Source organism: Gouania willdenowi, chromosome 15, assembly GCF_900634775.1.
Source record: "Gouania willdenowi chromosome 15, fGouWil2.1, whole genome shotgun sequence".
NCBI classification, from domain to species: Eukaryota; Metazoa; Chordata; class Actinopteri; order Blenniiformes; family Gobiesocidae; genus Gouania; species Gouania willdenowi.
In genome coordinates, this window is record NC_041058.1 from 13,788,907 (window position 1) to 13,854,900 (window position 65,994).

The following is a 65,994-nucleotide window of genomic DNA, read 5'->3' on the forward strand; positions in this document are numbered from 1 at the left end:
TGTGTGTGTGTGTGTGTGTGTGTGTGTGTGTGTGTGTGTGTGTGTGTGTGTGTGTGTGTGTGTGTGTGTGTGTGTGTGTGTGTGTGTGTGTGTGTGTGTGTGTGTGTGTGTGCGCGCACAGGTTATAACAGCCAATGAAGAATGTGTCAAACAGCCGCTATTACCAACACACAATTATATGCACAAGGCAGAGACACACTAAGGTGCTCATGTAACATACGAACACACACACATTCCTCTCACACACGATGACTCGGGCTTGGTGCGACAGATGCCTTATGGATTGTTGTATTCTCCGTGAAGGGGCCTCGAGGGTGTCTGCTGTCAGACAGTACACCAGGGATCATCGATGACACGGTGACACCGATCCCTTCATGTCACACACACAAGGCTGTCCTAACAACACTGTTTGTGTCAGTGTGTGTTTCATATGTAACAGCAAAATCCTTCATGGCTTTTCTACTCACTAGTTACAGTGAAAACGCATCTTCTCTGCAATTAACACCTCGGTTTTTTTCAATTCTCAAAACTATTTATCCAACACTTTTAGTTAATGATGATTTTGATTGTTTTAACTGTATAATAGTTCACTTTTTGGTCAGCGTGTGAGACCAAGAAACACTTGGAGCTACTGTCAGTTGCACTGCTCCAGTTTGGCCAGCTGAGGCCATGCTTTCCTCAGTGTGAGCTGAGTATTTTCAACCTTGATATCCACTATTCTGTCACAGTGGCTCACTTGTTTTCATCTGTTTTACTCTATCATGGTCAGACAAAGTCAACAGAAAGATTTAAATATTAGGTTTGGTGTGGATTTTAAACTGGGGAGGGTAGTCGTGCAGTTGTTGGAATACCATTCCTGGACAGAAAAAAAAAGCACTGGCTTTTCTAATACGCCATCAAAGTGATTGGGTGTGTTAAAGTTTACCTTCATGTGTTGACCTATAACAGACCTGCATCATGTCCAGTTTTCCCGGTCTTGCATCCAATGTAAGTTGGAATAGCTTCCACCTTCATTTATTTATTTGTTTATTTGATGTGGACATCACAATTACATTAGTTACCCAGATGTATTGTTTTAAGTGTGAAGGACTTATCCACTGTACAAAACATTGCAACAATAAAAGAAAAGCAATATTTAAAGTTAAATACAGTCAGTTATAGGGCAAGCAAGAAACCAGGTAAAACTATTAATGTGAACACTGTTGTTTTGAGTTTAGTCATTTTTTGAGTCCATTGTTAAAATAATGCGACATCCCCGTTGTTTCCTCCTGAGTTCACGAGGGATGTTGGTTCTCGCTGCATGTGCTGGTGTAGCATTAGCACGGAGTGCTATCAGCTGATGGGTGTAAACAATGGGGCCGTGGCTCCGAGCAGTGACTCCCGACACGATCGCAAAGATTTCAGACACAAGCAGCAGAAAAAGTAGTGTAGTTTGGGCGTCCAGTAGTGCAGTTTTCATTTACATATATGGCAATAAAATATAATATATATTAACTGCACTGTTTGTTTTAGCTGTAAGATAGTTTAAGAGGGAGGAGCTCACATTTTAGGAGGCGTGTGCTAGGTCCATGGTAGGAGGAGAGAGGATTGTCAGGAGGAGGAGTTTTCTGTAGGTGACGTCAGGAATGGGGGAAAATTAAACTTGCCCGTTTGGAGCTGCCTTTTTACAAAATGTGGAGTAACAAGGGAGGGACGAAACATAACTTTTTCAACTTTTGCCCTCTGAATGAGGCTAAAGGGATTTATTTCACTGTAGCAAAACCATTAGAAAGTGATTTTCCATCATACCTCCCCTTTAATATAATAATTAACCAATTGAAAATCTTGCCACCTTTTTTTGCTCAACACTATTTTAGTGGGAACAACGATTCTGTGTCTTTGATGCGCACAGGCGGTTAATGCTGAGATGTGCTGTAGAAAGGAATAAATGCAGATCATCCTCTCCCCGCAGCCGTGACCGGTACTTACTTTTAATCATTGCCAATGCGGAATATCCACACTCACACAGGTAAGTGGAGGTGAAGAGGATGGACACTTTTACAGCCTTTTTGGTGAGGTGAGGGAACTCAGTGAACTTTTTCCAGTATTGTTTTTTTCACGCCGCGCCTCCCCTTAAGCCCTTTGGCACCCCCCTGGGGAGGCGCACCTCAAACTTTGAAAACCATTGGTATAGAGAGTTCCACAGTTTTGCTCCCTTTACGGAGAGCAGACTGACCAAAAGAAGTATTGCATTCATGGCAATGTGATTACTCTTTTTTAAAAATATTATTATTTAGTTTTATCGTATTTGTACATTTTTAAATGCTGGTCATCTTGAACCTTGTGTAACTTGCAATTTTTTTGCCTATGCTACCAAGATGAGTAAAGTTATATATAGTAGCAACCATATGTTTGCAGTCTGAGTTAATTGGTTCGCACCTCAAGCATGTCATGGTCACTCCTAATGCATACACAACTACGTATGGAGTCCAGACTGATAACTGAGCTAACGCTAGCACCTGCCTCTCCTTCAGCTGCAGAGTTCCACCTGCCATGCTGGTCTGTCTACCCACCAAATAAAAGAGGAAAAAAAGCCACCAAGAACTTGACCAATAAGAAAAACCAAGAAGATGTGTGGCCCGTGAAAGGGATATGCTCATCTTGATGGTGGCTGCAGAGACGCTCTTTTGTTTCCTGGCATGTCTCACATACTTTCAGAGGCCAGATAAGCTTCAGCACCATGAAACACTGCTTTATGTTGGGCCTCAGTAACATCCCAGAGAGGGCAGAGTGAGCTCAGGAGGAAAAACAGCCACGTTTCTGTACTCGGTCATACCTTACAATTAAGTAGGTTGGTTGCTTTACCAAAATAATCTGAAATATTCATATCTTTACCTCCCTGCTCATTGTCCCATTTCTATTTTCTCCCTCTACCTCTGAGAAGGTGTAACTTGTGCCGGAAAAAGGGGAAGGTGGGGGCTTTGGAGGATGGGAAGATGGAGGGGTTTGGCTGTTTCCTGAAATCGGATTAGTAGCCACTCTGCACTTGGATTGCAAGGACTGGGGCTTTAGTTGAGCCCAGCTCAAGACCACCCAACAGGTAAACAGGTACATTACTGTGCAGAAGAAGGAGAAAGTGAACAGTGAAGGGGATAAAACTGTTCCTGAGAGACGGATACTGTGATGGGTGAAAGTAGATTCTTTATTTTCCCTTTTTTTTTTATGAGTTAATCAGATATTTCTGCCTATGAAAGTGGTGTCAAACTATTGATTATATTTATACAAAACAAATAGTTTTATTTTTTTCCCTTTTTAAATCCAGATTTGTCCTTTTTTTTTAACAACTTTTTGTGAACTTTCCACAGATGTAAAGAGTACTGATTTATTCTACTCAAGTAGAAGTACTGTTGATTGAAATTGTACTCAAGTACAAGTAAAAAGTAGCTCAATTAAATGGTACTCAAAGTAGACGTTAAAGTTTTTTCACCTGCCACGTTTATTTTTGGTAATAAATCTTGCCACAATTTCCTTGGATACAGTAAACATCTAATAAAGTTAAAAAGGAAGAGACATAATTTTGCACAATTGGAGCTTAATTTGTTTTCCACAAAGGCATGAAATAGAATGTATACAATAAAAGGTTTGTCAGAATGTACAGTTATTTTAAAAAAAATAAAATAACACCAATGAAGTTAAAAAATAAAAAAATTCTCAGGCTCTAAGTATAGCTCAATTTGCCAAATGTGCCTTGTGGGTAACAACATAATAGATAGAAATACCAACCTGAACCAAAGACAGTGGCAGTGCATTGATCAGATATAGCAAAAAATAGATTATGTTCAATGTGAAATGAATTGGAAATAAATAAATAATAAATTACGGTTGGCTGCAGAAATGTAATGAATTACTTCTTTTAAAACCTACTTGGTACAATTAATATGACTGATTTAGAAATATACTCAGACATATAAGTACCCACAAAAGCAACCCAATTACAGTAACGCGAGTACTTGTAATCCATTAATTTCACCTCTGGAACTTCCACATCTTGGACCAACTCCTTGGACTTCTGTAAAAGAAAACCTACATTTTTCTTGGCCTCGGCCCTCCCCGCTCACTGAAGATATCCAAACCTCGCGCTGTCATGCTGCTGCCACTGTATCCCAAAGAAAAAAAAAAAGCCCCTGAAAATTAGTTTTTGGCAACCATCTCCCAAACACACTTTTCTGTCTTCTGCAAGCCACCAAGGCTTTGTTAGGCAGGCCTGCTCCGAGCCCAGAGCCTTCAAGACCCCCATTATGCAGCAGGACTCAGTGGGGCAGAAAGAGCAGAAGTGTTTTCACCAGTCATGTGGGCACACAGGCATTATGCACTTTTCAGTGCCACTGTAGATATTTTGTGAGTCTTACAAACAGAGATGAGGCCTGGAAAGGCTGCAGGAAAAAGTTTTGATAATTGGGAGTTATACAAGTTCCCCAATCCCCATAGGAGGATTTTTAGTCACCCCCCCACCCCATCCCTTCCTTTTACCCCATTGTGTGTTTTTAAAAGCTGTATGTGAAGGTCCTACTGTGAAGGTGACAAATCCTCTGACAGAAATCATTGTGTAAAGGTTAAAGGAATACAGTGAAGTGCTCAGGAGGAAGAGCCTTTAATTGCTTGCATTGCTCCAGCTTTGCCGAACAGTCTTTTACAAATTAAACAGCATCTCTAGTACATGCTGAGTCCAAGTCTGAGTGTGCCCCTGTGTGTTTGTCTATGTTTTTCTGTGTCCACGTCACTGTTTCAGAGCTTTTGTCAAATGCACACAGACAATCCGTGATGGACGTCACTGCGTCTACCAGGGGCTCCGTATGTAGAGCAAGTAGGTTGAGCAGCTTTGATCAGTAGCAGTGTGTTATTCCTTTCCCCCTCTGGATCACACAGGGGAGCGTGTGTGGGGCTGTGTGTGCTTGAGATGCAGGGATGCATGGTGCAAACCTTCCCCTGAGTGGTAATGCATGAACTGTTAGCAAAACACTTGCGCTGCTGTTTCTTTCCCTGGTAATTCAAAAAAAAAAAAAAAAGTGGGGGTGTGGCATAGATGTAATTCTAGGATGACATCACGAGATTCATAACACACCTTTTGAGAAGAATATCATGAAAAATGGCAGAATTAAAGTCTTTGCAGAAACTATTGTGTTTCTAATATGAAAAAGGCTTATTATCACAATCCCTTTGTATTTATAATTTCAGATCCTTTTATGCAGCGGTTCAAGCTGTCAAGCTGCTCACGTCACTCAGTCATAGGTTAAAGAATGGAGAGTTTGGGAGGTGTAAATGTATTTATGAATGCATGATTTTGTGAAAAGTGTGTACTTGGCTCTCCCCTCTTGCTGTCTAATAACTGGTAACCCCAGCTGTGAGAGTGTGTGTATTTGTCTGCCTGTGTAAAGCAGAGGCTCGCCGGAGCACTGAAGCGTAACTTGGCCCCAGTCAAGCCAGTGCGCAGAGAGCAGAAACCAAAAAGCCTCCAGCCGTGTTTTCTTACTCCCTCTTTTTCTGTTTCAGTCTCTCTGTCTTCCATTGGGATTTGAAAGAGCCAGCAGAAGATGTAACATGTATTCATTTTGTTGACAATACCTTTTAAAAAATATTTTTGCACATTTTATACATGTTCATGTAGAGTTTATAGAATATAGCGAATAGGTGATTAAAATTATAGTGCATACATGTCAAATACAGAGGGTGAAATCTTAAAAATGTTAATAAATATTTTCTTTTTGGATTTATTGTACTGTATCTACAGTGTAGAGAGCTCCCTTTTCCTTTCATCTCATTTTTCCCATAGCTTCCAGTATAAAAGCCAGCATGCAGCAAAGACCACTTGTTAAGCATTTTCATGCTGGATTTCAAATCAGATTATATACGGGAGGCTCAATTGCCTTAATGGAACTGAAGAGACTGGATCCCATTAAGAAAAAAGGGGGGAACACAAGAGAAAAAAGTGACTTTTCCCCCCAGGCTCTGGCCCCACCAGTGGAACTGGGAGGCTAATCTGCCATGCAAATTAAATCCTGCCTCCATGCACTGGGCTCCTTAATGTCCTCCATTACACACCTTTTATTTTGTCGCCGTGTAGTCTTGTAAACAGATATGCTACAGCCAGTCGGGGACATCAGTCGGGTATGCAAGTGATTACTGTAGAAGATGGAATTTTCATTCCTTCTCATCACGGCAAAGTGTTATTTTGCCTCACAGGAAGGAGCAATGGGGAATTCCAAGATTGTTTTCAGATTAGGATTTACACTTGCTTGGTGTTTCCCCTTGATATTCTTGGTCTGTGTTCGTAAGGAGCCCATGTTCATTAATTCCAGGCAGGATTATGATGAAGTTTAGACTGAGAGGTTTAATCAGTGAGAGTGGCAGTATTTGGGCTGTAGCACAGCTTGTCTTTACCACTTTCTCTTTTGTCCTAATGAGGTTGTACTTTGCTTCATTCCTTGGAAGTCTACCTCTCGCTCTCTGTTTCTGCCGAGCTGTCAAATGCAACTGTGAAAACACACGTGTCACATACGCTAATCCGATTTGTACCTAATCATGACAGGGATTACACTGTACGTACAGTAGCCACAGAAACGGGAAACTTTCCTTGCAGGGGTTTCCAGGAGTAAAGTTCACCTTCTTGTGAGTTTGGAACAAGTTTGCAAGTTAGACTTTGGCGTTGAATAATCACAGTAATTAAGTTGATGAAGCTGTGGCTCAAGTGTTTAACTTTGTAATACCCTTTATTAGTGTAAAGAACTGATAAAAACAATACACTCATAATCAGGAAAGACTTTCTTTTGTATATCTCACAAAGGTCTGCATTTTACTTATTTTTTAAATATATAAAGCTATTGTTATCTCTTCATGTACCTTTTGGGAAATATACAAAACACATGCTCCAATAAGAAAATACCATTAAATAAGTCATGGTTCTGTCCACAGTCTAAAAACTTTCATGCTCCAAGCAATTTTCTTTAAGACTGGTCAATAATAAAATCATAACTTCACTACTCTTCCCCTTCTTTCAATGCAATCAATTGCCTTCTTTATCGGTAAAGGTGGGGGCAGGGCATTTTTTTTTGTTTTCTCCAATCACAACAGAGAAAACACTACTCAAGCCAGGCTTTAGTGTTTGTGGCCTATTATACTGGTTTGACTGTTCAACCAATCACCTCAAGAGAAACTGCCTCCTCAGGATAAACATAAACGGAATATGGAATATATCCTGTGTCTTTGATATCAACATCCTGCCAAATAAAAATGAATATCCACCTTTCAAACAAAGGTATGCCTGGGAGTGTGGACCTCATTTCAAGCACAATTAACTTGAAATGGAGTGCTGCAAGATCAATAGTCCCCAGTTGATCCAGAGGGAGCTGTCAGTCTATGGAAATGGCACACATATGGTAATATCCCTAGCTTAACAACAACTTAGAGGATTTACTGTTGCTGTTTTCAGACCCACATGAATAACAAACAGTGAGCCACCCCCTGGGAACCATTTTGCTTTATCCCAGCTTCAATTAATCTTTAAGGGGGAGGATACCATTTGGAAGAAATGGCAGGGGGGATATGAAGAAGGCGTTTGTGGATGCGAAAGGTGTATTGCTAATTATGAAAATTACAAAACCCAAAACAAATTGGTGTGTGTGCACTTCAATTCAGTTTTCGCCCAAATTGTTTTTCATTATTGTGTTTCCTCTGTCTCTCCTGCTATCACACACAGATGAAGTGTGTTTGCACTCTTAGTTTCTAATCAGGATTCTTGGGAGAGTATCTATTGACAAACTCGGAAACATTAGCGGGATTATATGAGCCCTTACACTGATGGCGGGATGAGATTTTAAAAATCTCTGCCGGCATCTCCTGGCAGAAGTAACGTTACTTCTCTCTTTTTAGCCTTGGATGAGAATTTGGCATAAAAGGCCCCCCAGACAAGAAAATGCAAGTCAGGATTGCAGGCAAGCGTAGTGTGTATTAGCTCCAGTGGTTTGGTCATTAAGTCAGTTTCATTTAGTGGAGTCAGGTGCAGACAGCCATCACATATAGACAATGCAGTGTCCCCTGTAAGAGCTCTGGGACTCAGGTCAATTCAAAATTGATTTAACTCAACTCTGCGATTGATGAAGTCCGTTCAGGTTAAAGTGCAGAGTTTTGGATTGGTTGTGCACTTTTTGAATCGACTTCAGTGTGTCACCCTCAGCTCTAGCCAGGTGGGAAATTGAGTTACAAAGCAGAGTGAAAGAGGGATAGATGACAGTTACACGCTGTGTCTGCCTTTCATAACTGCAGCTAAAGAAAGTCTGTCGATTCACCTGGAAAAGGTAAAAATCCATATTTCTCCTTTCACACTCTTGTAAGTTTGAAGCAGGTTTGTTCACTTCAGAAAAGCTGTACAAAAAATGCAAGTACTCAATATAATTAATGAAAATAAAAAAAATAAAAGGGCCAGCGAGAGGTTTATAAATCATTATCTTGAGCATCTTTGGAGACGTGACATACACATGTCCTGTTATCCAAATAGTTAGTAAAGAAACGAACAGAAAAAAAAACAGGACTTGTGATCATTCCTGACTGACGTAAGTAATTCAAAATAAACTGGCTGAGCTGGACAATTCCCCAGATACCATTTCAGCCAAATACAACTTTCCGGCATTCTGGGATCACAAGGAGATTTGTATTTGGTGACTTCAGTTTTAATTCACTCAGAGCGACAGCTGAGGGGGCACCAGGGACATCGTCTCATGACTGCTACAATCAGTCGAGTGCAAAGAGGGGAAACCTCAACCTGGTGCCTTAGATTTCCATGTGCAAAGTCTCTGCCAGATCACACGTTCCATGACGCTTTGCCCGTGTGTATCTGTGTGTTGTTTATTCTCTGGAGTGTTTTGTGTGTGTTGCACTGACTTCTTAACACATCTCTGCTTTCTCCAGCGAGAAAACACATCTCATGCTCCTCGTGAACATTTGATTCATTACCATCTGAAACTGCACATCAGTTCGCTTATTATGTCTTAAAAATCCTCTCAGCATCCCAAAGAGCAAAGGGGGAAATCCACTGCCTTGAAACGGACAGCTGTTATTGTGCTGCACCATCTGGTGTGATTGCCATGAAACAGAAAAGGGTTAATATTCTATGATGTGTGGTTTAGTGGCACAGCTTCTTCTTCTTTTTTTTTTTTTTGCACAGCCAGTGCGAAACACCGTGTGCCAGGCCTCTGTGCACCCGATGGTGAGAAAATCTCAACATTAGCATGGTGCCATATCAACCAATGTGACTAATTTAATGGGTCAAATACGATTGGGCGGGTGCCAGAAACGCAGCCCAACCAGCAGCATTTCTAACAAGGACAAGAATCACAAAGGACCAAAACAGATTTTTTTTTCCCTGCCTGATGCGGCATCTAATCATAATTTTCTGCAGATGAAGCATAAAAAAATCTCTGAAATTGAAATTTCCTTTTTGTCGTTATGGTCTACATTTGTGTTCTGTGATCAGCGTTGGTGTATTTTTGTGTCCCTGTGCAATGCATTCACTTTACTGGTGTTTTTTTGCTGAGTCGGAGCTGTCATTATTCATTGACCACAGATGTGAATGGAACTAAACAATGAGACGAGCGTGCTGCGGGTAGCAATCGCCCCTGGAGAGGACAAGGCCTGCTGAAATTAATAGGCCTCCTGTGGCTAAATAAGCAATGGCAAAATAAGCCTAAATGTCCCCCCAATCACAAGACAGACAGAGACCAAGAATCAAAACAGCAGGTAGTTATTATATGAATTGCTGGAGAGGGACATTTTGTAGACCTAACATGCCACATCAAAACCATCACACTGCACTGGCTCAGAATTGTTATGTGGCTAATTTGCTGCAGTGTGTTTTCTGCTCTTTTAGTGCATTTTTTTTCTCCTCTGGGTATGTAGCATAATATATCATTCAAATCTAAAAGAACCATTCAAGTTTTTCTATTTTACGGAGAAAAAAAAGTGTTGGGCATTAAACTTTAAAAAAAGTGAAATTAAATTAACATTTATGATGAAAGCTTTGCCTTTTTAGAACGCATATGGCCACTCATTTGCCCAAAGCCCTGATGTTAAAAAATATTGAAAAATATGGTTAGAAATGTGCTCCTTAGCTGGGAGACATACTTCTCTGAGCCATCGGCTCATTTCTAATTCAGAGTGCTGGTTCACAAAATGGTCCAACATTTAAAACGACTGGCAGGGGGTAAATTAGTGCTTCGAGATGAATTATCATACAATTAAGAAGCCCAGAATGTGCCAAAAAACAAAAACGACAATATGGAGGAAAGACACGCTTTATTCTTGATTCATCTGAAACGTGCCAGAGTGGCATACTGTTGTGATCAGGTTTAAGTCATTTCATATACGTACACGTTTGTATGGCCTTTGTTACTGCAATCCATGATGATAATGGTGTATTGCCGTTCATTTTTTCTGACCCGCTTGCCCCATTTTAGGGTCACAGGGATGATGTACAGTATGTATCATCATAATGTCAGCTTGTTCAGATTCCTACAAACACAATAATGTGAAATAATATCATATGACTGAGTCGTGCTTCAGAACTAACAGCTTTTCTATTCATCTCCAGCCTCCCATGCTCAGGCTCTGCTTGCTTTAGAGCAGTGATAAAAGTGGCTGTATTGGGTATAAGAGCCGCATGAAGTGATGGGACTGCTGAGGTGGTCAATAATCTATTACGGTGCACAGCCCTCCACAGAGTGACAAATGTCTGTCAGAGAAATGGGCCCAGAGAGGTCAGTGCTGGGCTTCTGACCTCAGCCCCCCCACCCCCCATTCCCCACACATGGAGCAGAGACTACAGAGAAATCCTCGGTTTGATTGCAGGTTCTCAGAAATGTCGTTTTTTGGTGTTACAAGAATTTTTGTCTCCACGATAGAAACATGTTGAGCAGTATATGCACTTTTTTCAGATAAGTACCAATTAGAAAAAGGATAAAATTACAAATATTATACTTCACATTACTTAAACCATTTTTTTCTTGTATTTTTCAGTAACTCTTTCACATGGCCGGTAAAACTTTTCTAGTGTTACTTGGGAAGAAAAAATGGAAGATGTTTCTCTTGAACTCTATAGTCTAGTCTAGCATGTGAACTGCTTGAAGTCGTTTTAGTGCTGAGAATTAGAAAAACTACCTCATAGCCTTTTTTTTCTGGAGTGGAACCACCCTGTGAGGAATCAGTGCTCTTTATGTATTGGCAGCTCTGCTTTCTTGTTGCAATGATAGGAATGGACATAACCCATTAAAGTATCAAATCAATAGCAAATTAAAATCTTTTTAGCAGCGTAAGCTACACACAGAATCACCTGTAATTAGCACTGACAGACCAGGGTTACTCCTGTCGTCATGTCACTTTTCTCCTGATAGACACTTTCTGTGGATCTTCTACTTGTATGCTGATCATCACATGTATCATATACTGTATATATACACACCTCTTCGTATTGTTTCAGAATTTCTTAATAGCTATTCCTGATACTTATATTGTAGAAATATGTATGTGTGATATGTTGCCATCTTGGCTGAGCGTTTCGGTCAGCATTTGACTGTGACCTGATTTGGATAAAATATAACCCACAATGGCCCACAGGCTCTACAATGATACATGAGGTCCTCCCTGAGCGTTTTAATCTTCTTCAAGCCTGCTATATTTGTCATCTTTAAATGAATAAACAGGCTTTTTTAAGCTCTGCAAATTCATGGAGTTTTGTGGCACTTATATGCTAACAGCAGTCTATATTCTATATGGTACACTACCTACAAGCATTCCCGTTTTCTGTTTCTATTGAACGGTTACCAGGAGAATCTCCATTGCAAATGAACTGCTAGGAGACAGTACCAATCTGTCTTTCTTTAACTTTACTTGTATACTTTTAAACTTGCTTTTAAACAGACCAGGCGCCATAGTCTGTGTGGTGGGATGTTTTTCTAAGACGAACCTCTAAAGGCCTTGAAAGTTCACATGTAGCTGTTAGGAGATCAATAGCTGAGTTGATGCGGACCTGCCGGTATCTTCTGCAACACATCTGTCAGTGCCCAATTATTTCGCGGGCCTGATCATTCCAGATCCTTTCAATGCATGCGCTAAACATGTCTACATCCGGTCGGCTTATTTTACAGCAGTTTGTGTACTATTTAAAAAAGGTTGAAACTCTGCAATTTAAAAAGAATTAGAAATGTATGGTTTTGAGTGAATTCCGATTTATTTTGATTTGTATTTTATTTTCTGTTTGGTTTTTGATTGTCAATGTTGAGTGTTATGTTTTTCTCCGTTTAGTTTTTTAAATTAACAATTAAAAACACCTCAAAACAGTCACATATTTACATGTGTATTATTAAAATATTTAACAAACAACATATGGTTGATTGACATTCGAATATCACATCCCAGGAGCTTTGTCGTAAAGATTGTGAGTGAAGGAAGTGACGTAGTCTCTGAAATGATCAGGCCCACGAAAGGATTGGGCCACGACATCTACTGTTGATCATGTACAAATGAACTGCACTTTAATGACACACCATGCAGCAAAATCTGTACATTGGCTCTGCCTGTCTAATAGACTTATACCATATTTGGCCTCTAATGCTGGTGAAGGCCACAGGCAAACACACACACACACACACTCGTACACAAATACATGCGCATACAGAAAGACTGAGCAAGCGATGCCCATGCCAGTGGAATAAACTCAGAAATTATGCGAAATAGAAGCAGAAGGTGAAATGTAAAGTAAAGATTGCTTGAAGGAAGAAAATATGGCTGACAGTTCTTGTGATGTAGGGAGAAAAGTCTCAGACAGATACGGAGACAAGGACGAACAAAGAGACAATGGTGGATAAAGGAGAATGCACAAAATGAGCTTGTGCTGTTGATGTCAGACAACAGCCACCAAAGCCTGATTAGACCATCTCTGCTCAGTCAAGGACGAAACATGGACAGAACAATGTAGGCTGCTTCCCCTTCATAACAACAGACCTTCCAGTCTGACCCCCTAACCTCTGTCACTGGTAATACGTGTCAGAGCCAGGACGACACCCTGTCAGTATCAACCCTCCCTGTCTCTTTCTAGGCATCACTCCTGCACTGTCATCTAAAATACCACAAATTATTTCCTTTTTAATATTTTGTTCGTTAAGAGCTGCTTTGTGGTTGTTGACTTCTTCTACTTCTTTGATCTGTCTTGGTCTTTGACCAAATGGGACCACTCATGTCAAGCAACTTTGAGTTTCATAAAGTAGATTAAACAGTTTTGTAAATAAATAATTATTGTTTTCAAAGTAAGTGCAGACATTGGACTTTATCTCTATCACACAATCCCAATACATTACAACATTTATGGTTACGACTGATGTAGCAACCAGGTTCATACGAGAAACTAATGACCAATCAAATTGATTATGATAGCAGACACTGTACGTAGCATGCTAAATGCATGTGTATTGGGTGCATGCCAGAAAGCAATAATATAAATGTGTTCCTGTGAGTTTCTCTTGTTTCAAGGTCAGAACTCTCAAAGTTATATGCACACTTTCCAAATATTCTACAGTCGAAGTAATTGTTGGCTTTTTTAAATTATATTTTCAGGTCATTACCTCATAGATATTTACAAACTGTAACACATCCCTATTATTAAAGGACAAACCAAATGCTTACGCTTACGCTTTTTTCTACAACAATCCATCTGATCCACTGGAGTTTTGTACCAGTGAACTCTACCATAAAAACTGGCTTCTGCAAAGCTCTTATTTTTTCCACTGAATGTTTTAAGTTGTCTTTTGTCTACAGAGGATTGTTGGGGGGGGGGTCCCCTGTCTACATATTAAGTGAGGTTCTGTGAAGGTTTCTGCAGCATCTTGACTCCCCTAAGCTGAGATGCAGCTGAGGTTAAGTGGTCTCCTAGTTCATGGCACCCATCTTCTTCTCTGACAGCTGGGGACCAGACTGTTGCCATAGATACGCTGTCCCCTGTCGACTACACACACACACACACACACACACACGCACGTGCACACACACACATATAGATATATGAATATACAGATATTTTACCTCCATTCATCAATTTAAAAATGATCGTGTTTTCCGCATGAAGCAGCAAAGCTAAAAGAGTGAACTCTGTACAATATGAGTCTGAGTGTGAAAGTACAAAACTCTATTCTTTCATGCTTCCAAAGGTTTAATTGTTATCTATTAGAACTGATTATAAAAAAAATGGAAAGTCACTTTTTGGAACAGTAAAAATGAATTTCAGTCACTGCTTTTGTGTTTGTTTTGCTCAAACTGCAGAACTTTTCTCTGAAGGTGGAAATATTCCAAGAGATAGGTCAGCGATCTGGAAAATAATTTCAAATATTATTTTCCAATAACACACTCCACAGGGCAACTTCTTGTGTGCCAGGCTACAAAGACAGGTCTTGTTCCCATTTTGAACAGAATTAGTTATTCATACAAGAACATTAATAAAATCCAATTTTAAAAGTTTATTTCTTGGTTTATCCAATACACCTCAGTTCTTTTGGATGATGCAGTAAAAAGATGCATGATACAAAAATCTGAACTACTTGATAAGCAGTTTTCAGGTTCAATGATGTTGACTTGACATCTTATCCATACTAATCCATTTTATTGCTTTTAATATTCACAATGACTTCATAACCGTCTCCAAAATGTCAGTATGCTACTATGATAATGCGCACGCAGATCCTTGAATGCATCCTCAGAATTTCTCCAAGAGTTTTCCTGGGTTAAAAATCCACACTACTTTGGAAGAAATCACAGAACACTCCTACAGAACTAATTCATAAAGAAAGATGGAACTGTGTATTTAGAAACTAAATAAATAAATATATATATTTTTGTTATGAAAAAGAAAACTGACATAGCTATGGGAAAACCCAAATGCATACTTCTTACAAAGGCAGCTATCTTTGTTAAAATGAAGAACAACTCTCTTGTTGAAAATCAATCTCTTTCCATATAATTGCCTCTGCATGGTAATTAATTGTTAATAATTATGGTAAACACCTTTGTCCTTACAGCAACATGGTGATGGGTTTGCCTCCAAGAGGGAACCTTTGGACCTTGCTGTGTGGTCTTTTGGTCTTACTAGGTATGCTGATTTTCCCCTCATATACAAAATATTCAAGATTGCAACAGTTCTGGCACAGTTTCCTTTACCCGATTCAGAAAAGCTTATAGTCACTTATACATTCTTGCCTGTTCACACCAAGCAATCCTTATCGTGCCCAAGTCTGTTTGTCACCTATAGATCCGATTATTTGGCTTGTGGGAGACCAACTGTTCCAAGCTTGAGTAAACCAGGCTTGGTCAAGTGTGTTCACAGGCACAGTTGTTACATGAACAACTTGCAAAACGTGTAGATCATGTATGCGCCGTGTATCCATTGCTACACAGTAGCAATAGGGTCAGCGTTGTTGAAGGGTTTACATTGGTTTGATGAAGAGGTCGAGTGTTGGTTATACATTTCGGCAGAAGGCGGAATCTATCAGCATTTGGATCCTTGAAATCAATGACTGTTTCACCATGGATTTACAGTTTTGGACTTTCTGCCAAAAGTAACTCAGTGCAGATTATTTGATATTGATAACCTTGTCAAGCACTGACTTATCCAGGATGAAGCTTTTAAAGCAACAAGGCAAAGAGTGAGACAGAGGGTGGCTCCATTGAGGACCCAGGACCAGCAGGCTGAGATTAGACAACATTTGTTCCACAATATTGCTGCCTCCTGGTTTCCTAAGGCGGGCACGTTTGCACAGAAGGCGTGGGCAGATATTTGGGTGGCAGCCAAAGTGTTTTCTTGCTAGCGGGCCACCTCGTTTGAGCTGCAGGTGTTGCGAAGGGGCCCCCCACTGCTTCCTCGGGTGGTCTGCAACCCGACAGGCTGATGGAACAAATGCCAGTATGGGGAAAAATAAACTTATCTCATTTGGATGACAACACTTAGCCTCAGGTTATTCTGATGTGCTAGCATAGGGTCAACTTTATGCTTGTCTGTCACAGAGATGAACGAATACTGGACTCACGCTTTACCTTTTCAGGTCATTTAGAACATAATTATGTAGAAAAATTAAATTCTCGGACTTTGAAAGTCAAACGCAGTTTCTTTTATTCAAAATGTAAACATTCTTTTAGTTTTTGCTACTTTAGGAAGAGGTGAACTAAAATCACACTGAGGCCTTATTGCAAAAGAATAGATAAAGAAAATAAATTTTAAATAAAACTTTTCTTAGATGTTTATGAGACTATTTGAAAGGATATAAACACTAAATGTCATTCCCATGTTATGTTTTAAAGATAGTTATATTTTATGTACTTATTTCTAAAGGGTGCTTACTTTTAAACAGAAGTGTAAAAATCTTTATACGGTTATGATTGTTGGCGTTTTCCTGCATGCTGTGAATGTGATTCTCTGATATCTAACTGAGAATGTGAACTGTTCTCCATGGTAGGGCTCTCTTCTGCTTGACCTGGCCCTGACCCCTGAGGTGAACCCCATCACACAGAGGTGTTAGACTGCCACCAGGGATGATGGATCACCCCTTAGATCCCTGTGATCTTATAATCACGGCCAATCACCGGCACACTCTCTGTTACTATAATGATCGGCAATGATTCGGGCCGTGAGTATTTAGATGATGGATGGTTGCTCCTGCCGGGTCCTGAGAGGGGATGAGTCAGGCTTTCAGTGTCTATTCAAGGCGTAGGTATGTTGGCAAGTTATTCACATCTTTGTCATAATGAAGTAGAGATACTTAACCCTCGAGTACAAAGGGGTCTCTTGGTACCTTAACACTGATGTTTAAGGTGACCTCCCTTAGGTAGACGCCCACATATTGGCTATCCATTTTGCCAGATGATATGCTAATTCTGTGACCTTAGACTGAGCTAGGTTACCACCATGTTGCCTCACGAAAAATGATGAACTAAGCACAACATACTACAATCACATTTTGAATTCTTGTTTTGGTGCCATCAAGTTGTGATTATATATCCTTTACCTTCAAATAAACATATGCTCCATTTTACAGAAATAAGTAGGAATCCATACAGAACGAGCCACCTTTGGTATGAAAATAATGTTTGCTGCAATAGGTTGATTGAATGCAGTCTCTCACCATAACACATGCAGTGTATATGTCTAGCGTTGGATTTGGGTAAAGGCTGTCACAAGCTCACGAGTGCATGCATCACAGAGCAGTGGTAGTCATCCAAACCCCGCCCAAAAACCTCGTCCCTCGATGCAGGGAATTACAGGGCCTCTCCCAGCTCCTGGCTCCCCTTCATTATCCACACACCAATGGGTCCGGATCAGATCCAGTCTTTCTGCAGGGGGAAAGGAAATGGAAATGGGGAAGCAGGGGCTACAGTCCATGCAACTGAACAATGCCTTAATGTTTTAGAAGTGACCTCACGGATAGGAAGTGGATGGGTTCACTTCTGTTTAATCTGGAGTAGAGCCCATTGTTGTCATTTGGTCCTAGGTGCGATCATGATAAACACAAATGGATGCTATTTGATATTTATGTGAATATTTGGTAGAACTGTGACATAAAACTGTTTCAGATGATTTAATTTCCCTTTTATCAAATTTTATTGTCTATACTTAGTCTTTCTTTCTGCGTTTTTATGTCTGTTTCCTAATATGTCATTTTTTGTAAATTAACCTCCTAATGGACCTCATCTGTCCAGAGAAAGCCTATTAACTAAAGTCCTACCCTCATCTGGTGTCTTCCACGGAGGGCTACAAACCCCACCCAGATGAACCCGTCCCGCCAAACAAAAATCTAATAGCAAAGAAACAAAGATGAAACAAAAGAAATAAAATAAATCTAGTTACCTACTAATCTTTTCCAAAATGCAGAATTATAGAGTTGTAATTGCTTCATCAAATGGGCTTCTGGGGCTGGCACATGAGCAATCAGACTGATTTGTTTTAAATGAGCTGCCATGGGATGTGGTTAAAACTCGATGCTCTCCATGCCCTTGAGTACCAAAAGGTCAGCTACTTTGCTAAAAAGGTGCAGAGTGAGCCTGAGAAGGTTCTGTGTGCTTAATCAAAAATCCTAAAGACGAACTGAATGCCACTGAACAACATCGGTCTTCAAAGCTCATCGGGCTTTATATTGTGTGGCCATAATGGTCATAATGAAACGGCTCCGTTTTAAACAGAGGTTTCAAACCCAACACTTTAGGTCCCTCAGGATACTTTTTAGCCTTGGGATTTGAGCACCAGTGTTCATGAAGCAATTAGCATATTCTTGTCTGAAAGAAGAGAAGCGTGACAGTGTTTTCTGGGATGTCAGTATGTATCATTAAAAGGCATATTTTAATTAGGAACATGTTAGTTCATAGCACTAAATGGATTAACGTTGCTTGTCAAGGGGAGAGAAATGTTCTACATTTAAGTCCTTTGGAGAACAAGATCTCAATTTACCAAGATATCTTCTAGTGCTTGTTAGTGAGGATTTTAAAAATGACAATTAAAAGGTTTAGTATATTTTAAAATGTGAGAAGACATTTAACTGGTGTGATCATTACATCGCATGAGTCTGCAGGCTGGGGTCAGGATTACAACAAAAGCCTTTGTTGGTAATATTTGATCAACTTTTTTACTTTTACGTTATTTGCTTTTTGATAGCTCACCTACTCTTGATTGTGTTCTCCGTAAAAAGCGAGACGCTCCGGATTGTCCACTTTGTGACGATGCAGCAAGGAAAGGTTCTGCATGAGCATTTGGATCAAAGAGTGGTTATCAGCCATATTGAGCCGTTCACACCTTTGTCTTCTCTCATTATTGGGCGCAGAATAGCTAGAATTCCCCTCATATATTAGAAACAAATCTGTGGATGAGGCTTCACTAAAACTGAGCCCGGAATGAAAACAAAACTATTGAAATATAGAAATTGAATTTTAAAATTCAGATAATTCTTGTGTTACATTGATGCTGGGAGAATTGATTTCTTCCCACTTACTGGAGAAACTGGGTGAGAAACTACTGCTTAGCCGGAAATTCAACTGAATTCAATTTTCTGTGTGTTCAGTCAGCGAAGTCAAGTTGAGATTACTGTGAAGTAAACACATATTCATATTATTTGACTGTAGGTGCTGTGAATAATCTAATATAATCTGTCCCCTGACCACTGGATAATGCTACATTCCTCTGTTGTATATGTGTATATATATAGTGTGTTACATCTAACAAGATGAGCAACAGAAAAACATGAATACACAAAGATAAGCTACGTGTTGACATGTTGTCCTAATCTCGCTCTGAACAGCGTCACCTTCCTTGAGTGAGACCCTAGTCACCACCCCCCACCCCGAGCACCACACTTGGACCCCCCCACTGCTTCCCTTAGAGCAGTAGTTCCCAAACTGGGGCACGTGTACCCATAGGGGTACTTGAACACCTCTCAGGAGGTACACAGAAACATTTGTCAGTTTATTTTTTAACATTATAGTTTTTTTTTTGTATATGCACACAGACTTTTTTTTCTCATCCATCAAGAGTATTTAGTGGCACAACTCTTTAAAATATACCAAAAGGTGAAGTTCAAGTTCTAAAACAAGCAAAACATCAGAAATAAATAAATAAAAAGGCCTATATTCAAGGTTAATGTTGGACGAGACACGAGAAATAATGTATAACATGAGCTAAGGGGTTAAGAGATAAAGGATAAGGGGTACATGGGGCAATAAAGTTTGGGAAACACTGGCTTAGAGGGAATGGGTGAAAGTGCAGACTGTATATTACCAATTATAAAGTGATCAATAAAGTACTATATTAATTATTAATATTAATGCTTTATGCTTCAACAACTAAAAAAAACATATTCAAACTTGTAAAATGTCCTCTGCTACTCTACCTGGGCTTGATTAAAATGTTGGCTTTTGCTGGGTAATAACCTGATTAATGTAATTGAATGTAAAAGGCTGCAGCTCAGCAGCACAGCTGATCACTGGAGATGGATTAAGAGAGAAGGCTTTCAAATTGAATACAGTTCTCCCGCCTCAGCTTGTTAATTGTGCCGTTTACCACTACTTGAGTCAGTGACCACTGCTATTTAGTCTCTCTAATGATGATGCACAGTCCGACCCAACAACAGATAATTAAAAAGCCTTTCCTGCACCCACCCCCACCTCGCTCTGTCTTGACTTTGGTGTTGCATTGACAAGCTGCACTAGGACCAGATATTGAGCTGTCTGCAGAGTCTTGGATGCAGTAGAAAGTACCAGTAGGTCTCCGTGCTGGGATGTTAGGGTTTTCACTTCAATTCAGATAATCGGACTTTGTTAGTGGTTGACAATAGAAGAGTTTGAGTGTTCCCCAAGTTCGTTCAGTCAAATTGAAAACATTTTTTATGAACTTGAATAATGAAACTCTCGGCTGTTGGGATCTATTTTATCGATTACATTCAAGCAATATTTCCTTCAGTGAAGCATATCAGAGAACAAAACAATGGTTCAAACGCAACAAATTCATTTACTTTTTTCACTATTTCACCTCTGTTTTCTTTAAGAAGCCAAATCCTTCAATTTACAGTTATTGTTCAGTCTAAAATGCCCCCACATCCACTTGCCTTGTAAGCTTTTCATGGGACCAGTTTCTACTTTTCTAGTTATTTGTAGTTTACAGTCCCCCTGATGCATTTTTAACCTACACCGAGGCTAAATATCTCCATTAATTCACCACCTTTAAAAGTTCTGTAAGCATTTTAAATAAGATCATGTCATTTGATCCATAATTTTCATGGAAACACATTTCATGCCGACATTAATTCAGAGATTTTTGTAAACCCGCCATTTTGCTACTGACTAAACTTCTGGTTAACGCTATTTACAAAAGCATTAAAATCTAATGGAAGACCAAAATAGATGCTTTTGTTTTGAAAAGGGGATGTTTGATTTTTAGCTTCAATCTGGTCCAAGGACCATTTTACATTCCACTCACAATGCATCGTGGGGCGTTTGAGTATGACTAGTTTGCCCACCGTGTATATTTAAAAAATGTCCCGATATAGTATACATCTAGGTATTTCTTGCATACTCAATCAATACTATCAAATTGGAACGCACTACATACTCATTTTGACGTCAGACTTTGTATGAGTATTACGTTAGTATGTGATTTCAAACACAGCCTTTTATAGTATCGCAGCATTGACCTTATTGTGCACCATTAAGCCTAACATTTAAACATTTTTGATACATGTAAGACATGTATCAAAGACAATATTTGACTATATTATTAATTTATGATACCATAAAAATGCTATGACTATATGAAAATGTGATTTGATCCACTGTAATTTGTGTACTACTGATACATTGTGCAACAGGTTTAGGTGGTCAGGTTTTAAAGTTTACCATTTTCTCTCTATTTGGCATGCTATTTTTTTATTTTTCCAACTTTTTTTTTTATTTAGGCATTTTGTAAAACACAGTGCATTTTTCAAACAACATTCAGTCTTCAAAGGTGTGTTTAAATGTAGCTTTTTGGACTAGAAGCTTGAGCAGCATTTTAAAGAGGTCTGAGAGGAAAGTGCAGTCTGTGAATTACACAGCTTGCAGTCTGGAGTAAGTGCAGGAGTAATTAGGAGGGAGAAGTCTTTGGCTCGTGCAAACTTCCTTCCACCGTCGCAGAACAAAATAATAAAGAGAATGTGTGTGAGACAAAGGCAAGGAGACCCCCATGGAGCCTGGGTCTCTGCTTCCTGTCAGGAGTATTCCTGTGGGGTTTCATATGACAAAACGCAGAAAGTTGTTTTGTCCCCGTGCCTGTCATGATCCACCCTCATAACTGCAGCTGTGTGGTTGTGTTCATTGGTGTGGGTGCATGTGTGTTTCATTGTGCAAATGCTCTTGTGTGTTTGTGAGTGTGCTTTTCTCGTTTCTTTTTTTTTTTTTTTTTTTGGTCGTGGCATGTTGTCTTGCTGTCTTCCCTGTCAGCTCATAGCCTGGCACCTGCTCTCATGTTCCTAATTAGTCCCATTTAATTAACTATATTCTACACCACATCCCATGCCTGTTCATAACCAATGGTGTTCTTTAGGTCTCATATACTATATCATTCCCCCCTTTATACATTATTTATGTAAAAATGATATGTACTTCACAGACAGTGTGTATTGCTTTAGCTTTAGCTTGAGAATCATCACAGACTCTCAAATGTTACACGCTGTAACTTTTAACTATAAACTCTTTTTAAACTTGATTTAAAATTCTGGTTGAAATAAGGAATCAACAATAAAACAGAATGGCACTATAATGACATTAATCCTTCACACCTTTCTTCATTTTACTTTTAAAAGACTTCAGTGGATATGATTATTTTTAAGGGCCGTAGTGGATTTTGTTGGGTTTTTTCCTTTTTTTTACAATTTATATATTTTGATAGCGCTATGAGATGACTTTTGTTGTAATTTGTGCTATACAGTATAAATAAAGTTGAAATGAATTGAATAGAATATTAACTACTAATATTAAAAGTGAGAAGGGTGCTGGAGTCCACTAGTATACTAACTAGTGCTTTAGAGATGAACTCATCCTTATTCCTGGTGGTGCTACTGTAGACAAAATATTGGGTTATAGTGGTGATTGGTGAATGAAAGTCTCTTTAAAAATATTTTAACGTTTAAGTTTGCACTTTTTCAACTATTTTATCCTGCAACAATAAGCACAAGTTGATGTTATCTGTCTATTTAAGAGTATATAATCTACATCCAGGACTCTTGTTGTGAAAGGCTACAGTATGAAGCTGGTCTCATCCACATGCAGCATTTTCTTCATTTTATCTTGTTTATGATGCAGGAAGTTGCACTCAGAATCAAAGCTGTCTTGCTATTTTTTTAAAAACTTAGTGATATAAAGGCATTCATAGAGAGATATTTATAGATTTGACAGAACAAGACAAAAAAGGGAGATTTATTGTACTTTATCATATCTCATAATGTACACCAGTGGGTCTCAAACTTTTTTGGCTCAAGTACCCCATTTCTCTAATTACTGAATCCAAGTTCCCCCTTTGTACGACTACAATATTTTGCTTATAAAACTATTTAAAAACAACTATAGCGCATAATGATGGAATGAGCAAGTGGTAACACAAATTTTAATGAATCTCATTTGGTAAATAAGTGGAAAAAAACACTATTTAGTGCAGTGGTTCCAACCTTTTTTGGATCGTGACCCCATTTTGATATCAATAAATTTTTTTAGAATTAGTTTTTGATCATGTTTGATACAGTATATACAGTACATCTTTTAATACATTTTAGTTTAACTCGATTCACAAAGTAAAAGTATAGAAATACAGTTGTTCAAGATTGTGTGATCGAATTACATTTTCTTTTTATGTTTTTCAATTTTTCTGAAATTTCATTTAATTTAAACTCCAGGCAACCCCACATGGGGTCTCGACCCCAAGGTTGAAAAACACTGAGTTAGTGGCTAATGAATAGATTTATTTCTATAGTTTTTATGATTTCCAGTAATTTCACGCCTGGGGTCGGACCAAGACTGACTCTTTATTTGTTAATTTTCCACTCTCTCTCTCTCTCTCTCTCTCTCTCTCTCTCTTTCTCTCTCGTACCCCCTGTAGTGCCATCGTGTGCCTAGGGGTACACATATCGCCATTTGAGAAAAACTGCTGTACACAATGCCTGGTGCCTCTACAGTTTATCACCCTACCCAATCAAAGGTGACATACCTTTTTGGTGGATGTAAAAATTACGTTTTGGTAACACTTCTTCTAATTTAAACTCACTAACTAAGTCATTTATAAACTAGAATGGAGTGTGTTGTGCTGGGGAGATGAGCTGACAGGCTGCTGAGCTCCTTGCTGAGTCAGTTTGGTAAGCTGCAGGAAAACAAGTCAAAGCACGGCGAGTAAACAGAAATCAGGAAAGCACTTTAGCAGTGACAGTTGGCCTAAGCACCTCTTTTTTCTCTGTTAGCTTTTCTGCTCCGTTTGTCAGCTTTACTTGGCTTGTGTGCCACTGTTGTCTTTAAGGTGTATTTTGTCTGTGCTCAGCCCTCCAGAAAAGGAAAGAGACAAAATACAAAGAGAAAACCATCATTATCATCACGCATAGGATCAGATCAATGGGATATTGTGAGAATTGCATTTGGCATTTGACATTTATGTTTACTGTAACCCTCCCAAAAATGTACATTATCCTGCAATCACATTTACATTGCAAGTGTGATGATTGTGTACATTTACGTGACATGTAGAAGAGGGCATCCAAGGTACACCAGCCTATCAGGGAACAACAGTGGAAAAAAAAGCGTTGAATTTCACTTCCTAATGTTAGCGAAGAGTGGCAGCCAGTCACAGGCAGCCTCCCAGCTGCCTCTCATCCCGTGTTTTCCACTAGAGGATCCTGCGCTTAAAGAAAGGTGCTGTTAATAATTCAGAGTCACGATGAACAACACCAACGCCGCCACAAAAGAAGATCGAACTTTTGGCAGAGCCGGCGCCGCAGCGGGACGATAGTGTTTCCCTGTTCGTTGACCATATGGACACGATAATCACCCGTGGGGATGAATCAGCAGATTCTTGATCTGGAGCCCAAAATCACACGACACCCTAATTAGCTGGTGTTGATATCGCCCTTCACAGTGCTAATTTGTCACCAACACCAAAATAGCTCATGGCAAACGTCAGTCTCTTAGATTTAGACAAAAACAGGGGGGAGAAAACAGAAATTCCACATTTAAATGGATGTATTTTCAACTAACTGTTGATAAATCTGAAGTAAAGAATTGGAACAGTCTCATACATAATGTAGAATTACAACAAAATAAACTATGATTTTTTCTTTTACATTTTTGTGACCTTGTTTATTTGCATTCTACAGAGCCCCCCCTGGTGACATTGGATAAAAAAATAAATAACACGTGGCCACGAGATAGTTAGCTTTGAGTGTCTATGAAAAACACTAAGTAATAAAATCCAATCCATTATTATTATTATTATTATTATTATTATTATTATTATTATTATTATTATTATTATTATCCTCCATCGGTATCTGTCAAGTTGCCCGTAGTATTTTAGTACTACTGAATTCAACCAAGACTCCAAGCTCAGAGTATGCTTTACAACCACTGTGTCCTCTTGAACAAAAGTATCCTCTTTACCTGTTCGTCACTAATGGTAAAATTGTGCCGATTAACAAGCAAATCCTTAATATCTTTATATTCTAACTTGATTTAGTAAAAAGTAAAAATCAATAAACGGATGAATATCACGTGGCCACACATTGCTATCTTGTAGCCACGGGATAATAATGCGTGGTCACGCATTATTTTTTATTTTTTAAATCCAATGTCACCAGGGGGGGCTCCATATAGCATTCAGCTCCCAATAAAGGTGAAAATAGTCTACTTGAGGAGGTGTGGCCTCAGTGAGTTTAATAGATCAGCCGTGTTCTGCAATGCCAGCTCTAACGTGCTTTATTAGCATCGCAACGACATATTCAAGAAATTGTCTTGCACATAATTACCTGGATAAGGTGCGGATATGAAATTTGTATTTGGAGGAGATGGCAGGGTTGGTTGGATACCGTTGGATATGTCTCCATTAACCTGGAGCACGGTGTTAAAGGATCTGTTTGTGGAGAGAAAATGACAGGGAGTCAGGTTGACGAGGCTGGACTGAGACAGTTAAAGGCCCCTCACTGCATAGGATAATTAATAAATAAAATACCAGGGGAGCCCCTGCCATGCCTTCCTCTATGACAGGGGCTGTCTCCAGTGCGCTAAAGCATTAAATGACCAATTTCTGTCAGACTAACTTCCAGCACGCTGCCTCAGACTCTCTCTCCTTCCCTCTTTCGGCTTGCCCTCCACACTCTCGCCGCCGCTTCTCGTCGTCTTCGTTCGCTCCCTCACTTCCTAGTTTTCTGAAGTGGGGCTGCTTTGCTCTCTTTGCTCTGAGTTTTTCAGCGACTTATGGCTCTAGTTCATTTCTGCTGAATTAATTGGTCCCTGAATGAATTCTGTTGACAGGGCAATTCATCATGTGTTTGGCCTGACAGTGACTGGGTGTTGTGTGGGAGGGGAAGCGGGTGGAGGTGTTGGGGGAATGTGTGTGTGTGTGTGTGTGATGAAGAGAGAAAGCGATAGTGGGTGAGTTCAGAGGTGGTGGGGGTTGCCTGTTGTGGCCTCCCACTTTTTTTTCTTCTTCTTCCTCTCTTTGCTCCATCTCGTCTTCCTCCTTCGTTTTCCTGAAGCTAAATGCTCTTGTTGAACTGTTTTACCAAAACAGTCCCCCCCCCTCCTCCTCCATCCCTCCCTCCCCAGACTGAGCCTCTGTCAGACAGAAGACACTCTCTCAGCTTGAAGGGGGCACACAGGTCAGTGCTACCCCATTTTACACATTTTGCCCCTTTGTTACGCCCCTGCACACTTCCTCCTCGCTGCTTGAAATGCACACACACAAACACGGGGACAACATTTGTTGGCCCACAGCTCCTCGGCTCTTTTGGAGTGTGACATAATCTGGTAGCAAGGCATAGCTTGTGCTTAATTACACTTGGTGTCACACAATGGCCATTCAAAATGATAATTCAGCTCCTGACGGAAGAAAGATCAGCATTGCTGGCTGATTTAACAGGGGTGGGAAGGAATGGTATTATAACTTATAGTTGGCAGATGAGGTCTCTGCTGAGAAACGTAGCAATTTGCGTTTCTCCAGACAGCTCCTCGACTGCTCATTATTCTAATTGCGAACTACACTACGCTTACCGGATGCACCCGAGAGCCTGAGCATCCTCTGAGCTCGAACACGGTAAAAACCTCTTTAAGCTATGTTCAGTCAATCAATGCTCACTCATTACAAACATCACAAAGTCATGTTCTTGTCGCCTGGATGGTCTCACCCGCCGACTGTGGAAATAACCTCATAATCATTGTTCTGTCAGCATCAAGATCATCAGAGACCAGGCTGAACTATGGCTTCCATACCACACGTAACACACTTATTTTTACAACCTCTACTATATGTTACATACATCGTTGCCTTTTTTTTACATTAAAGACACATCTTCAGGGACACCTACTGTGCAACGTGTGTGACACCGTACAAAAACATAGACAAGTCTTAGTTTATGACGTACTGTTCCCTAACTAAAACTCATTTGGGATTAACAGAGATAAAGAAGGCAGCATTAGAAACAATGCTGCACCCGTGCTGCCACTAATTAAAGCAGCTTCTATTGAGGGCCTGTTGATTGACACAGCCACGTTGGCCTCTCCCCTCACCAGCATCAACTATGACAGCCACATGATGAGGCTGAGGACGAGCTCCCATGCAGGCAGATGACAAGACGTCACTGCTAGACCACCATCGCTTCTCAGCAGAACAATGCCACACCATATTTTTATTTTATTTTATTTTTTTTTATTTTTTTTAACCTCTGATTACTTACAAAAAATACCAGGAAATATTGAAATCTTCAGCATTCTTCAGAGTGGTGTAAAACCTGATAACATGGCTAAAACTAATTTCAACCAAACAAGTTTTAGCTTGTTGTTAATGTTGCTTTTGATTCCAAGTACCACAAAATAAACATAACAATCATCATTTTGCAGAGTAGATTTGAGGCTATTAGTGACACAAACACAGCACCCAATGAACAATATGCATACAACAGAAGAGAGCAATGAGAATACAAAGTTAGCTTTCAATTGTTCTGTCTCTGAAGATGCTAAGGTTTAAAAGTATTTTTGAAGAGAGAAGGGGGTGATAGAAACAACCCCAAACCCAACATAATTACACAAATTTAGGATTATAAAATTTGGAAATGGTTGAGGATTTGTAACAGGGGAAGGATGTAGGAAAGATAATGTTCTGTTTATGAACACAATAATTATGTAATATTCAATTTAGTACGACTTGACAACCGTTTCGATATTATTACTATTTAAACAACACCTGCATATCCTTTTTGCTGACTTATTAATTTTTTGTTTGTTTGTTAACTTCTATTCAATTATATTCTGTTCTACACCAGGGGTTCTCAACTGGTCTCACCCTGGGACTCACAATTTGCCACAGTCATTAAATCGCGACCCACTTTGTTTTAGAATTCAATCAACCAAATTTAGTTTTCAAATATAGCTGTTGAAAACACACATATAGTCTTTTTTTTAAAACATAATATATATATATATATTTTTTTTTTTTTTTTTTTTTTGTGGTCAACATACATTTCACAGCATGCCCTTTGAAAGAAAAGTTTCTTTCAAAATAAAAGACAAGTCCAACATGAGAGACATTAGGTATTTTTTTATTTTTAACCAGCTGTCCGTGACCCACCAGTTGAGAATCGCTGTTCCGAGCTATTAGTACTGGGTTCTGTTCTCTGTAAACTTGATTCTAGGGTTTGTTTAGATTTATGACTTCCTCAGTTATCAATCAATTACTGCGTTGCAATAGGTGATGTATTCCCAAAATTACGTTGTAAAGACTTTCAAAATAATTGTTATATTTATTGGATTATTACTTTAACTATGTTAACAATGTTATGGCAAACATCTGAAACACAAATTTACCAAGAAGAAAAACTGAGCCTTTAAATAACTTTAATAATAAATAAAAATGTATAACAGCAATATTTCTAAGTTGTAATTTGGTGTCTAAACTTGAAGTTTACAAGAATTGCCTCAGACTGTGTTCATCTTGCAGCTTTTTTTTAAGAAAAGCTAAATTCTCAGTGTCTGTTGTCAGTCATTGACATGAATCATGCCAGCGAGGTCGAGCTCTGGGGCATCACCAAGTCAAGTTGACAACGAGGGTGAAGTGTTTAAGTAAATCTTGCGCCCCGTGGCGGGGGCCTCTGCTCGCCGGTTTGAGAAGCCACAAGGATGACAGGTGCTTTTCGTAATGCCTTGCTGATGAGAACCAATCACTGGGCTCCATTCTGCTGGTGTGTGTCTTTTCTTTTCATGTTGTCATCTGGCCTGCTAAAGGAAAGTTGAGCCTGACTGACAGATGCATCCGGGTTCACAGTTTATTGGTTTCTTCCAGTGAGCCAGATATGCCAATTTAGACAGGGTTGTGACAAAAAAAAGTTCCCATCTAATGGAATAATTTTACCACTGGGAATTTTCAGCTGGGAGAGGAGGGAGGGGGGGGGGGGGGTGGGTGTGTGTGTGTGCGTGTGCGTGCGTGTGTGCAGGTTTTTTTCTTCTTTAACAAGGCCTGAATGACAAACACACAGGACGGTTAGGGGTTGACAGAAACAGCAGCTTTTGATGCTTCATGGGGGATCCATGAAATAAACTAAGGGCGAGAGCAAGCAGAAAAATTGAATTACAACAGATTGTGTTGGTGTGTTTCACAGCAGATAGTGAAGCAAAGTGTAGAGTTCAACTGTGACGGAGGGGTGAAGCCTGCATCATTAAAAACACCTTTCATGTTTATTTTATAGATATAACAAAGGGATAATCTGATCTAATATCCATGACATGAAGGTGTATGTCCTTGACATCCTCAATGATACTCCTTTGAATTACTGAATCTGGTGACTGCATGTGGAGGTCATTGGACTAGAATAAACTCAGTGTAGCCTTTAAGAAATTACTTAGAGATTGTTGGAGTTTTGTGACATGAGATGTTACACTGCTAAAAGGAGCCATTAGAGGGTAATTACACTGTGGTTACAACGATACTCAAAGGCTATGGCACTGGAACAATGCTCAAGGGATGGAAAGCTGGGAAAATGAAAGGTGAAAACAGAACTCTACGATCATCTAGTTTAGTAATCTTCTAATCAAAAGGTATCAGAGTTCCTGTTTTATGTCATATTAGTTCCAGTATGATTATTTTTGCCTTCTTTTGGAAGAATATGTTATGGTTTCATTTAGGAGTGTGATGATATCTCGATACGGCGATATATCGATATATATATATTTTCGCACGATCGATTATCGATATGCTCACGCTAAGTGAGTTTCAAAACCTTTTCTGCTTTTTCACTAAAATGTGTAGGCAGGTCTTCACAGAGATTGTGTTACTGTGTTTTGAAGGAACCAATATATTGTTTACTGGAATATTGCACTATAATGGTGTCACTGGTAAGAAAGACCCTATTTTTTATTTACAGAAAGCACTATTGGAGATACTTGGTATGTTGACACTTATGTACAGAAATGTTGCACTAAAATAGTCTCAGTTCATAGGACACTTTTTCAGATATATAAAAAAAATTGTATTTTTCTTGTTATGTCATAGATTATCGTAAATTGATTTCTGACCAATTTATCGATAATCGCAGTATCGTCATATCGTGAGATAATCGTTATCGTGAGCTTTGTATCACGTATCATATCGTGAGGTACCCAGAGGTTCCCACTCCTAGTTTCATTTATTCAGACAACTGTTATCCAGGAAATCAAAAAGAAGCAAAAAATAATCTTGCTGGAATTATTATGCGGAAGTCAAAGAAGCTTCAAAGGAAACATCAAAGTGATCAGCAGATGCCTCTGACAAAGACTGGCAGTTTTCAGTCGAAACATGTCAGGAGATCAAAGTGGATTTCCTGAGGAACAGTTGTCTGAAAAAATGAAACCTTAGTATTTATGTATTACTGTTGTTGGGTCATTGTTGTTTGACTTCTGGCGTCAAGAGAAATATCTTTTTCAGACCACTCTGTGTAAAACCTCAATTAATAAATACATACATCTAAAGACAATTGATCTTTTTGTAACAAGCGGTATTTGTAGATTATGGTCCAGTTCAAAGTCACATGATTTCTGCTGCTGTCATTTCACATTTGGTAACTGTAAGTTCTTTGTGCCGTTCTGCCTGTCCATTAATCCAACACCAATGAAGCAGCAGCCGCAGCATTAGCAGTAATCCTCCCCTGGAACCTTGAACCCTGAATCCTTTTCTTATGGGGGTAATAATAAGGAGACGCCAAGTCAACGACAGACATATAAAAGAATTTATTTCTCATGTGCACAAAAAGAATTGGAATAGAACTGAAACAGAACAATGATTGAGGCCACGAGACTTTCCGTATAGATTTTCACTTTCTATGCCCATGACACGTCTCCTGTATCATTTTTACAACAGCAAAAAGACCTTTTCCCACTGAGGTACTCCACGTCCCAAAGCAAAGACTTTACCTAGATGACGGTGGCTGAAATTCTGTGCCAGTGTTTTATTTTCAGATCTTGCTGCAAGTAGAGTGAAATAAGTAAATCCCAAGTGCAATTTGTGTGAGGACGAATCTCCAGGCCTAGTTTTATTATTCAGTGCCTTCAGTGATAACCATGATACCAGACAATGTCTATGTCTTGCTGTGGTTGGCTATATGGTGAACACATGTGCTGGGGTTCAGAGAGTGGAATGAGTTTAAGAACGAGGAGTGACTGTAAATAAGCCGGTCTCTGTTTTTATATGTAGAGGCACGTATCACTGTAATTTGGATATAGTCAATAATCACAACATCTAGAAACAGCAAACAGGACAATGTGTTTGATTGTTGCCAAGGACTGGGGTTTGATTGCAGCTTTTGAGTGCAATCACACACTGGTCTTTGTAGTTCTTTTTCATTGGGGGTTGTTTTTTTTTTTTTTTTTTTTTTTTTTTTTTTAAACCAAGGTATGATTATACAGAAAGCCATAAAACTCATTGCATAGTGACATAAAACATCATCATGATGACATCATGAAATAAAATAAAATGACAACGATCAACCTATGTGATGTTAGCATAGCCATAGGTTATACAGAAGTTGTGTCTCAACTCAGAGTACAACGTCACAATAAGACACAAACGTAATGCATGTTTTTTCTGTATATCTACAAAGGGAGCCAGTACATTGACGACTGCCATGGTGTGCATGTAAGTGTGTGTACATGTGTGTGTATGTGTGTGTGCGTGTGTGTGTGTGAGAGAGAGAGAGAGAGAAAGATACATTATATTTACAGAAAAGAATTGTCTTCACATTATTCACAAATCATACCATAAAGCAGCATTTTTTTTTGCAGTAGTTGTAATATTAAGTCACTGGATTTCTCCCTTTTCATTACAGTCAAATCTAACAAATTAGACCTACATGTTCAGTGTTGACTTACTCAAAGATAATACTGCTTGAATTATGAATACATACACTGTAAATAAAATATTAAATATCAAACTAAGTCTTTGGCAAATGTAGGCAATAGTACATTCACAAAACATTTTCCAAACTGCAAAACAAGTCAGGATTTTTTCTCCCGTCCAGAATTAAATATTGTGAAAATTAAAAACCGGCATTAATTTTAGTGGGAAAACAGCTCTGTAAGGCAATTGTTATTTAACTAATTACAGTTTTTCTACACAATGGCAAACCGCGCTCTTAACCATTTAGGCATCTAGTGGTGACTTTGTAGCTGAAGGAACTATAAATTAATAGAAAGGGTTTTGATATGAAGCCAAAGAACAATAGCTTAGAGTATTCGGTTTGCTTGGATACATCATTCTTCAATTTTTGCTTTTTGTTTGTGTGCTGATGCAATAATAAAGATAATAAAGTTTAATAATTCCAAATTTAAATAAATGAACCAAATAATCTGACGTTATAAAATAATAAAAAGATAAAAATGCTATATGGTTGATTGATGGTAATAGGTTAAGTTAAATAAGTCTTGTTTACATACCAAAATGTAAAGGTTATTTTAACACGTACTGTAGCTGAACCACTTTAATTTCTTGTTTGCCACATTTGCAAAGTAGATATACATTTTTACATGGATTGTTTGTCCAGGGAATGTGGTGTTGTTCCAGGTCTAAAGAGTCAGGAAGGGACGGTGAGGCTGGTTTTAGTCTAATTTAGATGGGTAGCACTGATAGAAGCAGGGGTCAATCCCATCTACTGTTGGAGGAAGAGTATCATGAAGGGTTAAAAGGCCCGAAAAAAAACAGGTCAAGTTGCTTCACCATCAAGCTGCAGGGCTGTTCTCATCTCCACTAATTTTCTCACTTCAGGCAGAAAAATACTGCAGTCATTGCGTAAAAGAACATGAGGAACCATGATTAAAATAACAACAACAAAGAAACTAAATGAAAAACTCACGACATTTTTCCACATGGTATTCTGCACACATTTTTCGTCAATTTTAATTTTATAATATATATATTTATAGAATCTCTTAAAGTCATTTTGGAAACGATCCAGCCTGTGTCAGAGTTAGAGCGTGAGGGAGACGTTTTCGAACGCCCTCGAGTTCCTTCCAAATCCAGACTCAAAGTGTGTGACGCAGCAGCTGGGTGCGACCTCGCCCATCCCTCCTACGCGTCACGCATGACGACAGGGGTTTCATTAGGTTTCCAACTTGCTTCTCTTTGACCTCAATGTTTTTCAAACGGGGACAATACGGAGGCCGAAGCTCTGCCCCTGCAGTCTGAGCTGGTTTCCTGGGTAACTAGTGGCGGTCGTAGGCAGTGGCAGCAGTTGGAGGTGCGGAGCCACGGGATGCGGCACTATAATAATAAGGGGAACCTGAAAGTTAACAGAAGAACGAGCCGTTGGAAACCATGAGGTGAAACATCAGAAAATACTGAGTAAATGTTAGTGGAGGGAACACAGAGATCATTTTAGGCTGCATTAATGTCAGAGGTATAAAGAGCATATCCTACTCAAGTAGAAGTACTGTTACTTGATTGAAATTGTACTCAAGTACAAGGACAAGTAAGTCATACATAAAATACTTAACTGCAAGAAAAAAGTAGCTCAGTTAAATAGTACTCAAAGTAAAAGTTACTAGTTACTTTCACCCCCCACATCTTGCCACAGTTCCCTTGCATACAGTAAACATCTTGTATAAACTTAAAAAGGAAGAGATGAAATCAATTGGAACTTAAATTATTTTCCACAAAGGCATCTGTATAAAATAAAATGCCAAAATGTCAAATGTCAAAATGTACAATTTGTTTTTAAACAGAATAACACCAATTAATACAACTGATATGAAAAAATAAGTGCTAAATTTATGAAACTGAGAAATAACCATAATTCAATACTGTTTTGGCTCGTTGCATCATGTTTAATCTGGTTGGTCGGCTATGATGTGATGCATTTGATTGATATCCGGTCATTTCATTTTTTTGTAGTTTCAATAATGTCTGTTGATCATTTTAAAACAAAAAAGTAATGATTACTCAGTAACGGTTGGGTGTAGAAATGTAACAATTTACTTCTTTTAAAACGCACAGGTAAAATTGATGATTTAGAAATGTACTCAAAAAAGTACAAGTACCCATAAAAGCACTCAATTACAGTTACTTTCACCTCTGATTAATGTTCAGTTTGATATATTTTGTTATAGATCACTTACTTAGTAATGCTGGATTGCTGAACCGCCATGCTTCATTGTAGGTTGTGTACTGTGGATGTGAGTAAGGGTTTCCAGAAAAGTCTCCTCCTATAAGGGAGAAACGGTAGTTAGTGATGAGCTGCTAAGAAATATTGAATTATCAAAAAGTTCTTGTCATTTCAAGACTCCTCAATATTAATAAAAGTTTTCTTCAAAATCAAAAGTTTAATGGAAAGACTCCAGTCCCTCTGGCTCAGTTTGAAGTGTTCTCAATCCTCTGTTAAGTTTTAGGGCTTCACCGCTTGTTTCACTTGCTTTTAAAAGTAATAAAAAGGCTTCAAACTCGCTAATGTGCTCTTAGAGGATCTCATTCGCTCATCGTCCTCACTTCCCTGAGCAGGTCGCTGTTGGAAGGACGAGTGGCTGTGGGGATATCAGAGCGCAATGATGAGGGTCCACAGGTTTCCTCTTTTATGAGACCATAAAGGCTGGGTTTTATATGAAGCTGCTGAAGAATGCCCTTTGCTTTAACAGTGTTTAGGGCTGGTCACTAAATCTTACTCATTGACCACTGAAAGAAATAAAAACACCTACAAGCCATGAATCAAGGTGATATTTGTGTCTATTTTGGCTTAGAGTATTCATAGGCACTCTTCAGTGGCAAAAAAGTCACAACATACTTTTCTACGTTTGGTTTAAGCCAGTGGTTCCCAATCTTTTTTGACCCGTGTACCCCCCTTCGCATTTTTGTCAAATCATGTATAGCCACTCTTCATATCATAAGTATTCTCTCATTAATTTCAGATGCTTTTTCATTTGTGGAACAGCGGGCTCTCCTAAACCCCTAAATGTGTCTCCAACATTGGTTCCCTGAGGCTTAATCTGCAAATTCAAAACGATGAGTGGAATTTAGTTCAACTACAACTTTTATGTAGTAAGTAAATATAGTCTCCTTTGTAAAATGTAGCTCATTATTGTCTCCTATTGTCAGAAGTGTGAGAAAAAGGCCTCTACGGCATAAAATAATACTGTTTCAATAAATTACAAGAAAATCTAGTATTTTATTGAGCAATAGCTCCCTGTGTTTGCGGTGAGTTGTTGGGAAATTTCATGTTTCAATAACGCTTTGAGATGACTATTGTTGTAATTTGCGCTGTATAAATACAATTGAATTGAATTGAATTTGTCTGAAAAATAGCCTAAAAAGGAACTAGGAACATTTCCCTATTATTATCAAATTAATTGTTAAATCTTTCCGAGTCCCCCCTGCAATATGCTCATGTACCCCTGTTTGGGAACCACTGGTTTAAGCCCACACGCACAGGGGATGTTGCTTTGATTTCCGGTCATTGGGAGTGTTACACATCTCCAAGCCTTCGAGGCATTTTGCTTTTGGAGAGATCTACACATGCTGACAGCTTTAGCATCCTCACTGGTGCTTGTGTAACTTGAGCTCATCCCTGAGAGAGATAGTGATTTAAATATTTACAGGCCCTCCACGCCTCTGTGTTTTGACCCTTAACTGTTAGCTGTGAACCTGAACTGCAGGTTAAGTAGAGGGGAAAGAGATACGCTCTGCAGCCCAGAGTGTCCGGGGAGGCGAGGAGAGCAGCAAAAGCAGTGTTTATCGACGGGGCTGGTGAGAGTGTGCCGTGTGGACACGGCGAGGGTAATGAGCGCTGGGAGATGGAGTGTAACTGAGAGGAACTGTCCTATCTCATGGCCACTGATTGTGGTGATCGCCTATCGAGTTCATCTAATGCCCTCATCCACAGCCGCTAACCGCATGCTAACCGCAGTCTAACAATGCTAAAACAAGCTTGTTTCAATCCTCGCCGTCTCCACAGCAAAACTTACTCTTTAGAGTACATGTGTACCGTTGAGCGACCTCGACTTAGACAAGAGCACTTGAAGGGGACTTTCTAATTAAAATGAAGGCCCTAACGGTAAAATTAATGACACCATAAAAAAAGGAAGAAGCATCACCTACCAGGAACCATTCCGGCAAGTGTGGAGGTGGGGTAGCTGCCTTGTCCTGTCGGGGGGACGTGAGGCGGGTAGCCTGGTAATGTGGTGCTCGCCATGTCTCGACCTGCAGTTACACAGAAAGAAGCCCCATTTTACACCCATGTCCAGATACAAAGAAGTTTGAAAGAGCTTGAAAGTATTTTTACAAAAGAAAGGAGATTGAAAAATTACAAAAGGTAAGTCGAAGGTAAAAGGTAAGTTGTTTGCCTCAAGTTCCACGTTCTCTTATTTCTGAATCCAAGTACCCTCACGCATTTTAAAGAATCTCATTTTGTAAATAAGTTGAATGAAATAGTATTTAGTTCCTCCTGAATAGATCAATTTTACAGTTTTTATCATTTCCGGTCATCTCCCATCTGGTGGGACCAAGACTGACTATTGTAATTTTAGTTAATTTAGATCATTAGTTCATTTAGATCATTTCGTCATTATTATTATGATGATGATAATTTTTAGCTAAAAATAAACATTGTAAAACTCTATATTTACCCCCTAGCGGTACATGTACCCGCATTTGAGAATTGTTGCTCTAAAATACGTTGATTATTTAATCAATTATCATAATATAAATGCATTTTATTTCTTGCTTATTGTTCATGAATTTACAAAAAAGGTGGTATATCTCATTCTAGAAATGAGTTTGGATAGTTATCACTCTTTTGTTGCTAAGTCGTTGGTACAGAATTTATTTTCCATTTAGGAAATTATTAATTGAAAATCCAGAACAAAGACATAGCACTTTTGTTCTGAAAAAACCTAAAACAAACGGGAGCATCAGGCCTATTGACGCTCTCCCTGATCTCTGCCCCACATTTCCTCCTTTAATTAACGGTGACAGAATGGAGGCTGAAGGGGCATTAGGGGGCACATGGCAGTCAGATACAGGGTTCAACGCAGGCCCTGCGTCACCCCTACATTTCTGCTTTTGCAACCCCCTCCATTAGGCCTCCTCGGGCCCCCAGACTCAGGGCCTGTCACTAGGCTAAAAGAGACTGGGAGGCCTTTTGTTAGTGCGAGAGATGAGCAAGGGGTCAGATGTGGAGGAAAGCAGGATAAAAGAGGGAGAGCGAGCAGCCTTTGGTAATGAGGGCCAAACAGACAGTTCGGGTCCTGCATACGCAACAGGGGGCACAAAGCAACCTGAGAGCCTATGGCTTTAAATTAAATTTAAATCAACTGCAGACAATGACAGTGATTGTTTACTTTTTGAATTTGAGGTGGCCTTTTGGGTAAAGCTGTACCTGCTATAAATGGCTGGCTGGCATGCTGGCTGTAGGTACCATGGGCCTGTGCAAGGTAGCAGGGAGTAGGCGCATCTACAGAAAGGCTGGACTGGAAGGGCAAGATGTCAGCTAGAGCACAATCCCCAACAGAGGAAGGGGTGAAGGGGGCAAAGGATGCCTCATGAGGCTCCCGCTTTACACACATGGAGGGTGGATATGACGGGTGAGAGTCTGGCAGGTGAAAAAAGAAAAGAAAAGAAAAAACTAAATGAAATGATGCAGACGTACACCTGCACAGGTGCAGGATTCCTGTCATTCACTCCCATATATAGTTTGATTAGTGTGTAGCCTACGAGAGCCCAACCGATATGGGATATTTAGGGTCAATGCTAATACCGATATTGGGTTTTAAAAAAAAAACGATATTCGATTTATTGGCCTATATATATATATATATATATATAATAAAATTGATATACACAGGATATATACTGTACACCTGGGGTGTGAAACTCATTTTAGTTCAAGGGCCAAATAAAGACCAGTTGGATCACAAGTGGGCCGCAGGTTTTAGGTGGGAAAACAAACAATTTCCACAATAATGTGCCTAAGTTTGCACTTCCAGTGATAAATTAGACATAAATTATAGAAGCCTTCAACAATATCTAAACAATAAGTGACAGATACTTAAATGTCCTTTGATTTATTTATTTGTGGACAGTTTTATTTAATTTTGGCAGATTTTGTGGAATAATTTGAGAAAAATTGCAGGATTTTGGAAAAATGTTGAGTTCTTTCAAAATGAATTAGTTTGTAATTTACACAATGATTCACATTTTCCCTGTTATTTTCACTTTCTCCTGCGAGCCAAATCGGTTGCTCTGAAGTGCCGTGTTTGGCCCCCGGGCCTTGAGTTTGACACATATGCTGTACATGAACACGAATTCCTATAATACCCAAAAAATATGATTTGAGACAAAGAAGCAAAACACTACTAAATTAAAATAAGAAACTTTAATTAGTAAAAGTGTCAACATAAGATTTGTAAAGTCACTAGTAAAGGATGGCAAAGTTATCAAAAGTAAAATGTAAAAAAAAATTATTAAAAAATGAAGTTGTTCAAATCTCAAATATCGAACATTGGTAATTGAAAAAGGCAGAATGTAACAAAACATTGAACTAGCGCATTTTTCCCTGTGTTGTAATTTTTAATCAATACTGTTGGTATGGAGAAAACACAGACAGATAGAATAAAGGTAATACATCAATTACAACTGAATAATTGGCTGAACAATTGGTAAAGCTAAAATCGGCCCCATTAATCGGTCACATGGATTAATCGGCCGGGCTCGAGCGTGTACTGAACATACAATCAGTAATAGTAGTTTTACTTACGTTAATAAATAATCAAGCTTAAATGTATCAAAATTCCCTTACATGTTTTTACAAAACAAATATCCTCTCCCAGCTGCTTTTTTACAATAAAAATCACTCCCACAAATAATAAAACCATCAGCTCACAGACACTTCAGCCCCTCTGCACTTTGATCTAATTTAGCTGATGAGTGTTGGCATCTTTCATTTCTCCGACTCAGCCTCTTCAACCTATGCAATCAATGTGAGCTCTGTGTCCTATGCCATGCTGCATAGCTCGTTCTGTACGCTGGGGCCTGTGGGGAGAGATGGCTCTTTTCTGAAACCACGATAGCCTCATTAGCTGCGTTCCATCATTGTTGATTTACAACAGGACTGTGTGTTGCAATTCCTCATTAAGGTAAAGGCTAGACTAAGAATGTGGGACTCAACACTGTCAGCCCTAAAAAGCTAATACTAGAGAATCAGTGGGACTCACTGTTCATCCACAGAGTAAAATTATAGCAGCTCTTTCAAATGTCATTTTCTATTTCTATACATCAACAGTAAGTTTAGACAGAGAAGCAGCAATTACAGGGAACATGTTCATCTAATACAAATGTCTACAGTGTGAACAACATAACCCTCAGTGTAGAGTTTCAATATAATGCTAGATAATTAAAAAGAGTACCGTAGTTGCTTTGAATATCTGTCATAAATGTTAATATTCTTATAAGTGGGCTTCAGAATTAATTGCCTGGCCCGAAACTCGTCTCATCCACAATTCAAATAGCTAATGTTGTCATTGTATTGGAAACAGCTGCAGTGTATGGAGATGATGGTAAATCCCATGTGCTTAGCTCTTTTCTTTAGTTAATTATAACTAACGTGGAGTCTGTTGGAGCCTTTAAGGCTCAAAGAGCTTTAAAAGGTCTGCGCAATCTGTGGTTTTAAGCATAAAACACAGTCAAAAAATATGCATTAACTGATATAAGACACCAACACAGTAAAACAATGCTCAGCTTCTCTCTGGAAACCATGAAAGGAAAATCCAACACTCACCTAAATCTAATAAATAACCAATTTACCCCATGTTTTAGTCACAGCAAGCAATAAACATAACATTTTCCATCACAGCAGGCCACGAGTCTGCATTCAAAGCTACCTGAGGACTCAGATTGAAACAACTTTTTCTAGGAGGGCCAAAGCTACAAGTTTCCGAACAAAAAAAACAGTCCAATTATCAAGTGTTAAAGGTAGACAACTAAGACACCTTGTTTAAGTGAGTGTTGTTCACGCAGGGACAGTTTATTTTGACTTTTGTTTCACCATCTTGTTTTCACGTTACACAGCTCAGCTGCCCTTCAGGACATTATATGAGCTTACAATAAAGAATGGAGGAGCCAAACCGGAGGTGAAGGCTGTTTATATTCTATCAGAGCTTTCCTGTGTACCAACGTCTGTTTTCTCAATGCCTTAAGCAACCGTTGTCAAACAGTCAGGGGTTACAACGCAACAACAACCGATACAAATGCTGCGTTCAAGACCACTGAACTCTGAAACTAATCAGACATGGTGTTGCTTATTGTCCTGGAGACGAGGCTGCGCCTGAGTAAAGAGAGCCTGTCAAATCACAAGCCTTGATGATGGAGATGGAAAATAAACTCGGGGGGTCCTTGGGGACTTTTCTTTCCAGCAAACACATCTTAGACATTAGAAAGATGGTATAGAGTTCTCCAACATCTGTCTGTGCTCCAGCACTGACACAACATCTACAGACCCCATCAACCATAGAAATGGACTGCTGAGAACCTGCAACAACCCTCAGGGCGATGCTTGTAGTTATTGTTACGGCAGAGTTCTCTCTAGTGAGCATTTCATGTTTAAATGTGCACTGAGGAACTTTGCTGCTCAAACTATTTACTCTTGTTTTGAAAGACTGACAGTCAGTCAGTGGAAAACTGTCTGTTTCCCACAGTTTGCTCAAAGGCAAACTTTGTTTTAACGCAATCAGAGAAAGTCACAAGAGAAGAACTTTACAGGAAATGTTATGCACAGTTTAGTTGAATGTTGGCTTTACTGTGAGGACATGAAAAACAACCTGTGAGAGTTTAGGCAGATTGGATTGTGTTGAAGTGTAATTATTAATTTCTCAACTTCTATACACGCTGATCAATACAATAATAGGCAGCTAAGTACAGATAAACTACGTTGATCTGCTGACCACTAAAAACAAACAGATTGACTGCACAAAACGAGTTTTCAGTCATCCATTCATCTTCTACAGTCTTTACATTCTGTACGAGGTCAAATGTGTTTTATAGCCTCCAACAGTGGTTCTCAAACGTTTTTGGCTCAAGTACCCCCTTTCTCTTATTTCTGAATCCAAGTACCCCCTTTGTCCGACTAGAACATTAGAACATTCTAATCAAGATGGTGTCATTTTGTGTATTTTGTTGTTTGTCTGTTCTTTTTATTATTCAGTAATTTTTTTCTCTTTTTGTTGTCGTTGTATGTTGTTGGTATTATTGTTTGGTTGTTTCTTATGTCATTTTGTGTGTTGATGGTAATAGTGAATATTTTTCTCTCTTAGTGTGTGTATTTGTTGTCATTATGTGCATGTTGTTGTTGTTTTGTTCTTTTTATTATTCAGTATATTATTCTCTTATTTTGTGTGCTTTTGTTATTGTTTCGTGAGTTGCTGGTTATATTTAGTATGATTATCATTTTTAACTAAAAATAAACATTATAAAACCCCATTATTTTAATTATTTAATTTATTAATTTTCCTCACACACTCTCTGTAGTGCCAATGCGTACCCCTAGGGGTAAACGTACCCCTATTTGAGAAATACTGGCCGACACCCAATAGGTAGAACACCAGTTTGTTGCAGGACTAATACAAACATATTCATCATAACATATATTCCCTCTTATGGTCAATGGTTTGGTTACTCCAGTCACCCAGATGTTTCATGCATATGGATAACATGCAAAAAACCCAGGGCCAGCAGTCTTTGAACCTACAATCTCTCATAAGCAACATAAAATAAAATGACAACTTTAGATTTTAAACCAAACAAAACTTCTTCTCACACTGGTATCCAACTTTTTGTAAAATAAAGATATATGCATGTTCCTTTTTACCTTAATCTGTGAAAACAACTTGATGGCTACTTCCAATAAAACATCTGCAGGATCTTCTGAAGCACTATAGTACATCTCCCTCTGATTTTGCTCCCTTTGTCCACCCTTCACACATTAGGATATTGTTTCCCAAATTGGGGCACGAGATTTTTTTAATGAGCTCTTAAGAATGGTCACAAATTTTACCTTTTTTCAATAAATATTACATTTTGTTGCAATGGGGGCCCAGAAAATGTTTAATCCTCAAAGGGGGCACAACAGAAAAAGTTTGAGAACCACTGCATTAGGGTATGGAGAGGGGAAACTAAGGATGACTGCCACAGTTTTCATAAGCACCCCTCGAATGCAAAACCGTGCACTTCATTAATCATTCATCTTTAATAGCTTATGCAAATTCCAGGACATAAAAATCAACAAGATCAATAACTGTGTGGATTTTAATTGGGAGCCGAAAACGTTTGAAGATCGGATATAATCTCACAACTCCATCCAGCATGAGAACATCATTTATTGATAAATGGATCGCATCCAAAGTGAGGAGGGTAATGTATTATTTTTCAGCTTTGACATCTATTTCTTTTTAAGATTTCCTAATATAAGTATATACTAATATATATGTACAATTAAATGAACGGCTGGGGGAAAACCTGCATATTAGCTTTGCTGCTCAAATGCATTTAAAATGACTTCTACCAAAACATGTGGTTATCAGTGATAACTAACAAACTTTGATTTAGTTTTTGTCATAGTCTTTTGACTTAAATACAATGTAGTTTTAGTCATCAGGAAAAAATATTCAATTACATTTATCAACATGAAATGGGAAATATTTGATGAGATCAATGCCCAACACCACATAATTAGATTTTGTCCCATGTGACAAAATTATACATTTGTTTTTATCAGTTGACGAAAAGTTTTTCTTGACATGTTTTTTTTTTTTTCACAGTGTAGTCATTGTCACTTAAAAAAATTAGTTTGAACGTGACAAAAACTTTTAGTCCACTAAATATATATATATATATGTTTATATTTCACTTAAATAAAATTGTTATCAGTTCACCTTGTCTTTATGCGATCCAAGGCCCTCACGTGTATCGATTTTGGAGGCCCCAGGACCCCAGGTGGCTTGGAGGCCACCTGCTATGAGTGTGCTCTGCAGAGCGAGACCACTTTCATCGGATCCCGGCATAAAAGACAAAAACACACCTTTCTTCTCCTGAGGCCCAACTTTCTGGGCTAAAGCTACCTCCCACATATTCAGGACTAAAAAAAGGACTCTTTCTTTTCCCTTTGCTCTTTCCCTGAGTCTGAGGCTGGACTAATGGGATCATATGAGAAGCTCTACTACAGTTTTCAATCATGCTGTCCTCTTCTCTACTTACACACACACACACACACACACACACACAATGCACACTCATATAGTGATACAATGATTCCCACTACATATTTATAGAGCTTTTATTAAAACACTGGTAGAACATTTGGAAGTCAGTAAACTAGGATTCCCTGTCAAAATAAATGCACTCAATTCATGTCAGCATGGACAGTACAACTCAAGATCTGCCTAAAATATATATATATAAATCTTTTAAACGTTAACCAACATGTTCCACCACCACGTCTATTGCATTTCAACTCGACCTGCTTGACAGTCAGCAGATCATTGAGTATTTGTGAAGTTTTTTTCCATTTTCTCTCAGTCCTTGTCCATTTGCACTGCAGCCAGTCGGCCCATAGCGCCGTTTCAGCCATTGTCAATCAACAGGCTATGATAGCTTTTGATGACAATGGCGTGTCACGACCAAAACGGCAGCTGCCTCTTATGAGAAGTGCTCCCAGTCAATCTGTTGGCAGGCCAATCCTGGCTAACACAGTAGCCAGTTAGGAGCAATGTGAAGACCTGAAGGAATTTATACACAGGGAACTTGTGAAGAGTGTTTCATGTTGGGATTTTATATTATTTAAAAATATAAAATATGCTGAATGTGGAGAAGTTAAACTTTTATAGAAAGGAAAGGGTGGAATAATTCATATTAGGGTAAAATTGTTGAATTTAGCTAAATGACCATGAGCACACATTTTATTCATATTATTGTTGATTTAATGTTTTTACTGCTGATTTTAATGTTTTTACTGCTGATTTTAATGTTCATGTTGATTTTTAAACTGTTAAATGTTTTCTGTTGCACTTTTTAATCATGTACAGCACATTGATATGCCTTGTGTATGAAATGTGCGATACAAATACATTTGCCTTGCCTTTGTCAATTACAGCTGGTAAAAAAAAAAAAAAAAAACTTAAAATGAATAACTATTTAAAGTTTCATAGTTTGCAGACTACATGCTCTTAGAATAGCCTTGTTCCAGATTTGCATAGTTATGAGTGAGCAGTGCAGCATGGCTCAGATTGTACCTGTCACAACAGAGTAGCTCTGGGAAACGCTGGAGGCCAGTTCGGAGCTGGCGCTGGTGGAGAGGCTTGGCTTCACATCCTCCAGTCCAGCATTCAGAGACGGAAGGGCATACTCGTTTGCCTGCAGAGGAAAACATGTGTGAGCAGGTGGTAGTGAAAGCAGCCAATTCACATATGCTTTATTAAATTTCACATTCCACCAGACCAGGTCATGCTCTTGTTAGTATCTCGACTGTGTTGCATATGAGCCCATTTTGGACCTGAGATTTGGAGCAGATTTGCCAGTTTAGGTGGGAATATATAAGTTATGTATGACTGAAGCCTCTGGTTTGAAAGAGGAAGCCATCGGTGATCTCCCAGCTGTGTTTTCCTTTGAATCTTCCTGAAAATGTTGCGAACATCAACTTTTTTTCCCTCCCTGTGCTTTACCAAGACCTGTGATGATGCATGCATGCATTAAGGCTTGTCTGAAGGAAAAGGCAGAGGAGGAGAGACGGATGAGAGAGGGATTGGGAGAGGAGTGAAAGGACGGGGTGTCAGCTGGCTCTTTGTGCTCCACTGCAGTCATCCCTGTGACCAGTCAAGGGAGGAGACATTCAGGGCTTTGTTACAGGAGAGACATGTGGTGTGTTTTTTAAAGGAGAGTACAAACCTCAAAATCAGCCTTTGTTTTTTTGCCTTGAGTGAAAACATATACAAGTAGAATGAAAAAATATTTTATTTATTTAGTAGTTTTTCTCTAACATTTAAAGGCCTTTGTTATGGGTTTTGCAACCTATTACTGTTCTTACTTTATATTGGTGGAAAACTCTAAGAGGATGAATCACTAACTCTTCTAAATTGTTTGCTTTCCTAATCCTAGGCTAATATGCTGCTACTGGTTGTGATGAATCTTGTTTGTTAATGAGATGACACTTCCTGACCTGACTCTTCTTTCAAAGGATAAGTGTGTGTGCTTAGAGTTGTATCTGCAAGTGTTTGTTTCGGAGTGTGCATCTGTTTGTCTCAATGGGTTTGGGGGTCCCACAGGACCATGCCGGTGACCCCGGTCTTGTCTGCCTCTATGCCAGATAAACTCTAATTGTCTTCTTACAACTGTTCCCTGGCACTAGGCTGGATGTTCCTCTCTATTCTGCAGGGCCTCTGCAGCACAAGGGCCATTTTGTCATGCAGATGGGCTGAGGCTAGGACTGGGCAGGACTGGGCGGAGGGCGAGTGGTGAGCACAGAGGGGCCTTAATGGTTGGGCCACATGGCTGACAGAAGTGTGGGAGGGATGAGGCCTATTCAGCCTGGCCTCTTCAAAATGGCTTTTTAATGCCCTGACGCAGACACCAGACAAGCCCTTAATAGCCTAATATCCCACCTTTTCACCAGTTCAAGAAAAGCATGGGTTGCTGGAAATGGAGAGAAAAAGGGAGGTGTGCGGAAAGAGAGGAAAGCCGTCTGATTAATATTACATCAAATTAAAACTGATTTTTCTGGACCATTCTAACACCGTTTTTCTCCCCCCTTCTTGCCTTTTTAATACCTTCTCCTCCACTCTTTGTGATTGCAAGTCATTTCCAATTCGTTTTGGTATTGATCTTGCCGTAGAAATCACTTTGGTAATTAGCTGCATTAGGCGCTGTATAGCAGGCTGAGGGGCTGTCCCTCTGATTTATCGCTGCTGTAATTCCCCACGATCGCGCAGAGATGAAAATGAACTCAATTAGGGCACTGCTAAGGCTGCACGGGCACCCTCATAGAGTTCTAACAGATAAATTAATAGTCTCTTGTTGGTTAACAGTCTAATGAATGTAAATAAAGGTTATCCACTGTTATAGGCTGTAGGCTTGTGGGTTACTTGAAGCTAGAATTTGCACAGTGTGCTTTGTCACCAATGCTTGAATAAGCCACAATTCCACATAGTGCAGGTCCTTCAAATTGGTTTTATTTGTTAAAAACAAACCCAAGGAAGCATTATAGGATATCTTAAGGTACAGGACAAGGTAGGGCTGGGCAAAATAGTGAAACACGATATAAATCTTGATAACTTTATTTCAAATGAATTTGGACCAGAAATACAATTCTGGGTTAAATGTAATGATCCGAATGCAATACAGGGACATTTACTAACAAACACCTGCACAATTTGTGTTACTTTAGTGTTTTTCTCCCCTAAGGGACAGCACGTGTGAGTGAGTTCTGTAGTGTGACTTGTTTAGGGGAAGGTCTGGGTTAGAACGCACTCAGCAATCCATCAAACTTTGATTTTTATGCTGCTCGGAGAAGTAGTGAAAGCAGCGACTGGTATAACAAGTATTTTAAAATAATTAAGAAAAAAAAAAAAAAAAATTTATATATATATATATATATATATATATATGTAAGCGATATCATCACTTTCTGTATCCCAAGGTAGAAAACTCATTTTTTTTTAAATCTTGATATATCGCCCAGCTCTAGTACTAGGTGTATGTGTCGTACCTGTTCTGGTTTAATGTGTTCTGAAGTAGGGAAGACATCAGGGTAGGATGGCCGTTCAAACACTCGATCCAGGGCCTCCAGCTGTTGTTGGGTAAAGGCATCTGCTCGCAGGTGCTTCCTTAAACTTTCCACACTACCCTGAGAGTCGCTGCCTGGGCCTGAGCCATCAGAGCCATCTACAAAAACAAATGGCATCATTCTGCATCAGAGAAGTGCTAAATGGTTCGTCTTTTCACCTGACATTGCTATAGCAGGCTAACATTGTGAGGTAAGCATGAAAGAAAGAAATTGGAGGGATAAAGCAGAGTATAGGCAGACATCCAACTTTACTTCTTAGTTTTATCTCCCTTGCTGTACCCTACGTGCATGCACCATGCCTAACCTCTACTTCTCCTGCAGTCACCATCAGCACGGTCATCATGTGATAGGTCCACAGTAATTGATAGATTACCTTCAGTGCAAATATACACTTGTAAGGGAGAGTGTGTTTCAGGAGGAGAGAGAAAGGCCAGTGATTACACACAGAGCCCCTTATTCCGCCAGTGGAAAATGGAGAGCCATTATTTAACCGTACTATTTCCTGCTGAACACATTACCCTTCCGTCTCTCTTTCCCTCCTTCCATCCCCCATGTACACCGACTGTCTTTGAAAACAAAGAGGGGGATACTACTCAGCATCGAAAGAGGACAGGGCGGTGAGGGCAAGTGTATGCATTTCCTCACTTGGTCACACTCTATATAAACAAATGAGGCTATGCTTCCCTCGTTCTTCTGATCCCTGACCCTATCAACTCCACCAGGGAGAGCCACTGCTACCTCTGCAGCTTTCCCGCTGCACACTCATCATGTCCTGTGCGCAGCAATAAAAAAAAAAGAAAGAAAAAGGGAATCAGGAGCTGAAACCTGCAGCTATGCTCCCCAGAAACCTTCACTTCACCACCCTCCCTTTCTTGCCTACTGCGCCACCAACAGCGGATGAGGGCTTTAGCTCCCGTACAAATCTGTCATTCTAAATTTGCAGCAGATTATGTTCTCTCCTGGGCGAGCCAGCGGTGATATATGATATGCAAGGCCGCTATTGATTGCCTGATCCGCTAGCAGAGGAGGGAGGCGAAATGAACTTGGAATGAACATCATGCCTCAACTCATTGTGCGTATAATACTCTACTTAATCCCACATTTTTCTGTGCTATGGAATTCAATTGATCAATCATGTTCCACTGATGGTACCATTTCAGGGGCGTTATTGCCATTCTGCTCGGCTGCTTGACCTTTTTTCAATGGCTGAGGCCAGAGGATGAACCCGATTCGCACTAAGAAATAGATCCACGGAGAAAATGGAATACTGCTGCAATTTTGTGTGTGTGTGTGCATGTGTCTGTGTGTGTTTTATACATCTTGATTTTAGCTTTGTGTAAAGTTGATAAAGGAATGTTGTATCCCTTCCATGTTAAAATGAAATCTTAGCTTGGATCTTCTTCTCTAGCTAGTCCATTGGGTGAAGGACTGGAGTTGCTTTTGGTGGAGCTGCAGATCTGTTTCGACACTAAACTCGGCTGTTGTCAGCGGTACAAAGCAAAATGGAGTCATTAATTACCTGGTATCAGCTTGTGTGAGAAAAGAGGGAGTGTGATCAATAGCAAGTGTTTGTCATTCACTACAGAGAAGCACATTTATACTGTGAAGCTGTGAATAGAAAATATAAACTACATGATAAAAGCTGCACAAATTTAGGGCTACTTTGTTTTTTCTGATTTTAAAAAAGAACTGAATAAGCAATGATATAATACACGTGTCAAACTCAAGGGCCAGGGGCCAAATCCGGCCCTTTAGACCATCCAATTCCGTCCGCAAGAGAAAGTAAAAAAAGACCGAAAAAACATGAATCATTGTCTAAATTACCAAATAATTCAGTTGTAGATATATCAGCCCTTCTAAATACACTAATTCAATGAAACTCCACAATATTTGGAGGATCACAATTTTGTAATACTTTTATCACATGACTGCAGTCATTTTAAATCTCAAATGTTCAAAGACTTCAATTTTCCTCAAATTATTTCACATAATTACCCCCAAATTAAATAAAAAATCACTAAATCAGTTAAATTTAAAAGAGAAAATCCTGCCAGGGACTGATATCAGTCACTTTTTGCTTGGATATTTTCGGCCCTTACATACTTCATATATGATTTTTACGTCGAAGTGCAAATTTGGGGAAATTGTTGAAATTCCTCAATTTCCTGCCTAAAATTTGCGGCCCACTTAAGATCAAAGTACTTTGTATTTGGTTCCAGAACTAAAATATTTGACACCCCTGATCTAAAATCTGAGTGCAACAGTTTAGAATAGTGTCTGTACTTACTGGAAAATATGCTATAGTTATATGTAAAAGAAAACGTCAATGAAAAATACAATTTTGTTCTTTGAATGGAAATAACAGTGAATCATTTCATTTTAAGAGTTCACCATTAGTGGTTCCTGTTTGACATATATCATAAGATCACTGCAATAAATCAGGGTCATCCTCTGACAGCCAGTGTGTGTCAAGTGGAGTGTGAAGCCTGACTGGTGGGTCGCACGCGCTCGTGCATGTGTGCACGTTTTAATTGACTGGCTTGTTTCTTCAACCCCTTCGGGTGCCTCAGCAGGTATTCCCCTCTTATCGCTCCCACAGCACCAGCTGACTGCGTCTCTTTGTTTTAACACCAACATGTGAGGAGACGAGCGGAAATAAAAACAAGGGGGGTACGCATGCACTGTGGTGTAAATGTGATAAGCTTGAAAGTCTGATGTTTGATCTCGTGGTAAGAAAGATTAAAAATGACCAAACATAACATCATCAGACACTGAACTGTATAGCTGGTCCTCCTAAATGACAGTATCAACAAAGTTTAACACTTTTACTAAACTGAAAATCATACGCACGCCCCTAAAACTGTGTGAACACTAAGAACATACACCGACATAACTACCAGTGAAAAAAAAAACTATGAAAACACAATTGTATCAAGAATCTGTGTTGTTTTGCTTCGTCTCTAAAGGGAATGTTAACGTCCTGTGGTGGCGTGGTGGCACTAAATGTCCTCCTTTCATCTCCCCTGTTCCTGTGATGAGATAACTCAGAGGAGAGGCTTGTTTGAAAGGCAAATGAATTCCTACACACTGCTGAGCTCTCTTCGTAAATCAATGACACGGGGGTTCCCTAGATCAGAAGCAGTGAGACAAGCGTTTACTTATTTGTCCTCTGCTGATAGGTCAAATGATGCTATTGCAAATTGCAGATCATTTGTTGATGTTTTTAAAATGCTGTTGAGCTCGAAGAGGGGAGGGGGGGAAAAAAGAGAGAAAGCACAAACAATCTGGTATACCCAGAGGTTGAGCGCTCCTTCCCTTGTAAGCTAGCTATATTTATGAAACCTGTGAAGCGGAAAGGAGAGAGGTGGGTGGGATGGGTGGATGGGGGTTGGGGGGGGGGATAGAGTGGAGAGAGGCAGCAACACTGCCATGGCTGTTAAGATCCTGTTATGTTGTGGCGTGTTTAAGAGCTTTATTAATTTGATTTAGCACCACCAACCAGTGTACTGACTGTCAGCAGGCATAGTGATGCTTATTTGATATTTGCTTTCACTGGCTGCACAGAAGCAGCTTCCATAGCATTTTGAAGTATTCCAGTCATTTTATTTATAATTTATAAAAAGAAATATCAGAGTCTATGCCAAAGGATGTTCATTAAAAAAACAAAAAACAAATAAATAACAGTTAAATTCAATTTGTGATGCCATCTGTAGAAGCTAGTGGTTTGATATCTGGGTGCTTTTATTGTCATTATATTAGAAATATGTAGTAAAAATACAGTTAATGCATCTAAAAGTGCTGCCCCAATTTTGGTTAACCCTTGCATGTTTCAATTGGAGAAAAAAATAACTATTACAAGCAAAGAGTAAGTATTTTTTATTTAACCAAATTCGTAAACCAAAGATATATAAAAGAAATAGCCTGATAGGTATTTTTGAACATACAAAAGGAATTTAATGATTTTATTTTAAAAACAAAAGATAAGAGGCTATGAGAATATTTCCTTTTTTTCTCCCTTCGACCCTAGCATGGCTCCATTACCTTCTCTCATTTCCTTTGTCCTCCTCTGGACTAAACAGTCATTTTCACACTGTGCTGAGTATTTGTGGAAATGCAATTAACATATCCCTACTTTCCTCCTTCCTTTTTTCTCCGTCCTCGAGCTGAGTAATGCATTGCTTCATTAATTCTTGCCGTTGCTGCCTGTAATTGACTTTTCCCTGACATGAATCTTCTCCTTTGAGTGAATTTGCTCTCCTTATATTTTTTGCGATGGATCTCATTGTCTGTTGTTTACAACTGTACGTCGCCATGTCAGGCTGCCATGTTGATTTTGAGACACTATAAGGAGAAATTAAATGTTGGGGGATAGAGAGGGAGCAGCATATGATGGTGTGTGTGTGGGGGGGGACATAGTGTGCATGGAACCTTTTGTGCCTGTGCTACAGTCAGGGCCCTAACAGCTTCTTGTCTCCATGTTACGCTCCATGGCCCCTCTCAAACCTGAGCTTTACTGTCTCCCACACACCTATCAGGACCATCATGGTGCTCATGATTCCAATTTTCCTGTCTCGCTCTGGATGCATTTATTTTCTAAAGTGATCCTCTATTGACTCATTGTCACGGATTGGCTTGACTTGTCAACCAGTGCAGGCCCAGGTTCAAATCCATACACTAACTAATTTAAACTCTGAAAATGGGTCGAATTTGATAAAAGATCAACTCTGGAGGGGTCTCCCGAACATTTTTCGAAAAGCTGCTGTATTAATTCTTATCAAGCCGTCGAGCCAAAGCTGACACGGGTCTAGTCGGTGCCTGGACGTTCTTTCATGTTGTGAATGAACAACCTACTCTACCATATTTTCTCTCATCAGCCTCTACTACACTCATCCCACACCCACGCTACAATCACAAGTTACGACCTTTTCTTTCTCCATCTAATCTATCACAGCAACTCCTTCTCTGCTGCTGCTCCTACCCGAGAACTCCACTGGGCTCCATCCAGGTGGGAAACATACACCCAGGTCACATCAACCTAACTTCAAACAGCAGCACGGTCAGGAGTAACCTGTCAATGTATGTTAGAACTAGAAAAACAATGACTTACCATGAATATATGCTGTCACAAACAAGTGCAAACAATAGAGACACTATTTATCAATGGGAATTAATTTCCTGCACAATCACATCCCAGTTGTCATCCAATCCTTTCTTTCTATTCTTGGCTCCTGCATCCACCATGGGTTTAAATGACTATGTGAGAGCATGCTGTACAACAGGCTAATACCTCCACTTCACTATTAATGCATTTGGCAGGAACAACATTCCATTTCCTGTAATGAGATACACAAATAAATCTGGCTATGGATGGATTTGGGTAGGGTGGAGGTGGTGGTGGTGCTGCTGGTGGGAGGAAGTAGAAGGGGAGCAAAGTAGAAGGGGAGCATTAAGAAATATTCTCCCTGCACTGGCATAATTGGTATCACTGCTTGCAGACATGCAAACCAATCTCTATTGCACTGAGACTCTTTTCTTTCCCCCTTGAGGCTATTTCTTCTTTTCGATAGCTTGCACATCTAAGAAACAGAGAGGGGATGGTGCGGGGTGGAGGCGCGTTAATTTGTGAATTAATAGCTTTTCTCACCAGAATTGCAAATTCTTTGTAAATGTCAAAATGTTCACTGTGCAAAGAGCATCAGAACTGACAAAGTTACAAAGAAATGTGGTGAAAGAGCTCATTTTTCCTACTTTAGTACACGAATAATAATAATAATGTCCTGGTAGATTCTCACTTCAAATGTATCCACTCACACACCTATCATCTTCTTCTTTTTCCTCCTATTTCCTTTCTCCTTCGCCTCTCGGGCCCCACACCCCACCCATCCTTGCTCAAAGCCGTCCAGTCTAACATGCTACTTTTAATTTGCAATAACACATGACAAGGAAAGATTAATAGCTCTTATGGCACCTATGTCCCTGAAGCTCGTCTTACGGGGACCTGGTGTACATAACGCGTGTCACACTACATTATCTCTACAGCCCTGTTGTAATGGGGACTTTTTTTCTTCCTAAAAGGGCAACTGCTGACTTTACTCACAGCAGGAACACAAGCCACTATCATCACAACACCAGTGGTATGAGGACTATGCAAGTCAAAATGTCCTAATTTGTGAAATTACGGCAGAAAAGACACAAAAACTCTTTGACTTTAAAGAAGACAACCAAGAACTTAAAATAATTTGAATGGTATTGTTAATAATTTAAGAATGAACAACTTTTCAGTTGTTTTTATATGAGGAACATGTCAAACAAAGAAACTAAAGAAAAACCAAATATGAATTTGTAAAGGGACAGACTGCACCTATAGAACAGCACAGGCCCCCAAGCTACAAAGACAGGTTCTACTTTTTAATATAGAACTGTTTGCTTGCATGAGGTGTGAAGCAATTAATTGAAGAATTTGGGGATTAAAAAAAAATCATTGGCAAATAAAAAAAAAAGAAAGAATCTGTCCAAATAAAAAAAAATATTGCATCCTGGTGTGCAATAAACTCCATGCTGGTGGTAAGGAACCACCGTCATCTCTACCTGAAATAATTTCTAAATGTGCTTCCACACCATATAATTGCATTATAACCCTGGAAGAGAAAAACACAGCAAAGTGACAGGAGAGCATCGGGGTCTGATTGACCAAAGCGAAAAAAGAAAGTTGTTTAAACTTTAACTTACAATGTCCTATTTTCCTTCCATCCAAGTGGCTTCCAGTCCAGAGAACTAAAGAGAAAGAAAAGATAAAGAATAAAGAAGGGGCCTGTTGTGATGAATGCTCTTTGAGATCATTTTCAACCATATTATCACATCAGACACACACACACACACACACACGTACACACAGCTCTCTTTCTTGCCTCGACCAGCCTGTTCCTACACCTGTTCCGGCCTCCACCAGGGACGTGTTAATTCATAGGCATTAAAAAAGCCAATTGTTTGCACAACCGATAATCTACTAGCCCTCGGGCAGTGTGTGTCCACTCACTTGCTGAGAAATGAGGATTTAATGCTTTGAACAAATATGATTCCTCTTAATCTTAAAACATATCAAAGTCTATTCGCTATATGGCCAATCTATACTGTTATAATGACGAACATAATTTTTGTTTTAAAGTTTCTCTAATTATCAGTTATTAGACTTTTATCTTTGATTAAGCACACAACCAAAGAGTAACTTTGTTTGAAAAAAAATGTGACATTTATAATAAATGGGTTCGCTGATAGTGTCAAGACTGAAAAGCCTCTCATATCTTGTTTTTCTGCTTTTTGTTGGTTCATAAAAACGAAAGTGCAAAGTATCTGAATGCTGATGCCTTGCCAAGAGGGATTAGGGTTGGCTGACAGCTATATGGGAAATCTACAATACATCTGAGCATGGTGTAAAATTGAGATGCAGCTCTGTAGGCGTTTCTGTATGATAAAACATAGGGCATCAAGGAGCTGATTGAAACACAGCGCTCTCTCTCAACATTCCTTTTCCTGCCTCAGATATACATCGTAACAAGTCACTGGAGACAGCACACAGAAACACACTTGGCTGCAGCATTGTCATAAATGCCATCCTCTTCACACGCAAGAAAAATGTAGGAGACGAGTAATGAGAAGAATTAAGAGGATGGAAAACAAAGGGACCTTCTGTCTCGCCTTACCATCGTCTCGTTTCCTCTTCTCGCCATTGGAGCGAGGGATACCCAGAATGCCGTTGATGGAGTAGGATCCTACGGGGTCGTTGGAGGCACTCGTCACTGGAGGGGATGCCGTGCTGGGCACTGGCATAGAAAGCTTGGTTAGTGTTTGTGAGCGGCTGGATTGCATGTTTCCTAATTGCACATTTTGTCATGTTTGTGTTGGTGGATCAGATGGTGATCAGCGTGTATAGCCCTGTTGGTGCTCACCTATGGTATGGCCGGGCGTAGACAGTGGTGTAACGGATCCATCGGGCGATGGGTGGAATGGCTGCTGGACTTTGGTGCGGATAATCCTGGCAAAGTGAACAACCAGAAATGGATCAATCAATAGCGCTTTCAAAGCATTGAGATTTCACACCGCACCAGTCACGCTGGGAACACTTAAACACATTGCGTTCACTTATTCCTGTGCATGGACAAGTGCTTCATGGCTTCGTGGCGCTTGTATCCTCATATTCACACGCCTGTCACAAATAGCCAATCTCAGGGCTTTGGGGCCAATCTCAGAGCTCCTGTGAGGCTGAATAGACGCTGCCCCCCCTGAGATGGTGGATTCAATCTAACTGGATTCTGAGGTTAGAAATATGATAAAGTCCCTATACCAGTAAGATGTGATGTGGCGGGAAATCTTCATTGCACTTTGGTCTGCAATGATCTTGCAAACAAAGCATTAAATCACATCAATTCACCTCAATGATCAGCTTCACTGGCTCTACCTGGCCAGCTCTAATAATCCCCCTTTCCCTCTCTCTCTTTCTCACTCTCTCTCTTTTCCCCCCTCACCTTCCTCCTCCTCTTCTCTTCATCTCTATTTCACTCTCACCAACCACATCTTTTCTCAATTTCACCTCTCTTTACTGTCCAGTGTGGCTCTATGACTCTGTACTTTACTGTTTGTAGGAGCCCTTGTTAAAAATATTCCCTGATCTTTACTCATATTCCTGCATGTGTTTCTTGTCATCTTCCCGCAAATTATATACAAACTTTCACACTCAACACACTCAAGCAAACAGACTTTAACGACTGTGTGGACGACGTTACAGTTTGCATGCAACAAAAAGCCACAAGTGTAGGCCTACTACATCAAGAAAGCTATGAGGTGAACTTCCTCAGGGGCCAAAATGTACATCAGACTCTTTTCATTCTCCTCCACTATCTCATATGTGTGTCCTCCATATACTCCTCGCTCCAGGCAGGGCAACAAAGGCTCGCAGCCTCCTCCAGAAAACACACACATCAATATTTTATTTGAATTTCTAACATCTCACTATAACAGTTATCTGACCTCATGACTCGAGGGAGTATCATAAATTCAAGGACTTTGTTTTCCAGTCGGCGTTGTTGATATTGAATAAGCAATTTAGATGGCTGAATTAATGACTTTGGTGCTGAGCTGTTGTGTAAAAAATAAAAAAGATCCCCAAAGAAATATTAAGATGTAAGTCAATATGGTTTGCACCATTGTCCCGTGCATGGACACAGTGCGGCCAATGCATGGAAACTCTTCTCTGAAAACAGAAAAACAAAGTGGCAACCAGGCTCTGTGTAATCTTTAATAATTCATGCAGGAAAATGTGTTTAAAACTAGGACATCCTCTTTAGTCAACAGAGCAGAGGTCTGACCTTTAACCACAGAGAGCACCAGGAGGCCATGATTACCTCTGTCTGCACTCATCTGTTTATCCTTTTCCTTCCCAAAACCTTCATTTGCCACCAGCCAGTGTGTGTTTTAATCTAGTTAAGCATGAGATTTTTTAACGCTGACGCAAATTTCAAGATGACAATGTTAAGGAAGCGTAGCAGATTTGTGTCTTTGGCAGTTTTATTTATTATACAAAATTGTGGTGTTACTGCATTACATTTAATTGGTTTAAAATACCTTTTTTTGATTCATTTTTTCCCAAAACTGTGTCACAGTTAAAATATGAGGCACATTTAACAACAGGTGAAGCAATGCTGAGGGGACCTTTTTCAAACAGACTTAGTTGAGGCTATACATACTCTTTTTATTTATTTATTTTGGCAAAGAATCATCCAAACTATTTCATTTAGCTTAGATACTTTTATGAGACTCTTCTCAGCTCATTAAAATGTAATGCTGAGGACCAGCTCTCTGGAACAGTGCCTCCTAACCAAAGTTCAGCACTGGCAGCCGCCACGGGGCTTTGTTTTTGTCACTTTTTGCGCCAAAAGGAGCTCCTTCTGCATGGACACTGGTCTCCATTACGCATGGTCGATTTTCTAGATTATTATTATTATTATTATTATTATTATTATTATTATTATTATTAAATAATAATAATAATAATAATAATAATAATAATAATAATAATAATAATAATAATAATAATAATAATTTGAAATTTCGTTGCCTGACATCTCTGTGTTTGTAAACGTAGCGATGCGCTGCAGTGTGGTCCGCGTATTGAACCTATTTCCTTCTGCCTCTGGATCTGGTTACGGGTTATCGATCGGTTTTTATCGAGACAGATGTGATTCTTTGCGGCCCCCAGTGCTGCCTGCCTGTGTCGCGCTAGGGCCGCACAGGGGGATTGAATTGCACACACCGGAGACCACCCCGAAAAAAGCAGGCTTCGCAGGAATTGACTTCAGTTCAACCTTGTGAGTGAAGAGAAAATGACTCTGCTTTCTTTTTATTTATTTATGTATTTATGTATTTATTTTCATTTTTTTTATATATATATCTATATATATATCATTCTTTCCTACGGATGAATGCCTGGGATTTTCCTATTTTTAAGTCTCATTTGGTTTTCTTTCCCCCCTACCTCTCTCCAAATCTAATCACCTTTAGATAATCTGTCGCTAAAAATCCACATTCAAAAAAAAAAAAAAAAAAAAAAGAAAAGACAAAAGGCTTTGTATTAACAAGTCTGTGCGCTTTAATTAAAAATATTGATATATTTCCCACCTACCTGTTGATGGAAGACACGCTGGGTACTGTGTCGTTGTCGCAGACGCCTTCAGCCAATAGCCGGTCCCTGATCTCCCAGGCAAACATGGTCGGATTTTGCCGCTTGTATTCTGCTATTTTATCCACCACTTTTGGAGTTGCGACTTTGGGTTTGGAGCCACCAATGACTCCTGGTTTAATACTGCCGGTTTCATAGTACCTGCACGGAAGGGGGACAGATTGAGGCACTCCTGAATGAATCCTTCAACAAAATCAGCGTGTGATCAGTGAAATAACTGGCTTTATTAATTAACATCTATTTGCGGAATAAAAAAATAAAAAAATAAATAAAAATCTCATCTGGATCTCTATAGCCATCTACAAATATAATTCCAACAACAATCCATTAATTTTGCTATAAATGAGCTTTGATCACTGTGAACTGGAAGAGCACATTTTTTCCAAAAAAAAAAAAAGCAAAAAAAAAAGCAAACATAATCAAACATGAGCAGTGAGACGGACATGGAAAAAAGGGGACAGAATAAAGCTCTAAGGGTTAATTTCCAGTCACCATTATAATAACTAACAGCAGCATGCACGACATGCCTGCACCATGACCCACTGGTATAAAATGTTGGGGACAAGAAACATTCAGTGTGTGAAATGAAATACCTCTGAAATGCCTTCTGATGGCTGGAAAAAATATATTTCAAAATATTATCTCACAGCATTGAGATGGTATGAAATGAGCTGTATATATTCTGAGGTTAGAATGCAGGTTAACATGTATTGATTGTTAATCTGAGCTTTTATTGTGGTAGTCTGGTGTGAGTGTGTGTGTGCGTGTCTGAATATATATATATATATATATATATATAGTCTAAATAGTTTATCCCGAATGATTTAATAGCACCACGAATTTATTTTTCTACACCCACAGCACCATGTTTATCTGGGATTATTATTTTGCTTTTTTTAATATTATGATGCAATTTTTCCACATTATTATGATTTCTCTTGTGGATTTGTAGGTGACGGATCGAACAAATTTAATTTAAACACAAAACTGCTGCTCAAGCAAAAAATAATAAAAAAAAAAAAACGGAAAAGAGGGAAATAAAAAAATAAAAAATAAAAATAAAAAATGACCTGCCTCTATAAGCGATGACTGAGGCTGAAATAGAGCCAAGGTGCGCATACAGCATCTATAGAAGATTGATGTTTCTCACACGCACGTACACACACACACGCGCGCGCACACACACTCGCACACATGGGGCTCTGGATCCACCCTTTTACCTGCCGAGGATTTTGCTGACACAGCCGTGACTGACCCGTAGCTGTCTGGAGATGTCGCAGGGTCGGACGCCCTGGTGTGCCAGCTCCACGATCCGCTGCCTCACCACGTCTGGTAGGGGTCTGCCGTTCACAAACATCCCGCCGAGCTGGTTCACACCGCCGTGCCCTGCGTGGGATACAACAGCAGCACCAGGGGGGACATAACATTAGATACCTGAGGAAGACACAAATTTCCAAATATGATAATAATAATAATAATAATAATAATAATAATAATAATAATATTTTTAAATGACAAAAATCTATTCAAAATAAATACTATAATTAAATAATCAATTTGTCAAATCAACTCCGTGCATGCACATATTGCTTGGTTCAGCCAGAATAATTCTAAAGCCTCTCCACCTCCTCTCACAGCCCAACACATGTCGCACATATTACGTTTCGACCTGTTTAAATTTCCTTGCACAATTATTGTAAATAATTAAAATACGCTTTGATAACTCATATTACAAACGCGGAATAGCAGCACCAATGTGGAGGGGATGAATAATTCAGGCTGAGCCCGGCTCTTCTTTTACGCATATCATATGGATGTAATACCGGGGTAGTATTTGACTTTAGGGTATAGCACCGTTTTAATTAATACTATTATTATGATTTAGCTTAAAAGTCTCATGGTGCGTTTTAAGGATAAATCAAAGCGTTTTTGTTCATTAGCAAACAAGGTGCACTGCAGGTTGTAAAGCTTTGTATTGAAATTAGGTTTGGATTTACAACTTTTTGTCACATCTAAGTTTATATAGCAAACTATGCAAATTGAAAAAAAAAAAAAGATAGCTGAGGAAAGAATTATAAAATAAAATAATAGTAATAAGTAATTTGAGGTTTGGCTTATTTTTAGAGAGTACAAAATCATTTTATATATTTATTTCATTGCTAATTTACGCAGCAAATTAACAACACAATAAAGGTTAATAAAACTCACCTTAATGTTTCCAATAGTTTTTTGTTAGTTTTTTTTGTAATTGTTTGACATAAAATATATAAATGCAGAAAAAGCTGCACAATCGAATCTACTGTGGCATTTAAAATAATTCTTGTTTTTTTTGTTTTTTTTCCTGCAAAGCACCAAAACGAATATGACCAAAAAATGTCCCCCTCCAAACTAATTCAGCATACTCACGGTGCATGGCAGAAAAGGGGTCTGCTTTGCAGTGAATATCCATGGGATAGCAGAGGAAAGAGAGGTAATCGACTGAGGTCGCCGTCTCGCCTCGATGGTGCAGCTTTAAAGCAGTAGAAAAAAAAATAACCACACAAGGCTGTGTATGTTGGAGCAAAGCAGTCCGTGTCGGGAGAGTCCGCGGGGCTGCTACAGCTCAGAGCAACTTCACTTGAAGTTTTTTTCTTCTTTTTCCTGCGGGTTTGAAGCAGAAGCGGCTGTCAGGTGCAGAGCATGACCCAGGCAGGGCGTGCGTGTGCGGAGCGCGCACCGGACGCTGCAACGTTGGCTCAAAGCGCTTCACTGTTTGTCTTTAAAGGACATCGTGAGCAAAACAAAAGCCGCCGGGTCACCACGTCAAAAAAAAAACCAAAAAAAAAATAAAAAAAAAAAAAAAAACCCCAACAACAACAACAACAAAAAATCCCTTCCTCTGATGATAGTGGTGGAGCCTCTGTGCGTTAACCAGACAGGGGCGGAGATGATAACAACATTCGTCCCCCTCTCCTCCTGTGCAGAATGGACTGTGCCTGATCGGAGCTTTGGGCAAAGAATGAAGCCCCTCTCACTGTGTGTCTGTTTCTAAAAGCTGCAGTCCCACAGATCACCCCCTCCCTCCTCCTCCTATACCCCCATCCCGCAGATCCCCTTGCATAGAGATGGATGACTTGTCAGACAAAGGCAATAGATTCCAACACTTTGTGATTCGCCCACGTAAAAATCTGCAGCCGAAATGAGGAGGTCCCTGCATCCGACAGCCAGGAAGGGGAGGGAGACAAAATGGGAAATGATGGGACTTTGGGGCGAGGAATCAAGGAAATTAAAGGAAGGGGGTGGAAGAGAGGTAGAGCACTGTCAGGCAGCTCAAATATGGGCTACACTTTGGATAAACCTCCTGTTTTAGTTTGTTGACAAAAGCTACAATATAGGCATATTAGTGCTGTGTTTTAAATGTTATTAATATTATTTTTTAACGTTATTATTTACAACATATATTGGCTATACACTTTGGATAAACTTCATGTTTTAGTTTGTTGACAAAAATACACTGCATATTAGTATAATAATATAAGTATAATAATAATAATATAAGTATAATATATATATATATATAAACATGTGGGCTCTAAGACTTTGGCTAAATCTCATTTTTTAGTTTGCGACAGTGAGCTACAATATGCCTATTAGTACTATTTTTGAAATGTTAGTTTTTTTTTTTTTTTTTTTTTCATTATATAAAACATATATGGGCTACACTTTGGATAAACCTCATGTTTTAGTTTGTTGACAAGAGTTCCAATCGGCATATTAGTACAATTTTTTCAAATGTTATTATTTTTTAAATGTTATTTATAACATATATGATGAACCTCATATTTTAGTTTGTTGACAAAAGTTACAATAGGCATATTAGTACAATTTTTCAAATGTTATTTTTTTCAATGTTCTATTATTGTTCATTATTTTTACACAAATACAAATTTAGGAAAATAAAATAAAAACTTTTTTTGTGGCTCAGCCTAATTTATTTTTTACACATAAATAAATACACTATAATACAGACAATTTAATAACAAATATTTTTTGTCCTGCAACGTCAGGTTCCCTCATTCTAAACAAAGTGCCATATCTGTGCACACACAGAGTGCAGCAGCATGCACAGGGACAAGGCACTCAGTAGGCCATCACCATCTCCATCATCCTCACCACCATCATCATCATCATTTGTTCTCCGCGCATGTGTGCGGCCGTATACTCTGTAGATGGCGCTCATTCTGTATGTTATAGCAGCAGCAGCAGCAGCAGCAGCAGCAGTGTGCTGCGCTTTTCCAGGCTGGGCCATGGCTGAGGCAGGTATTATTGGGCTGATGCTGTAGTAGCGCTTGGTCGCGGGTCAAAGGTTGATGGCAAGACTACAGAGAATTATGTTCTCCTAATCTCTCTAGTTAAGACTCAATCCAAAAAGAAAACAAACCCAGGAAAGTGGTGCTTATATAAAATGTAGTGGATTGTATTTGTTTAAAGTTTGCATGAGTATCCAACTGGATTTTTTATCTTTTTGTGCAATAATTTGAAAGTAATCAATGCAAATGTTATTTATTTGGAATAAAAATCACTGTTACATTTTTTTTTATAGTAACTAATTTTGTCAGCACTGACACCATGCACTGTTCCTATATTATTTACACATACAGTGCACCTTTTTATGCAGAGATGGACAAGCTTAGGAAGATTCCTCTCGTTTTTTTTTTTTTTTTTGGTGGTTTCCTTTGCATTTTTTAAAAGGAGGGAGCTTCTGGTACAATATGTAGCACCATGGGCTGTAATTTCACACCCCAGTGCACCTTTGCCCTAAAGCTGCTGCTATATCGCCCACAACACAACCCTGTTTGCCCCCCCCCCCCCACACACACACACACACACACCCTCTGTCCCGCCACAGTGACGTGTTACTGCTACAGCCAAACAAACTTAATTTACGTCATAATTTAAAAAAATAAAAGGTTTCACCCTATAGTCACCCAACTCTAATGAGATTATTGTTTTTGATTTGTGCCTGCATTGTAAATTAAAGATGTGACACAATCTGACACAATTTACATTATTATATTATATTATATTATATTGAATAATATAATACAAATAAAAATAATTATTATTTTACTAACATGTGATGGAAGGCAGACAGTGGGGAGACAGGAGGGGAAAAAATGATGAATTTCCATACAAATCCTTTCCTTCCGCTGTTTGAGACATGTGGCCTTATGCGCAAGCTCAGGTCAACAATCGATGTCATCCATTTGTGAGTCTAGCAAGACGTCACTGACAAGTGATCTGATATTTGCATGGACTCAGATATGTGGTTCATATATAGAACATAGGACAGAAATAATATATATATATATATATATATATATATATATATATATATATATATATATATATAAGCATTGGATTCATATTTCTGTTAATATTTGATGCAGATCAGAGTGTTACTGGATCAATTATTTGCAGGTGTAACTTAAAATAGGTTAAAAGCTGGAATGTTTAGCATCAGTCCTTCTTTAACTTATCCTTTGCGTGTTTTTGATCCAGTGAATACAACTCTGCTGCAGTCAACTTTCCCTTTCAACACGAAAGGTATTTATTAACTAAATTTACAAATCCTAGTTAACTTTAGCATTTTTTCCCCTCCAGTCTCAGAGGACACGCAAACTCAGCATCTCCCAGTGATGTGGTGTCTCCTGACACCTCAAAGCCATATGGATAGGCTATGCCAAACCGCAGGATATCAGCTGCGTCCTCATAGATTGCTTATTCATGTGTTTTATAACGGGAGCAGATGGATATCAATTTCACTCTTATTCTCGACACCATCACAGATTGATTTTGTACTTGCTTTTAATTTTGCCATAATTAATTAGATCATTATAACAGTTTGTCATTGATCTTCTCATCTGAAGTCCAAAAATTGAGTGGTGAATTAAGGCTGTAATCTATGTTACCAATAATAACTCCGAGTATAGATGGTCTTCAAGCTTATTATTATTATTATTATTATTATTATTATTATTATTATTATTATTATTATTATTTCATAATAATAATAATAATAATAATAATAATAATAATAATTAATAATGCATTTTGCACAATGTGGAAATTTACAAGAACCGCACTTTTTTATTTATTCATTTATTTATTTTAAATATACAATATCATGCAAATAAACGCAGACATTAGTTGGAGGCAGACGGTGAAATCCTTACCTGTTCGACCCGCGCTGTGAGCCATGGCTCTGCCTTGTCTAATGGTGCGTCTCCCCGATGCAGCCCAGTAGATCTGTCCGGCCTCCTGCGCTCCCTCCCCGGCTGGGCGTTGCGCATCTCCCCGCTGCTTGTCAGAATCTTTGAGCGATCATCCAAAACTAAACGGTTTAGGCGACAACAAAAAAAGAGGAAGCAACCGTGGTCCAATGAGCAAGGCATTAATAAAGAAAGCATACAAAAAAGAAATCCAAATCCATACAGTAACTATACTGCAGGTGCTGAATTAAGATAACCAGTAACAACTTGACGTTCTTGTGTCAAAATGTTTTTCTTTTTTTTTTTTGCATCGTTTAATCGTTTGTATAAAAGTCAGTTTGCAAGGGAAACAATATTACAGACACTTATTGTTTTTGCTATATTGTTAAGTGTTTTTTTCCCCATTAATCATTATTATACACAACAAAAAATATAATTAAGCATACAATCAAAATGGACTTTTCTAAACGTGACTTTCACACTTTTTTTCCACACTGCAGGCCATTCATTCTTCTTTCTGCGTATGTACAAGAGAAGTAATTGAATACATCTGTATTATTGTCATTTTTTCTTCTTCAATGGTTGTTTCTTTTAATATTTGCTTTTTCTTTTTTCTTTCTCTCTTTTTTTTTTTTACTGCTCAGTCAAAAATATAACAACCCAGGTAAACTTAGCACCGGAAACTTTCTCATTGTGTTTAACAGTGTATCAAGAATACAAAAATGTATAAGAGAGAGTATAAAACTAGTAGCTGGAACGTTAACAGATGAATAACCAGTAAAAATGCAATATTACAATATCCACAAGAACGACAGAGCGTGGTAAAGCTATAAAATCCAACATTAAAAGATTATAGCTTCTCTATCGGCTATTTAACAAACATTTTGTATTATAGGACTCTTTACAGTGCTTGAAGTTCAGAAATGGTAATAAGGCTGCCACTGGACCAAGGACCAGTAATGGGTATTATGGAGCACTTTATACTCAGAGTGAATAAAGCTTTTTTTTTTTTTTTTTTTTTTTTTCTTCCTCTAAAAAAAAAAAAATGCCCATTAAAGTGTAGTTTTCTCTTCTGCTGGGTGTTTTACTGAAAACATCTTCTTCTCTCAGGTAGGGGGTTGTCATCTCTGAACCTTCTGTTGGAGTTTTATGCATTATTCAAAATATAATTTTTCCTTTATTTTTTTTCTTATATTTTCTCATGTGGAAATGTTTATTTCCTCCAAAACAGAAATAAATCAATAGTATAATGCAATGAGATGAATTAGTTTTAGATAGCACTTGATAATGTAAAGTAAACTCAATTCAATTTCATATCTGAGGTTTTTTGTTATCCACTGTATTTCCAAAAACAAATATGAGCAAATGGGTAGAAAAGTCAGAAGAATAAAATATAAGTAATTGATGACTTAATAAAAGGATGTTTCTTTAGTGAAACAATCTATTCATAATAGTTTAATCTTGAGAAACAGTGTGTTTCTGTAGTTTATTTTTGTCTATTGTGTAATAGAAGAAGGCTTTAATCATAACAAAACTGAATTTATGTGAATTACATTACAAGGTCAGACAAAAGTAGACACAACTGCTCTTTTTACACACATTTGTTTATCGTTGTATCTACTAACACAGCTGGAGGAACTCAGTCAGCATTGGTAATCTTGACAATAATGACCTTAAAAAGTGTTTTTTTCTGTCCTCCTCGATCTGTTCTGACAACATCACACTGGGGGTTTGTGAACACCGCAATAGGAGGAACTCAAATTGAGGATCTTAAATGGCCATAAAGCCGTGTGGGCCGTCTGTAATGGAACCTAAGCTCCTCTCACAGCCACACACCACATCTACGAGTTATGACCGGGAGTCTGTGGGAGAGGCAGATTGAAAATAGAGGGAGAGGAGTGATTTTGGTCGC

The 65,994-nt window shown here is 39.0% G+C and overlaps 1 protein-coding gene across 6 annotated transcripts; it reads right to left on the reverse strand.

Annotated features, from left to right (window-relative positions):
• Positions 1-31,648: 31,648 nt before the first annotated feature.
• pax2a (paired box 2a) lies at positions 31,649-60,613 on the reverse strand. Of its 6 annotated transcripts, none has more exons than XM_028469072.1 (12): positions 60,238-60,613; positions 59,052-59,217; positions 57,775-57,972; positions 55,046-55,131; positions 54,800-54,919; positions 53,829-53,873; positions 47,022-47,197; positions 44,554-44,674; positions 37,653-37,865; positions 36,374-36,475; positions 34,405-34,491; positions 31,649-33,569 (listed from the first exon to the last, which is right to left on the reverse strand). In XM_028469072.1, exons 1-12 carry the CDS (start codon positions 60,278-60,280, stop codon positions 33,493-33,495), a joined length of 1,434 nt encoding a protein of 477 aa, XP_028324873.1. In that variant the 5' UTR covers positions 60,281-60,613; the 3' UTR covers positions 31,649-33,492. The 6 variants fall into 6 exon arrangements, with proteins under 6 accessions (XP_028324873.1, XP_028324872.1, XP_028324874.1 ...); XM_028469071.1 differs by having other exon boundaries at positions 59,052-59,229; XM_028469073.1 differs by having other exon boundaries at positions 59,052-59,265.
• Between the last annotated feature and the right edge of the window lie 5,381 nt (positions 60,614-65,994).

What these genes read in the sequence shown, in the direction of transcription:
- pax2a (XM_028469071.1), bottom strand. Translation starts at nt 60,280, where the DNA reads ATGGATATTCACTGCAAAGCAGACCCCTTTTCTGCCATGCACC. An exon ending in AGCGTGTCTTCCATCAACAG is followed by an intron (nt 55,132 to 57,774) that starts GTAGGTGGGAAA and finishes TCACTTTGCCAG; the next exon opens with GATTATCCGCACCAAAGTCC. An exon ending in TACGCCCGGCCATACCATAG is followed by an intron (nt 54,920 to 55,045) that starts GTGAGCACCAAC and finishes TTTCTATGCCAG; the next exon opens with TGCCCAGCACGGCATCCCCT.